Raw genomic sequence first — 72,089 nt, 5'->3', positions numbered from 1 at the left:
TTTGATCGCCCCAGGAGATTCAAAGAAGGTGAATTCATAAAAAAGTGCATGTTAAATTTTATAAAGAAATCTTTTCTTGCGGCCCAGCCTCACCCAGTTTCTGCCTTTCCAGTGGTCCCCAGGTTAATAGTGTTTGAGACCCCTGATTCACAGGAATCAAACGAAGAGAGCTTCTTCTCTTTTATTCAAAATGCCACTAGATGGTGCTGTCACATACTGACATCAGACAGCTTAAGTTCTGATGTTCGCATGTGACATCAGAATTAAAGTGGGCCGCCAAGACCCCTAAACACACAATTATGACAGTTTAACCTTCTGGGGACCAAGGTGGAATTTGTTGTGCTAATTCCAGGGTTAAACTGTGGATTTGTCATGCATCACTTGGTTGATTAGTAGGAATAATCAACTATTCTCTAAATAATCATTTATAGCTCAATTTTGAGAGATTTAAGGGATTATGCCCTGCTCATTTTTACCTTTATTTTAATAATCTCCATAAATCCAAGTTGTGTATCAGGTAAATCTGCATTTTTCTCCTTTTGACCCACATGCTTGGATTCTGCTGACTACAGTGCGCCTTCTCTGTTGTGATTTGTCACGGGTCAAGGGTCGTCTCCAGTCCCTGGCCCCCGCCCACTTCTTAAAGCAACATAGAGACCAAACCGTTATTAGTTATCAGCAAACCGTAAACTAGATATTGATATAACCGCATGAATATTAGAAAATCTGGCGTCGAAGCTTGCTTTGTTTGTGTTTAAAAATCCTAAAATCATTTTCAAGGTTGTATTTTTCCTCTAAAATTGTCTTTCTGAAAGTTATGAGAAGCAAAGTAAAAAAATAAATGAATTTATTTAAACAAGTGAAGACCAAGTCTTTAAAATATTTTCTTGGATTTTCAGATTCTATTTGAGTTTTGTCTCTCTTAGAATTAAAAATGTCGAGCAAAGCGAGACCAGCCTGCTAGTAAATAAATACAATTTTAAAAATAGAGGCAGCTCACTGGTAAGTGCTGCTATTTGAACTATTTTTAGAATAGGCCAGCGGGCGACTCATCTGGTTCTTAAGGGCTACCTGGTGCTTGCGGGCCCCACGTTGGTGACCCCTGCTTTAATGAGTAGGACCCCTTTGGATCAGCGTGTTTTGTTTTTAAGTGTCATTGCACAAAAAAATAATAGTGAAGTGAAGTATATTTATATAGCGCTTTTCTCTAGTGACTCAAAGCGCTTTTACATAGTGAAACCCAATATCTAAGTGAATTAAAATCAATGGTGTTAGGAGTTGTTGACCTTTTTACGGCTCCAATTATTATATAATCTGAAATATTGTACTTAAAACTTTTATTGGGTAAAAATATTGCATATTTTGTTTTGTTTTTCCATAAAAAAACATGGTTTTCTTTGACAAATAGAGCATACAACTTAAATCTTTAAAAACGTCATATTGACATAGACCTAATGTTGATCTAGAGCAGTGGTTCTTAACCTTGTTGGAGGTACCGAACTCACCAGTTTCATATGCGCATTCACCGAACCCTCTTTTTTTTTTTTTTTTTTTTTTTTTTTTTTACAAATTCAAGACAAAGTTATAAGTTTTTGGTAACACTTTAGTATGGGGAACTTATTCTAAGAAACAAAGACTTAATTTAGCGTTTTTAGGACACTTGGGGAACATGTTCTAAGTAACAAAGACTTAATTTATAGTTATTTGGTTAGGCTTGGGGTTAGGGCCAGGGTTAGAGGGTTAGGGTTATAATAATCCCATGCCGAATAAGGCATTAATAAGTACTTAATAATGACTTTTTAAGAGCCGATATGTTAGTAATTTACATGTCAATACAAACAAAATGGCGGATAGCACAGCAAGATATAGCGACATTAGCTCGGATTCAGACTTGGATTTCAGCGGCTTAAGCCATTCAACAGTTTACGCATGTATTGAAACAGATGGTTGGAGTATGGAGGCAGATAACGAAAACGAAATTGAAGAAGAAACTGAAGCTATTGAGCAAATAGCTATTGACGCTATTCGGCCATGTCTGCCTTAGCATCTCCGGTAAAATGTGCAGACCAAACGATCGGGACTTTCGCATCTTGTGACACTGGAGCAACTTAAATCCGTCGATTGGTAAGTGTTTGTTTGGCATTAAATGTGGGTGGAGGGAAACACTGGATGCAAATTAGCTACAAATGTACATACAGCTAGCCTAAATAGCATGTTAACATCGATTAGCTGGCAGTCATGCCGCGACCAAATATGTCTGATTAGCACATAAGTCAATAACATCAACAAAACTCACCTTTGTGATTTCTTTGACTTTATTGTTGGAAAAGCATCTGCAGGATATCCATACATCTCTGTGCCATGTCTGCCTTAGCATCGCCGGTAAAATGTGCAGACCAAACGATCTGGACTTTCGCATGTTGTGACACTGGAGCAACTTAAATCCGTCGATTGGTAAGTGTTTGTCTGGCATTAAATGTGGGTGGAGGGAAAGGCTGGATGCAAATATAGCTACAAATGTACATACAGCTAGCCTAAATAGCATGTTAGCATCGATTAGCTGCCAGTCATGCCACAACCAAATATGTCTGATTAGCACATAAGTCAATAATATCAACAAAACTCACCTTTGTGATTTCGTTGACTTTATCATTTGAAAAGCATCAGCAGGATATCCATACATCTCTGTGCCATGTATGCCTTAGCATCGCTGGTAAAATGTGCAGACCAAACGATCTGGACTTTCGCATCTTGTGACACTGGAGCAACTTAAATTCGTCGATTGGTAAGTGTTTGTTTGGCATTAAATGTGGGTGGAGGGAAAGGCTGGATGCAAATATAGCTACAAATGTACTTACAGCTAGCCTAAATAGCATGTTAGCATCGATTATCTGCCAGTCATGCCACGACCAAATATGTCTGATTAGCACATAAGTCAATAAGATCAACAAAACTCACCTTTGTGATTTCGTTGACTTTATCATTTGAAAAGCATCTGCAGGATATCCATACATCTCTGTGCCATGTATGCCTTAGCATCGCCGCTAAAATGTGCAGACCAAACAATCTGGACTTTTGCATGTTGTGACACTGGAGCAACTTAAATCTGTCGATTGGTAAGTGTTTGTTTGGCATCAAATGTGGGTGGAGGGAAAGGCTGGATGCAAATATAGCTACAAATGTACTTACAGCTAGCCTAAATAGCATGTTAGCATCGATTAGCTGCCAGTCATGCCACGACCAAATATGTCTGATTAGCACATAAGTCAATAAGATCAACAAAACTCACCTTTGTGATTTCGTTGACTTTATCGTTTGAGAAGCATCTGCAGGATATCCACACATCTCTGTGCCATGTATGCCTTAGCATCGCCGATAAAATGTGCAGACCAACCGATCTGGACTTTCGCATGTTGTGACACTGGAGCAACTTAAATCTGTCGATTGGTAAGTGTTTGTTTGGCATTAAATGTGGGTGGAGGGAAAGGCTGGATGCAAATATAGCTACAAATGTACATACAGCTAGCCTAAATAGCATGTTAGCATCGATTAGCTGCCAGTCATGCCACAACCAAATATGTCTGATTAGCACATAAGTCAATAAGATCAACAAAACTCACCTTTGTGATTTCGTTGACTTTATCGTTTGAAAAGCATCTGCAGGATATCCAATCCGTCGATTGGTAAGTGTTTGTTTGGCATTAAATGTTGGTTGAGGGAAACGCTGGATGCAAATTAGCTACAAATATACATACAGCTAGCCTAAATAGCATGTTAGCATCGATTAGCTGGCAGTCATGCCGCGACCAAACATGTCTGATTAGCACATAAGTCAATAACATCAACAAAACTCAACTTTGTGATTTCGTTGACTTTATCGTTGGAAAAGCATCTGCAGCATATCCATACATCTCTGTGCCATGTCTGCCTTAGCATCGCCGGTAAAATGTGCAGACCAAACGATCTGGACTTTTGCATCTTGTGACACTGGAGCAACTTAAATCCGTCGATTGGTAAGTGTTTGTTTGGCATTAAATGTGGGTGGAGGGAAAGGCTGGATGCAAATATAGCTACAAATGTACATACAGCTAGCCTAAATAGCATGTTAGCATCGATTAGCTGCCAGTCATTTCACGACCAAATATGTCTGATTAGCACATAAGTCAATAATATCAACAAAACTCACCTTTGTGATTTCGTTGACTTTATCATTTGAAAAGCATCAGCAGGATATCCATACATCTCTGTGCCATGTATGCCTTAGCATCGCTGGTAAAATGTGCAGACCAAACGATCTGGACTTTCGCATCTTGTGACACTGGAGCAACTTAAATTCGTCGATTGGTAAGTGTTTGTTTGGCATTAAATGTGGGTGGAGGGAAAGGCTGGATGCAAATATAGCTACAAATGTACATACAGCTAGCCTAAATAGCATGTTAGCATCGATTATCTGCCAGTCATGCCACGACCAAATATGTCTGATTAGCACATAAGTCAATAAGATCAACAAAACTCACCTTTGTGATTTCGTTGACTTTATCATTTGAAAAGCATCTGCAGGATATCCATACATCTCTGTGCCATGTATGCCTTAGCATCGCCGCTAAAATGTGCAGACCAAACAATCTGGACTTTTGCATGTTGTGACACTGGAGCAACTTAAATCTGTCGATTGGTAAGTGTTTGTTTGGCATCAAATGTGGGTGGAGGGAAAGGCTGGATGCAAATATAGCTACAAATGTACTTACAGCTAGCCTAAATAGCATGTTAGCATCGATTAGCTGCCAGTCATGCCACGACCAAATATGTCTGATTAGCACATAAGTCAATAAGATCAACAAAACTCACCTTTGTGATTTCGTTGACTTTATCGTTTGAGAAGCATCTGCAGGATATCCACACATCTCTGTGCCATGTATGCCTTAGCATCGCCGATAAAATGTGCAGACCAACCGATCTGGACTTTCGCATGTTGTGACACTGGAGCAACTTAAATCTGTCGATTGGTAAGTGTTTGTTTGGCATTAAATGTGGGTGGAGGGAAAGGCTGGATGCAAATATAGCTACAAATGTACATACAGCTAGCCTAAATAGCATGTTAGCATCGATTAGCTGCCAGTCATGCCACAACCAAATATGTCTGATTAGCACATAAGTCAATAAGATCAACAAAACTCACCTTTGTGATTTCGTTGACTTTATCGTTTGAAAAGCATCTGCAGGATATCCAATCCGTCGATTGGTAAGTGTTTGTTTGGCATTAAATGTTGGTTGAGGGAAACGCTGGATGCAAATTAGCTACAAATATACATACAGCTAGCCTAAATAGCATGTTAGCATCGATTAGCTGGCAGTCATGCCGCGACCAAACATGTCTGATTAGCACATAAGTCAATAACATCAACAAAACTCACCTTTGTGATTTCGTTGACTTTATCGTTGGAAAAGCATCTGCAGGATATCCATACATCTCTGTGCCATGTCTGCCTTAGCATCGCCGGTAAAATGTGCAGACCAAACGATCTGGACTTTTGCATCTTGTGACACTGGAGCAACTTAAATCCGTCGATTGGTAAGTGTTTGTTTGGCATTAAATGTGGGTGGAGGGAAAGGCTGGATGCAAATATAGCTACAAATGTACATACAGCTAGCCTAAATAGCATGTTAGCATCGATTATCTGCCAGTCATGCCACGACCAAATATGTCTGATTAGCACATAAGTCAATAAGATCAACAAAACTCACCTTTGTGATTTCGTTGACTTTATCATTTGAAAAGCATCTGCAGGATATCCATACATCTCTGTGCCATGTATGCCTTAGCATCGCCGGTAAAATGTGCAGACCAAACGATCTGGACTTTCGCATGTTGTGACACTGGAGCAACTTAAATCTGTCGATTGGTAAGTGTTTGTTTGGCATTAAATGTGGGTGGAGGGAAAGGCTTGATGCAAATATAGCTACAAATGTACATACAGCTAGTCTAAATAGCATGGCTTAGCATGCCGTGCAAATCGATGCACATTCTACGTAAATCAACTTGAATCCGTCCCTGATCGTCTTGTTACACCCTCCGACAACACACCGACGAGGCATGATGTCTCCAAGGTACGGAAAACAGTCGAAAAAACGGAAAATAACAGAGCTGATTTGACTCGATGTTTATCTGTTTGAGAAAATGGTGGTTGACTACCTAGGTGAAGTCACGTTCTGACGTCATCGCTCCAAGAGCAAATAATAGAAAGGCATTTAATTCGCCAAAATTCACCCATTTAGAGTTCGGAAATCGGTTAAAAAAATATATGGTCTTTTTTCTGCACCATCAAGGTATATATTGACGCTTACATAGGTCTGGTGATAATGTTCCCCTTTAAAAGGGTAATAAGGAAGCTTTTTAATGGTACAACATTTATGGCCAAGAAGTATTGTTACAACAAAGACATAAATAACCAAACATAGATTTCCTTACTTTTTGGGCCTATTTTATAATCAGTTCCACACAATCTACAGAACTCTTGACGGCCACTGAATTAATCACTTACTATAACTCTCTATTTCAAAGTCAATGTCGAAGGATTTTATGATTGATTGTATTGATATGGATATTCATATGGGCAGTACGGTGGTGGAGAGGTAAGTGCGTATGCTTCACAACACGAAGGTCCTGGGTTCGATCCTGCGCTCGGGATCTTTCTGTGTGGAGTTTGCATGTTCTCCCCGTGACTGCGTGGGTTCCCTCTGGTTTCTCCGGCTACCTTCCACTTCTAAAGACATGCACCTGGGGATAGGCCCCTCCCACCTCCAAAGACATGCACCTGGGGATAGGCCCCTCCCACCTCCAAAGACATGCACCTGGGGATAGGCCCCCACCTACCTCCAAAGACATGCACCTGGGGATAGGCCCCCTCCCACCTCCAAAGACATGCACCTGGGGATAGGCCCCTCCCACCTCCAAAGACATGCACCTGGGGATAGGCCCATCCCACCTCCAAAGACATGCACCTGGGGGTAGGCCCCTCCCACCTCCAAAGACATGCACCTGGGGATAGGCCCCTCCCACCTCCAAAGACATGCACCTGGGGATAGGCCCCTCACACCTCCAAAGACATGCACCTGGGGATAGGCCCCTCCCACCTCCAAAGACATGCACCTGGGGATAGGTTGATTGGCAACACTAAATGGTCCCTAGTGTGTGAATGTGAGTGGGAATGTTGTCTGTCTATCTGTGTTGGCCCTGTGATGAGGTGGTGACTTGTCCTGGGTGTACCCCGTCTTCCGCCCGATTGTAGCTGAGATAGGCTCCAGCGCCCCCCGAATGGGATAGGTGGTAGGAAATGGATGGAAGGAGAAAAGTAACCGTGCATGAACATCACCTTGTTCAAACAACAAAACCAACACAGAGCATAAACTCACAACAAATTGCACACCTGCAAATCAGTCTGACTTCTGCTGTTGCCGTAACCGTAATACGCCGATAGGGAGAAGTTTTATTTACACCATGAGTCGGGTATGTTTTTGACCTCCGCCGAAACCCTGAGGGCGACTTACCGAACCCCTAGGGTTCGATCAAACCCTGGTTAAGAACCACTGATCTAGAGACTTAAAACTTGAATACTAATAAAAGTAACAACACTGAATAATGACACATTTTTAACATTTTATTTTTATCAAAACCCTTTGGGGTCCCCCGGGATCAAGCCTGAGTGGAAGCCTAAGTGTATATTTTTTATTCATATATTGTATTGGTTTTTAAAATAAATGGCCCCCACTTGCTTTGATTCTTTCAGTGTGCGGCCCTCAGTGGAAAAAGTTTGGACACCCCTGGTCTATACCAAATAATAATAAACATGATCAGTTTAGATGGAGAATTATGTTGACATGTAATTTACAAAACCTGCTGGATGCTTCAAGGTGACATATATTGTGACTGTGTCACTTCTCCCATCTAATGAAAAAAGTAATTTTTTAATAAACTTTTTTTTATCCAATTACAATTAACCTATTTTCTTTTAATTGTAGCCAGAAAAGGTCATAGTGGGTTAAAACCCATCTCTAGTTGACAGTATTTAGTTCCAATTCATCATACTTTACTGAGCCAGGAGTCCTCGATTACATTCGTGTATGGACCAAAATCCGGTATTCAGAAGACTGACAATAGCTCAGTGGTTAAGACTGCTGACTTGGACTGGGACGTACTAGGTTTGAATCCCACTCTATTTTTTCCCACTTCATCATACGTCATGAGCCAGGAGTCCTTGATTACATTTGTGTATGGAATACAATCAGGACTTCTCAGGACCCAGGATAGCTCAGTAATTAAGACTGATGACTTGGAATGAGTGGTACTGAGTTCGAAACCAATGACAGCAATTTTTTCCACCTCATCATTCTTTACTGAACCAGGATTCCTCAATAACATTTGTGCATGGAAAACAGTAACCTGGATAGACCAGGGGTTAAGACTGCAGACTCGGAATGAAAGGTACGGGGTTCAAATCCCACTCTGGTTGATGGAATTTTTGTCCTACCTTATCATACTTTACTGAGCCATGAGTCCTCGATTACATTCATGTATGAAAAAAAAAACAATTCAAACAAGATCCAGGATAGCCCAGAGGTTAAGACTGTTGACTCTGGATGAAGGGACCTGGGTTCGAATCCTGGTTGGGTTGTCATGTAATTTACAAAACTGGCTGGAGGCTTTCAGGTTACATATATTGTGACTGTGTCACCTCTCCAATGTGAAGTTAAAAAATAATTATTTAATAAACTATTTTTTTTTATATCCAATTGCAATTAACCTATTTTATTTTAGTTGTACCCAGGAGAGCTCATTGGTCAACGCTCTCTATTAACTTTTTACTCCTACTCCCACCCACCTCAGGAATTACACTCACTCGCACACAATCATACTCACACACACACACACACTCACACACAGGTAACCCCTGAGGTGTCATCATTGAATATTTGACAATTATTTTTGACTATTATTATCTTTAGTGTTGGCTTAATTTTTTTAACTATATGTTACTCAAACAACGAGCACATAACATTACTCTGTGTGGGGGAGAAGAAACACCCCACAATGTATGTCGTTTTGACGCCATACAGCCAAATTACTGACCCCATGTATGGGATTTGAACTCAGTTGCCCTGTATTAAGAGCCCACGGTGTTGACCATTGAGCTATCCTGGGTCCCATTAAGGTATGGTTTTCGCTCATATATAAATGTAATCAGTGAACTATGATCGAGTCGAAACAAAAATCAACAGCTTTATTGTTATGGATTTGAACCCAGTAGTACTGTGTGAGAGGTAGCAGTCTTAACCATTGAGCTATCCTGGGTCCTGTTAAGCACTGCTTTTCGCTCCTATACAAATGTAATCAGTGAACTATGATCGAGTCGAAACAAAAATCAGCAGCTTCCTTGTTATGAGTTTGAACCCAGTAGTACTGCATGAGAGGTAGCAGGCTTAACCGTTGAGCTACTCCGGGTCCTGCTAAAAATTGTTTTTCGCTCCTATACAAATGTAATCAGTGAACTATGATCGGGTCGAAAAAAAAAATCAACAGATTCCATTGAGCTATCCTGGGTCCCGTTAAGATATGGTTTTCGCTCATATACAAATGTAATCAGTGAACTATGATCGAGTCGAAACAAAAATCAACAGCTTCCTTGCTATGGATTTGAACCCAGTAGTACTGCATGAGAGGTAGCAGGCTTAACCGTTGAGCTACCCCGGGTCCTGCTAAGAATTGTTCTTCACTCATACACAAATGTATTCAGTGAACTATGATCGAGTCGAAACTAAAATCAACAGATTCCTTGTTATGGATTTGAACCCAGTAGTACTGCATGAGAGGTAGCAGGCTTAACCATTGAGCTACCCCGGGTCCTGCTAAGATTTGTTTTTCACTCATATACAAATGTAAACAGTTAACTATGATTGAGTCGAAACAAAAATTAACAGATTCCTTTTCATGGATTTGAACTCAGTAGTAGTGCGTGAGAGATAGCAGGCTTAACCGTTGAGCTACCCTGGGTCCTGCAAAGGCTCGTTTTTCACTCATATACAAATGTAATCAGTGAACTATGATCAAGGCAAAACAAAATACTAGCTGTCCCTAATAATGGATTTGAACACTGTAGTACTGCGTGGGAGGTAGTCATCGTAACCATTGAGCTATCCTGGGTTTTTCTGTTCCTGTAGTCCGGCTCATTCCCTAATGGAATCATGACATCTGTCGTACTAAACTACAATTGACGTGGAGCTAAATGTTGAACCTAAGTGAGACTTGGACAATTTTTAATGATCCACAAGGGAAATTGTTCCACACAGTAAATCAGTTACTAGGATGGAAAGTGCAAGGATGGAAAGGACAAAGCATGTATCAAACCAATTGGGATTCAAACCCAGTACCCCTGTATTTGGAGCCCACAGTGTTGACCAATTAGGAATCCTGGGTTCCATCAAGACATGATTTTCGCTCATATACAAATGTAATCAATTAACAATGATAGAGGTGAAACAAAAAACAAGACCTTCCAAGTTATGGATTTGAACCCAGTAATACTGCCTAATAGGCACCAGTCTTAAACATTGAGCTATTCAGGATTTATTACTTTGGGATTTTTCTTAATGTACGAATGCAATCGTTTAACTATGTTAGGTGAAACAAAAAAAAAGCAGGAATTGCAAGTTATGGATTTGAAACCTGTTTTACTGATTGAGAGGCAGCAGTGTTAACCATTAAAGGCCTACTGAAATGAGGTGTTCTTATTTAAACGGGGATAGCAGGTCCATTCTATGTGTCATACTTGATCATTTTGCCATATTGCCGTAATTTTGCTGAAATTATTTAGTAGAGAACATCGACAATAAAGTTCGCAACTTTTGGTCGCTAATAAAAAAGCCTTGCCTGTACCGGAAGTAGCAGACAATGTGCGCGTGACGTCACGGGTTGTGGAGCTCCTCACATCTGAACATTGGCCACCAGCAGCGAGAGCGATTCGGACCGAGAAAGCAACGAATTCCCAATTAATTTGAGCGAGGATGAAAGATTCGTGGATGAGGAAAGTGAGAGTGAAGGACGAGAAAAAAAAACAACAAAAAAAAACCAGACGAAGACTAAAGACTAAAGAAGAAGAGCAAATGTCCACTGCAGAGGACGCTGGTTGTCAGGATGAAATGAAGACATACACTTTAAATCAGTGGTCCCCAAGCAATGGGCCGCAGAATTATTTTTTATTAATTTGCATTTTCATTTCATTTATTTTTTTATTTTCATTTTTATTAAAGCAACATTAAAAACAGAAGATACACTTACAATTAGTGCACCAACCCAATAAAAACTCCCCTTTTCATGACAAAGAAAGAAAAACAATAACTATATTTTCCCCAGGATAACCCAGTGGTTAAGACTAATGACTCAGGTTGAAGGGTGCTGTGTTTGATTCCCGGTTGGGTTGACATGTAATTTACAAAACCTGCAGGATGCTTCAAGGTGACATATATTGTGTCTGTGTCACTTCTCCCATCTGATGAAAAAAGTAATTACTTAATAAACCTTTTTTATCCAATTACAATTAACCTATTTTCTTTTAATTGTACCTAGAAGAGGTCATACTGGGTTCAAACCCAGCTCTAGTTGACTGTATTTAGTTCCGATTCATCATACTTTACTGAGCCAGGAGTCCTTGATTACATTCGTGTATGGACCAAAATGCAGTTTTCACAAGACCGACAATAGCCCAGTGGTCAAGACTGTTGAAATAGAAATTAAGGTACTGGGTTCGAACAACACTCCGCTTTGCAGTATTTTGTTCAACCTCATCATACTTAACTAAGCTAGGGGTGGTAGATAACATTTGTGTATGGAAAGAAATCTAACCTTCACAAGGCCAAGGATCGCTCAGTGGTTAAGACTGCTGACTTGGACTGGGAAGTACTAGGTTTGAACCCCACTCTAATTGACAATATTTTTTTTCCACCTCATCATACTTCAATGAGCCAGGAGTCCTTGATTACATTTGTGTATGGAACACAATCTCTTCTTCTCAGGACCCAGGATAGGCCAGGGGTTAAGATTGCTGACTAAGATTCAAAAGTATTGGGATCAAATCCCATTGGTTGATCGTTTTTTTGCTGTACCCCATCATACTTTAGTGAGCCATGCGTCGTATGTAACATTTGTACATGGAAAGCAATCAATATTTCACAAGACCAAGGATAGCTCAGCGGTTAAGACTGATGACTTGGAATGAGTGTTACTGGGTTCGAAACCAATTTAGTTGACAACAATTTTTTCCACCTCATCATACTTTACAAACCAGGATTCCTCAATTACATTTGTGTATGGAAAATAGCAATCAAGATAGACAAGGGGTTAAGACTGCTGACTCGGATTCAAAAGTCTTGGGTTCAAATCTCACTGGTTGATGGTATTTTTGCTGTACCACATCATACTTTAGTGAGACACGCGTCGTAGATAACATTTGTACATGGAAAGCAATCAACAGTTCACAAGACCAGGGATAGCTCAGTGGTTGAGACTGATGACTTGGAATGAGTGGTACTGGGTTCGAAACCCTTTGTAGTTGACAGCAATTTTTTCCACCTCATCATACTTTACAAACCAGGATTCCTCAATAACATTTGTGTATGAAAAACAGCAGCCAGGATAGACAAGGGGTTAAGACTGCTTACTCGGAATGAAAGTTACTGGGTTCAAATCCCACTCTGTTCGGTGGAATTTTGTCCTACCTTATCATACTTTTCTGAGCCATGAGTCCTCGATTACATTTATGTATGAAAAAAAAATAACTCAAAAAAGATCCAGAGTAGCCCAGAGGTTAAGGCTGTTGACTCTGGATGAAGGGAGCTGGGTTCGAATCCTGGTTGGGTGAAATAAAATTTACAAAACTGGCTGGAGGGGACATATATTCTGACTGTGTCACTTCTCCAATGTAAAGTAAAAAAAATCCTTATTTAATAATTTCTTTTTTTTATATCCAATTGCAATTAACCTTTTTTATTTTAGTTGTACCCAGGAGAGCTCATTGGTCAACGCTCTCAATTATTAACTTTTTATCCCTATTCCCACCCACCTCAGGAATTACACTCACTCGCACACAGTCATACTCACACACACACACACAGGTAACCCCTGAGGTGTCATCATTGACTATTTGACAATTTATTTTTGATTGTTATTATCTTTAGTGTTGACTTAATGGCGACTTGTCCAGGGTGTACCCCGCCTTCCGCCCGATTGTAGCTGAGATAGGCGCCAGCGCCCCCCGCGACCCCGAAAGGGAATAAGCGGTAGAAAATGGATGGATGGATGGATGTTACCCAAACAACGAGCACATAACATTACTCTGTGTGGGGGAGAAGAAACACCCCACAATGTATGTCGTTTTGACGCCATACAGCCAAATTACTGATTCCATGTATGGGATTTGAACTCAGTACCCCTGTATTAAGAGCCCACGGTGTTGACCATTGAGCTATCCTGGGTCCCGTTAAGACATGGTTTTCGCTCATATATAAATGTAATCAGTGAGCTATGATCGAGTCGAAACAAAAACTACATTTTCCTTGTTATGGATTAGAACCCATTAGTACTGCGTGAGAGGTTGCAGTCTTACCCATTGAGCTATCCTGGGTCCTGCTAAAAGTTGTTTTTCGCTCATATACAAAGGTAATCAGTGAACTATGATCAAGGAAAACAAAAAAACAGCTCTTCCTAATTTGAACCAAGTAGTACTGCTTGATAGGCCGCTGTTGTAACCATTGAGCTATTCTGGATCTTTCTTCTCTTGTAGTCTGGCTCATTCACTAACGGAATTGTGACATCTGTCGCAGTAAAGTACAATTGAGGTGGACTTTAATGTTGAACCTAAGTTAGACTTAGACAATATTTAATGATCCACATCCACACAGTAGCTCAGTTACAATGATGGAAAGGACAATGCAGGTATCAAACCAATTGGTATTCAAAACCAGTACCCCTGTATTTGGAGCCCACAGTGTTGACTATCGAGGTATCCTGGGTTCCATCATGACACGATTTTCGCTCATATATAAATTTAATCATTTAACTATGATAGAGGTGAAACAAAACACAAGACCTTCCAAGTTATGGATTTGTAAACAATAATACAGAGTGAGAGGAAGCAGTCTTAACAAATAAGCTATGCTGGATCCTAGCAAAATGTGTTTTTTGTGCTCATACACAAATGCAATTATAAAAATATGACAGAGGCGAAACAAAAAACTAGATCTTCCAAGTTATGGATTTAAACCTACTAGTACTGTGTGAGAGGCAGCAGTCTTAACCATTCAGCTATCCTACACACACATCAGGACTTGCGAAAATTGCGATCTAATAAAAAAAACAAAAAAACCCAAAACTCAAAATTGCGCTCTAGCGCCCCAAGGAAAAAACACAGACAAAACTGCTTGTAACTTCCGTTAAGAATGTCGTAGAGACATGAAACGAAAACCTTTATGTAGAGCTGACTTAGACCTAGATTTCATACAATCACCTTTTTCAGCAAAAATCAACAGGAAGTTGACAAAAACCCCTTCAAAACTAAGGTTTCCTAAAAAAATGGCATTTTTGCCTCTTTGAGCTGTAATTTGACCCCCTTTTAATGCTTCAAAACTCACCAAACTGGACACACACATCAGGACTGGCGAAAATTAGGATGTAATAAAAAAACCAAACCCCAAAACTCAAAATTGCGCCCTAGCGCCCCCTAGGAATAAAACACAGACAAAACTGTTCCTTGGAAGAAAACACAGAGAAAACTGCTTGTAACTTCTGGTAGGAATGTCGTAGAGACATGAAACAAAAACCTCTGTGTAGGTCTCACTTAGACCTACATTTCACATTACGTTTACATCCTTCAACAAAAATCAACATGAAGTTGGCAATTACCCCTTCAAAACAAAAGTTTTGTAAAAACCCGTTACCTTTTTCCAAACATTATCTCCTCTGAGCGCGTTTGTTGTGTCGGCTTCAAACTTGCACAGGAAAGAGATTGAACCCTTCTGATTAAAAGTTGTGCAAAGAGTTTTTCTAACTTTCCGGTTTTGATTTACGCGCCTTCAAAGAACTGCTACGCTGATGCTGCTGTGCTGCTGCGTCTCAAGATGGCCGCTTAAAAGCAGGAAGCACCAGCGTGACCACACAATGCAGAGAAGGTAGGTACTGTACGGGTAAAGATATGTTGACTGGGTGAAAGAAGGAGGCACCAGTTTGACACCAGTATACAGAGAAAGTAGGTAATGTGTAGGTAAAGATATGTTGTCTGGGTGATGGCAGGAAGCACCAGCATGTATGGGTGAAAGAAAGAAGCACCAGTGTGACCCCAGGATGCAGGGAAGGTAGGTAATGTGCAGGTAAAGATATGTTGAATGGGTAAAGGCAGGAAACACCAGCAAAAGTTGGTCCTGTCCATCGCTAATTGCAGATTTAATTATTATTATTATTATACCGCCGCCTCTTTGAGCTGTATTTTGACTCCCTTAACATGCTTCAAAACTTACCAAATTTGACACACACATCACACACACATCAAAAAACCAAACGCCAAAACTCAAAGTTGCGCTCTAGCGCCCCCTAGGAACAAAACACAGACACAACTGTCTGTAACTTCCAATAGAAATGTCTTAGAAACATGAAACAAAAACCTCTATGTAGGTCTCAGTTAGACCTATATTTTATAAACTCATACCTCCCAGCTAAAATCAACAGGAAGTTTGCAATTCCCCCTTCAATACAAAAGTTGGCTAAAAGAATTTAGCTTTTTTTTCAAACATTATCTCCTCTCAGGCTGTGTCGTTTCCGCTTCTAATAAACACAGAAGAGAGATTGAACCCTTCTGAATAAAATTTGATGAAAGAGTTTTAATTACTACCCCGGTTTGGGTTTTATGAGCCTGCAAAGTACCGGTGCGATGTTGCAGTTGCGCTAATGTCACAAGATGGCGGCTTCCTGCTCAGTTAAAACTGCTTCTAACTCAGTGTAGAAATGTCATACTCACATGAAACAAAAATCTCAATGTAGGTCTCACAGAGACCTATATTTCATACACTGACCACCCCAACTAAAATCAACAGGAAGTTTGCTATTCCCACTTCAATACAACAACTGCATTACATTCACCATGCATTAGAGTCTCAAAATGGCGTCCTTATAAAATGCCCAAGCCACTTTACAACTGTTATTACTATGAGACTGATGTATAACACATGTGTATACAACTTTTTCTCTGTGTAATAATCCATCCATCCATCCATCTTCTACCGCTTATCTGGGCTTGGGTCGCGGGGGCAGCAGCCCAAGCTTGCAGCTTTAATTATCATAATTATTATTGATGTTATTTGTGATGTTAAGAGTTGTGTTTAGTACAGCGCGACAGATTGATGTTAAAAACAAAAAACAAATAGAATAAATTATATAAAGTACCTATTTTCTATGAAATAGTCACACAGTTCAATGATCAATGACCAGATGAAATCGTATTTATTAAAAATTCTGGATGTTCAAACACAGCATATAAACGCGGGGTCCCCTCCTGCTGTAGTCGCACTTACCAGACAACAATTTTGTTTTTTGATATTTAATACAGAGTGGAATTATGGTCCATTTTTATCCTGATCTCAACGGATGGTTTCAGATGTCTCGCTTGAAGCGATCAGAATAGATTTGATGGTTTTCTGGGAGTTTCTTTCATCCTTTGATTGCGTGTGATGTACAAAAGCCAAAAGCCAGTGAAGTTGTCATGTTGTGTAAATGGTAAATAAAAAGAGAATAAAGCAAATCCTTTTCAACTTATATTCAACTGAATAGACTGCAAAGACAAGATATTTCATCTTCACACTGGCATTTTTACCAGTGTGTTACATGGCCTTTCCTTTTAACAACACTCAGTAAAGGTTTGGGAACTGAGGAGACACATTTTTGAAGTGGAATTATTTCCCATTCTTGCTTGATGTACAGCTTAAGTTGTTCAACAGTCTCCTGCCTCATATTTTAGCCTTCACACATTTTCAGTGTCTGGATTACAGGCAGGCCAGTCTAGTACCCGTACTCTTTTACTATGAAGCCACGCTGTTGTAACACATGGCTTGGCTTTGTCTCGCTAAAATAAGCAGGGGCGTCCATGACAACGACATGCGTTGCTCCAAAAGCTCTATGTACCTTTCAGCATTAATGGTGCCTTCACAGATGTGTAAGTTAGCCATGCCTTGGGCACTAATACACCCCCATACCATCACACATGCTGCCTTTGACACTTTGCGAACTGTCAGAGTTTGTTGGTGACGAACCCCAAGATGCAGAGAAGGAGGCAGGCATTGCGTAAGAAAACATGATTTGATCAAACACTAAAACAAGAACAAACCAAAAGGGTACCAACAAAAGGCGCGCACGAGGCGGGTAACAAACTTGACTAAGAGCAAAAACAGTTACTGTGACACGACGGAACTATGGCATGAGCAGAGTGAACAGAAGTAGACAAAGCTACAAGCGACAAGACAGGTAGTGACGACACGACAACAATCCAGCCCTGACCGGAGGACAAAGCAGGTAAAAATAGGACCAGGCTGATTGACACCAGGTGTGGCCAGGTGCCAATCAGCCACACCTAAGGGGAAACAACGCCCAGGGAGAAAAACAGGAAACAGACAAAATAAGAGGGCTGACAGGAAATAAAGACAGGAAACAAAGACAAATGCAGAGGAATTACTAAGACATAGACCAAACTCTCAGGGACAAGCCTTACAGTCCCTAGAACAATCCAGATGGTTATTTTCCTCTTTGTTCCGGACGACACGACGTTTCCAAAAACAATTTGAAATGTGGACTCGTCAGAACACTTTCCCACTTTGCATCAGTCCATCTTTGATAAGCTCGGGTCCAGGGAAGCCGGCGGCGTTTCTGGGTGTTGTTGATAAATGGCTTTGGCTTTGCATAGTAGAGTTTTTAACTTATAGATGTTGCGACCGACTGTAGTTACTGACGGTGGTTTTCTGAAGTGTACGATTTACACAACGTGCCAACTTCACTGGTTTGGGGGTTTTGTACATTGCGACCAAACTTTACGCGCAATACAATGTTTCACCTTTTTGGGGCGCTGGATTTACAAAAGGTACTTATTTTACAGGGAACGCCCACATTTAAGACGGACTCAAGTCAAGTAGATAATGGCGTGCATAGGGCAGAATAATGTTGGAAGGAGTAAAAGCGGTGCATATTTGTCTAGACTTACTCTGACTGTAGCCTAAAGTACTAAGTTGTTTATAGTCCACTCCGTTTGTGTCAGTTACACAACGACTGAGTTCCTCGGAAAAGGATTATGTTCTTCTATATCTTCGGATCGCGAGGATACTAATACACAGAATTATCAAAAGGATGAATTAATCGTGATTAGCGGACTAATACGGGAACTAAAGCTGCGAGTCTGAAGGCGCGTCCTCACTTGCGATTGGTGGAGGGACTTTAAAGAACATGTAGAGAGCCGGGGTGAAGATGAGGATGGTTCCCAGAATGGAGACCGTCAGGAAGGCCCACAGGAAGATCCTGTCCAACACCTGGGCCACAAACTTCCAGTCTTGCACCACCTGGGAAGAAAAATAGACACGTTTTTTGGACATTATTTTTAAGAATAGAATAGAATAGGAAATTCAGCACCACAGTCCGCTCACATAAACAATAAACATTTAGGTCTTTTTTAAATGTGAATAATATAAATACAGTCTATTATACAGCATAATTCACATGTAAATACTTAATATAAATTTTGGACACACTAGTTAATGCATAAAAAACATTTATTTATTTATGTTTTTACTATTGTAAAATGTAAGACATAAAGAGCAAAAAAAAAAAGATGAAATGTTCTAACTAGTAATTAATAAATTTATTTGAGCATTTTTTCAATAAAAAAACAATCAATATCGCCCCCCGCATACTTCTACTTTTCAGTACACCCCAAATATTAGGATACAATTCAAATATAATTAAAATATCAACCAAGTTTAGTTAGTTCATTAAAAATAAACCTTACTTTTGAATTAATTTCAACAATGACATAAACCATAATAAACTCTGTTAAATGTGAACATGAATATTTTCAGACAGGCAGAATTTTGGACACATTAGTTTATGCTTTAAAAAATAAATGTTAAAATTTTTTTTTTTACTATTGTAAAATGTAAGAGATAAAGAGTAAAAAAAAATTGACATTTTCTAACTAATAATGAATAATTATATTTAATTTTAGTATTTTTTAAATAAAAACAATCAATACGGTCGCCACATATTTCTACTTATCAGTACACCCCAAATAATAGGATACAATTAAAATATACTTAAAATATAAACTGAGTTCAGTTAGTTAATTAAAAATAAACCTTACTTATGAATTAATTTGAACAATGACAACAAACATAACAAACACTGTTAAATGGGGAATTGACTATTTTCGGACAGGCAGAATTTTGGACACACTAGTTTATGCATTAAAAAAATATATATTTTTTTACTATTGTAAAATGCAAGAGATAAAAAGCAAAAAAAAGAAAATGAAATGTTCTAACTAATAATTAATATATATATTTTTTTTAGCATTTTTTTAAATAAAAAAACAATCAATAGGCCGCCGCCTATTTCTACTTTTCAGTACACCCCAAAAATTAGGATACATCTAAAATATACTTAAAATATAAACCAAATTTAGTTAGTTAACTAAAAATAAACCTTACTTATGAATTAATTTGAACAATGACAACAAACATAATAAACACTGTTAAATGTGGAACTGAACATGAATATTTTCAGACAGGCAGAATTTTGGACACACTAGTTTATGCATTAAAACCTTTTTTTTTTTTTTTTTTACTATTGTAAAATGTAAGAGATGAAGAGCAAAACAAAAAAGATGACATGTTCTAAATGATAATGAATAATAATATTTGTTTTTAGGATTTTTTCAATAAAAAATTGGCCCCCGCATACTTTTACTTTTCAGTACACCCCAAATATTAGGATACAATTAAAATATACTTTAAATATAAACCAAGTTTAGTTAGTTAATTAAAAATAAACCTTACTTATGAATTATATGAACAATGACAACAAACATAATAAACATTGTTAAATGTGGAACTGAACATGAATATTTTCAGACAGGCAGGATTTTGGACACACTAGTTTATGCTTTGAAAAAATTGTATTATTATAATTTTTTTACTATTTTAAAATGTAAAAGATAAAAAAGCAAAAAAAAAGATGAAATGTTCTAACTAATAATCAATAATATTTGTTTTTAGCATTTTTTAAATTAAAACAATCAATATGGCCGCCGCATACTTTTACTTTTCAGTACACCCCAAATATTAGCATTAAATTAAAATATACTTAAAATATCAACCAAGTTTAGTCAGTTAATTAAAAATAAACTTTAATTATGAATTAATTTGAACAATGACAACAAACATAATAAACACTGTTAAATGTGGAATTGACTATTTTCAGACAGGCAGAATTTTCGACACACTAGTTTATGCATTAAAAACATCCATCCATCCATTTTCTACCGCTTGTCCCTTACGGGGTCGCGAGGGGCGCTGGCGCCTATCTCATCAAAAACATAATTTTTTGAAAAATTTTTTACGATGGTAAAATGTAAGAGATGAAGAGCAAAAAAAAAAGATGAAATGTTCTAACTAATAAATATATAGATATATATTTTTATATAGCATTTTTTAAAATAAATAATCAATAAGGCCCCCGCATACTTCTACTTTTCAGTACACTTCAAATATTAGGATACAACTCAAAGATCCTTAAAATATAAATCAAGTTTGGATAGTTAATTAAAAATAAACCTTACTAATGAATGAATTTGAACAATGACAACAAACATAATAAACACTGTTAAATGTGGAATTGACTATTTTCAGACAGGCACAATTTTGGACACACTAGTTTATGCATTAAAAAAATATATATTTTTCTACTATTGTAAAATGCAAGAGATAAAAACCCAAAAAAAGAAAATGAAATGTTCTAACTAATAATTAATATTTTTTTTAGCATTTTTTAAATAAAAAAACAATCAATATGGCCGCCGCATACTTTTACTTTTCAGAACACCCCAAATATTAGCATTAAATTAAAATATACTTAAAATATCAACCTAGTTTAGTTAGTTAATTAAAAATAAACCTTAATTATGAATTAATTTGAATAATGACAACAAACATAACAAACACTGTTAAATGTGGAATTGACTATTTTCAGACAGGCAGAATTTTGGACACACTAGTTTATGCATTAAAAAAATATATCTTTTTTTACTATTGTAAAATGCAAGAGATAAAAAGCAAAAAAAAGTAAATGAAATGTTCTAATAATTAATTTTTTTTTTTTAGCATTTTTTAAATAAAAAAACAATCAATATGGCTATTTCTACTTTTCAGTACACCCCAAAAATTAGGATACAACTAAAATATACTTAAAATATAAACCAAATTTAGTTAGTTAACTAAAAATAAACCTTACTTATGAATGAATTTGAACAATGACAACAAACATAATAAACACTGTTAAATGTGGAATTGACTATTTTCAGACAGGCAGAATTTTGGACACACTAGTTTATGCATTAAAAAAATATATATTTTTTTACTATTGTAAAATGCAAGAGATAAAAAGCAAAAAAAAGAAAATGAAATGCTCTAATAATTAATATATTTTTCTTAGCATTTTTTAAATAAAAAAACAATCAATATGGCCGCCGCCTATTTCTACTTTTCAGTACACCCCAAAAATTAGGATACAACTAAAATATACTTAAAATATAAACCAAATTTAGTTAGTTAACTAAAAATAAACCTTACTTATGAATTAATTTGAACAATGACAACAAACATAATAAACACTGTTAAATGTGGAATTGACTATTTTCAGACAGGCAGAATTTTGGACACACTAGTTTATGCATTAAAAAAATATATATTTTTTTTACTATTGTAAAATGCAAGAGATAAAAAGCAAAAAAAAAGAAAATGAAATGTTATAATAATTAATATTTTTTTTTAGCATTTTTTAAATAAAAAAACAATCAATATGGCCGCCGCCTATTTCTATTTTTCAGTACACCCCAAAAATTAGGATACAACTAAAATATACTTAAAATATAAACCAAATTTAGTTAGTTAACTAAAAATAAACCTTACTTATGAATTAATTTGAACAATGACAACAAACATAATAAACACTGTTAAATGTGGAATTGACTATTTTCAGACAGGCAGAATTTTCGACACACTAGTTTACGCATTAAAAAATTTTTTTTTTTACTATTGTAAAATGCAAGAGATAAAAAGCAAAAAAAGAAAATGAAATGTTCTAATAATTAATATATATTTTTTTTAGCATTTTTAAAATAAAAAAACAATCAATATGGCCGCCGCCTATTTCTACTTTTCAGTACACCCCAAAAATTAGGATAAAACTAAAATATACTTAAAATATAAACCCATCCATCCATTTTCTACCGCTTATTCCCCTTCGGGGTCGCGGGGGGCGCTGGCGCCTATCTCAGCTACAATCGGGTGGAAGGCGGGGTACACCCTGGACAAGTTGCCACCTCATCGCAGTAAAATATAAACCAAATTTAGTTAGTTAACTAAAAATAAACCTTACTTATGAATTAATTTGAACAATGACAACAAACATAATAAACACTGTTAAATGTGGAATTGTCTATTTTCAGACAGGCAGAATTTTGGACACAGTTTATGCATAAAAATTTTTTTTTTTTTTTTACTATTGTAAAATGCAAGAGATAAAAAGCAAAAAAAAAGAAAATGAAATGTTCTAATAATTAATATTTTTTTTTTAGCATTTTTTAAATAAAAAAACAATCAATATGGCCGCCGCCCATTTCTACTTTTCAGTACACCCCCAAAATTAGGATACAACTAAAATACACTTAAAATATAAACCAAATTTAGTTAGTTAACTAAAAATAAACCTTACTTATGAATTAATTTGAACAATGAAAACAAACATAATAAACAATGACAACAAACATAATAAACACTGTTAAATGTGGAATTGACTATTTTCAGACAGGCAGAATTTTGGACACACTAGTTTATGCATCAAAAAAAAAAATATTTTTTTACTATTGTAAAATGCAGTAGATAAAAATCAAAAAAAAGAAAATGAAATATTCTAATAATTAATATTTTTTTTTTAGCATTTTTTAAATAAAAAAACAATCAATATGGCCGCCGCCTATTTCTACTTTTCAGTACACCCCAAAAATTAAGATACAACTAAAATATACTTAAAATATAAACCAAATTTAGTTAGTTAACTAAAAATAAACCTGGATTATGAATTAATTTGAACAATGACAACAAACATAACAAACACTGTTAAATGTGGAATTGACTATTTTCAGACAGGCAGAATTTTGGACACACTAGTTTATGCATTAAAAAAATATATATTTTTTTACTATTGCAAAATGCAAGAGATAAAAAGCAAAAAAAAGAAAATGAAATGTTCTAATAATTAATATATTTTTTTTATCATTTTTTAAATAAAAAAACAATCAATATGGCCGCCGCCTATTTCTACTTTTCAGTACACCCCAAAAATTAGGATACAACTAAAATATACTTCAAATATAAACCAAATTTAGTTAGTTAACTAAAAATAAACCTTACTTATGAATTAATTTGAACAATGAAAACAAACATAATAAACAATGACAACAAACATAATAAACACTGTTAAATGTGGAATTGACTGTTTTCAGACAGGCAGAATTTTGGACACTAGTTTATGTATTAAAAAATATATATTTTTTTACTATTGTAAAATGCAAGAGATAAAAAAAAGAAAATGAAATGTTCTAATAATTAATATATTTTTTTTTTAGCATTTTTTAAATAAAAAAAACAATCGATATGGCCGCCGCCTATTTCTACTTTTCAGTACACCCCAAAAATTAGGATACAACTAAAAAATACTTAAAATATAAACCAAATTTAGTTAGTTAACTAAAAATAAACCTTACTTATGAATTCATTTGAACAATGACAACAAACATAATAAACACTGTTAAATGTGGAATTGTCTATTTTCAGACAGGCAGAATTTTGGACACACTAGTTTATGCATTAAAAAAATATATATATTTTTACTATTGTAAAATGCAAGAGATAAAAAGCAAAAAAAAGAAAATGAAATGTTCTAATAATTAATATATTTTTTTTAGCATTTTTTAAATAAAAAAACAATCAATATGGCCGCCGCCTATTTCTACTTTTCAGTACACCCCAAAAATTAGGATACAACTAAAATATACTTAAAATATAAACCAAATTTAGTTAGTTAACTAAAAATAAACCTTACTTATGAATTAATTTGAACAATGACAACAAACATAATAAACACTGTTAAATGTGGAATTGTCTATTTTCAGACAGGCAGAATTTTGGACACATTAGTTTATGCATTAAATTTTTTTTTTTTTTTTTACTATTGTAAAATGCCCATTTCTACTTTTCAGTACATCCCCAAAATTAGGATACAACTAAAATATACTTAAAATATAAACCAAATTTAGTTAGTTAACTAAAAATAAGAGATCGACAGGCGGATCGGTGCGGCGTCTTCAGTAATGCGGACGTTGCATCGATCCGTTGTGGTGAAGAAGGAGCTGAGCCGGAAGGCAAAGCTCTCAATTTACCGGTCGATCTACGTTCCCATCCTCACCTATGGTCATGAGCTTTGGGTCATGACCGAAAGGATAAGATCACGGGTACAAGCGGCCGAAATGAGTTTCCTCCGCCGGGTGGCGGGGCTCTCCCTTAGAGATAGGGTGAGAAGCTCTGCCATCCAGGAGGAACTCAACGTAAAGCCGCTGCTCCTCCACATCGAGAGGAGCCAGATGAAGTGGTTCGGGCATCTGGTCAGGATGCCACCCGAACGCCTCCCTAGGGATGTGTTTAGGGCACGTCCAGCTGGTAGGAGGCCACGGGGAAGACCCAGGACACGTTGGGAAGACTATGTCTCCCGGCTGGCCTGGGAACGCCTCGGGATCCCCCGGGAAGAGTTAGACGAAGTGGCTGGAGATAGGGAAGTCTGGGCTTCCCTGCTTAGGCTGCTGCCCCCGCGACCCGACCTCGGATAAGCGGAAGATGATGGATGGATGGATGGAACTAAAAATAAACCTTACTTATGAATTAATTTGAACAATGAAAACAAACATAATGAACACTGTTAAATGTTTAATTGACTATTTTCAGACAGGCAGAATTTTGGACTCACTAGTTTATGCATTAAAAAAAAAGAATATATATTTTTTCACTATTGTTAAATGTAAGAGATGAAGAGCAAAACAAAAAAGACAAAATGTTCTAACTAATAATTAATAATAATATTTTTTTAGACCATTTTTTTAAATAAAAACAATCAACATGGCCCCCACATACTTCTACGTTTCAATATGTGAAAAAGACTAATGTATGAAAAGTATGGATATCAGCACATAAAGGTGCGGTGTGGCTATTGAAGCTTACCTCTCGAATGAAGTGTTCCTTGCGTATGTGTCTGCTGATGTAGCGCACAGAGAAGATGGCCTTATCCAACATGGCGGCCCAGGCCTCCTCCTCCTTCCCCTCAGTCGGCCCGCCTCCGCTCGCCCTCGGACCTCCCCGGCGAGCGCCGGCCCGGGGCTTGACCTCGGGGCTCTCGGGGGCCAGCTCCGGGTAGTGGTAGCGGTCGGTGTGACCCCGCATGCAGAGCAGGCGCGGCAGCTTCTGCAGGAAGAGGCTGCGGACCCAGGGCGACATGGGGTGGTAGGTGGCGGAGGAGCGGTGGTGCACGTTGATGACGAAGACGGTGACGATGATGGACAGCGTGACGAAGATCATGATGAAGAGCAGGTACTCGCCGATGAGCGGGATGACCTTGGAGGAGGAGGGGATGATCTCCTCGATGACCAGCAGGAAGACGGTGAGCGACACCAGCACGGAGGTGGAGAGCGAGAGCTTCTCGCCCTCGTCGGAGGGCAGGTAGAAGACCAGCACGGTCAGGAAGGACAGACCCAGGCAGGGGATGATGAGGAAGAGCGTGTAGAACAAGGGCAACCTCTTCAGGATGAAAGAGTAGGTGAGGAAGGGGTAGGAGTACAGGCCGTCTCTGCGGTCGCCCCTGGCCCCCGTGGCGTTGAGGATCTCCCACTCGCCGTTGTCGAAGAAGTCCTTGCGGTCCACCTGCTCGTCCACCAGGACCAGGTCCACCATGTGGCCGTCGTAGGTCCAGGAGCCGAACTTCATGGTGCAGTTCTGCCGGTCGAAGGGGAAGAAGGTTACGTCCATGGTGCAGGCCGACTTGTAGCTGGCGGGCGGCGTCCAGGTGATGACGCCGTTGTACTTGACGATGGCTTTGGTCATCAGCGAGCCTTCGAAGCGTCCGTCGGCACTGGTGAAGAGGACAAAACATAACATGCTATTATACATGTTTTTTTATTCTTACTCTATTTTAACTGAGAGCATTAAGTTCTTCCTCCTTTATTTTCCCCTTGCTAGGAGCGCTGAGCTTTACACACCGGCCTCTGCTAGGTGATTAGGACACACTTCCTGGCCTGGGCATGGCGTCAAAGTGATTGTCTGGTGTGCCTTGGGGAAATTATGCAACTTCATCTACAAACCCTGTTTCCATATGAGTTGGGAAATTGTGTTAGATGTAAATATAAACGGAATAAAATGATTTGCAAATCCTTTTCAACCCATATTCAGTTGAATGCACTACAAAGACAACATATTTGATGTTCAAACTCAAACTTTATTTATTTTTTTTGCAAATAATAATTAACTTAGAATTTCATGGCTGCAACACGTGACAAAGTAGTTGGGAAAGGGCATGTTCACCACTGTGTTACATCGCCTTTTTTTTTTATCAACACTGGGAACTGAGGAAACTAATTGTTGAAGCTTTGAAAGTGGAATTCTTTCCCATTCTTGTTCAGTCCTTCAACAGTCCGGGGTGTCCGCTGTCGTATTTTACGCTTCATAACGCGCCACACATTTTCCATGGCAGACAGGTCTGGACTGCAGGCGGGCTAGGAAAGTACCCACACTATTTTTTTACGAAGCAACGCTGTTGTAACACATGCTGAATGTGGCTTGGCATTGTCTTGCTGAAATAAGCAGGGGCGTCCATGACAAAGACGGTGCTTAGATGGCAGCATATGTTGTTCCAAAAGCTGTATGTACCTTTCAGTATTAATGGTGCCTTCACAGATGTGTAAGTTACCCATGCCTTGGGCACTAATGCACCCCCATACTATCACACATGCTGGCTTTTGAACTTTGCCTAGATAACAGTCTGGATGGTTCGCTTCCCCTTTGGTCCGGATGACACAATGTCGAATATTTCCAAAAACTATTTGAAATGCGGACACATCGGCCCCTAAATATGTTGTGATACCACATGACAGTTTGGACTTTCTTCCCACCTTACCTGGGTTTTGTATCATTTCCTCGTCCTGGTATTCTCTTGTTTTGGTTCAACTTCCTGTAGGACTTGTTTTTTTTTACCGCACCTTGGCTTTCTGATTTGTTTAGTTAAGCTAGCCTTTTTAGTTTCATGTGTTTGTCCGTGCTGGATAGTTGTTTTGTGTCGTGTTGTGTGGCCGCTACTTCACATTGTCCCAGTCCAAAGTCTTATTCACTCTCTTGTGGTCTTCAGTTTTGTGCAAAATTGTGAGGGATCTTCTGTTCCCTAATAAAAATAACTTCTACCTGCACGTCGCCTACCGTCTCTGCATCTTAGGGTCACGCCGTACACAACACCATGACATTTATTTGGAATTTGTCATTGAATTAATTGCCTTGAATACAATTTTTTTCCAATTTTGATTTAGTTTAGAGTTTTTAAATGTATGATCTTGTGGACTTGGGGTGAAATGATCGTACTTCTCGTAGAGGACGATGTCGGGGAGCCAGATGTTCTCTGATGGTACTCGGATGTTAGTGATGCCTCCATATTTGTCTGGATTCCAACGCAGCTTGTAATCGATCCACTCCTGTCCAACATCAAAGCAACCATGACTGATACAAGTGTGAGCTCACCACGCTAAACAAGCAGCTCTGAAAAGGAGACGCAAAGAAAGATGGCCTCCTGCTTACCTGCCATAGCCAGACATTAGTTGTCATTAGCTGGTTCTTCTCGTCCTGAAACAAACAACAAAGAGTGACATTAAAGTGGTAAACAAGTAAGTTCATTTGACTAAATTGCGATTCAACACCAACCATACTTGTTGTAATAATGATGCAACATTTGCTAATTGTGTGTGTAATCAAGCTTATCATACACTTCATTAGATGGACTTGCACAAGTGAATGAGATCCCATACTATTATGTATATATATACACACATTGTATTTATATATAATTTTTTTTAAATATATATATATATAAATAAAAAGTTTTTATTAATATATATATTATATATATATTATATATTATTATTTCTTTATATATATATATAAATAACATAATTGTACATAATATATATTGATATATATATATAAAGAAATTATATTATATATATAAATATATATATATAAACATATATAATTTCTTTATATATATATATATGTATATATAGATATATATATATATATATAAATAAATTGTATTTATATAAATACACTGAATGTATAAATAAATACATTCATTTATTTATTTATATATATTTAAATAAATACAATTTATTTATATATATATTTTCATTTATTTATATATATATATATATATATATATATATATCATTTCTTTATGTATATATATATATATATAGAAATTAATAAAAAAATTATTACATAATTGCACATAATAATATATATTATTTCTTTATATATATAAAAAAATAATATATATATGTAAATAAATTAATTTTATTTGTATGTATACATATATAAATAAATACATTGTATTTATATATATATAAATAGTATATATATATATAAAATGTTTTTATTTATATATATATATTATTTATTTATATATGTATTTAGAAATAAAAAATGTACATAAATGTACATAATATATATTTGTATATATATATATATATATATAATATCTTTATATATACAGTACATAGATACATTGTATTTATATATACACTGAATGTATAAGTAAATAAATACATTCATTTTATTTACATATATTCAAATAAATACATTTTATTTATATATATATATTTAACATTTTATTATAATATAGTATATATATATATATAAAAAAATTAGATTTAACATTTTTTACATAAGTGCACATAATAATATATAATATTTCTTTACATACATACATACATACATACATATATATATATATATATATATATATATATATATATATATATATATATAAAGAAATAATACATATTATTATGTGCAATTATGTATTACATATACATATCAATCAATCAATCAATCTATGTTTACTTATATAGCCCTAAATCACTAGTGTCTCAAAGGGCTGCACAAACCACTACGACATCCTCGGTAGGCCCACATAAGGGCAAGGAAAACTCACACCCATTGGGACGTCGGTGACAATGATGACTATGACAACCTTGGAGAGGACGAAAGCAATGGATGTCGAGCGGGTCTAACATGATACTGTGAAAGTTAAATCCATAATGGATCCAACACAGTCGCGAGAGACCAGTCCAAAGCGGATCTAACACAGCAGCGAGAGTCTCGTTCACAGCGGAGCCATCAGGAAACCATCCCAAGCGGAGGCGGATCAGCAGCGCAGAGATGTCCCCAGCCGATACACAGGCAAGCAGTACATGGCCACCGGATCGGACCGGACCCCCTCCACAAGGGAGAGTGGGACATAGGAGAAAAATAAAAGAAACGGCAGATCAACTGGTCTAAAAAGGGAGTCTATGTAAAGGCTAAAGTATACAAATGAGTTTTAAGGTGAGACTTAAATGCTTTTACTGAGGTAGCATCTCAAACTTTTACCGGGAGGGCATTCCAGAGTACTGGAGCCCGAACGGAAAACGCTCTATAGCCCGCAGACTTTTTTTGGGCTTTGGGAATCACTAATAAGCCGGAGTCCTTTGAACGCAGATTTCTTGCCGGGACATATGGTACAATACAATCGGCAAGATATACACACACACACACATATACATACATACATATATATATATATATATATATATATATATGCGTCAATCAAACAGAGGTTTGATTGACGCTGAGTGGAAATTGCTGTGTTTTCTCTTCTAACATGCATGAAAAGTCCCCATATCTTGCAGTGCGGGTCAGGTATGGGGGAAAATATTTATAGTTTGGGTGTTCCAGAATTTTTGGCAGCGGGTCAGGGCATGGGGAGGACGTGACGGCAAGCGCCATGCTCCGTGGCCTCCTGGTGGAACTCCGCGGTGCGGCCACCAGCTTTAACGGCATGTTTCTCATCGTGTTCTTTGGGGGGTTTTGGACCGAGGCGACCATACCAGGAGAACATACGTCACCTTCACTTGGGTGCAGTGGTCGTCACACTGAGCAGAGGTGAAGCGTGATCTAATCGGGAGTCGAGCAGCAGCCAATTAGGGAGGCTCAGGGGACCACACAGAACACATTGTCCCCCACCCCCGCCCTCCCGTCTCTTTTTAGTACAACATTCAAAAAGCACCAACGGGCTGGGGGGTTTGTTTGCAGCACATGAGGAAGGCGGAAGATAAAATGGATGAATATTTCACGGCTTCATCCATTAGTATCCTCCATTTTCCTCCCTTTCAACCAAGCAACATCTCACCATCTCATCACACGCTGAAATATTAAACAAGGAGCACTCTGGTGAAAGTGGAGTTGAGTTTGACTTTATTTGGAACATGCACGCATACAACATGATGCATCACGCATGCATGCATACAACATGATGCATCACACATGCATGCATACAACATGGTGCATCACGCATGCATGCATACAACATGATGCATCACACATGCATGCTTACAACACGATGCATCACGCATGCATGCTTACAACACGATGCATCACACATGCATGCATACAACACGATTCATCACACATGCATGCATACAACATGATGCATCACACATGCATGCATACAACATGATGCATCACACATGCATGCATACAACATGATGCATCACACATGCATGCATACAACATGATGCATCACACACGCACGCATACAACATGGTGCATCCCACACGCATGCATACAACGTGGTGCATACCACATGCATGCATACAACATGATGCATCGCACATGCATGCATACAACATGATGCATCACACATGCATGCATACAACATGATGCATCACACATGCATGCATACAACATGATGCATCACACACGCACGCATACAACATGGTGCATCCACATACATGCACACATACAACGTGGCGCATCCCACAAGCATGCATACAACGTGGTGCATCCCACATGCATGCATACAACATGATGCATCGCACATGCATGCATACAACATGATGCATCACACATGCATGCATACAACATGATGCAGCACACATGCATGCATACAACATGATGCAGCACACATGCATGCATACAACATGATGCAGCACACATGCATGCATACAACATTATACATCACACATGCATGCATACAACATTATACATCACACATGCATGCATACAACATGATGCATCACACATGCATGCATACAACATAATGCATCACACACGCACGCATACAACATGGTGCATCCACATGCATGCACACATACAACGTGGCGCATCCCACAAGCATGCATACAACGTGGTGCATCCCACATGCATGCATACAACATGATGCATCGCACATGCATGCATACAACATGATGCATCACACATGCATGCATACAACATGATGCAGCACACATGCATGCATACAACATGATGCAGCACACATGCATGCATACAACATGATGCAGCACACATGCATGCATACAACATTATACATCACACATGCATGCATACAACATTATACATCACACATGCATGCATACAACATGATGCATCACACATGCATGCATACAACACGATGCATCACACATGCATGCATACAACATGATGTATCACAGTTTCTCTATTGAACATGTTGGAAAAGGAGTTGGAAAAAGCAGAGCTTATTTAATCCTACCCCTTTTTTCCTCTACATAGCAGTTGCTAACACTCTTGTTCACTTCCTGTTCTCAACTTATTCACAATATACTCCATAAGTGATAACATTAAACATAAATAAATAATTAGTAAAGTCATTTATATTTCATATGGTGAGATAAGTAAGATTATATCTACAAAAAAGAATGAATGGATTAAATGAATTCAGAATTATTCTTTGTACTTTGTAAAGACTTTAAGTTTGAAGAGTTTCATGAGGTGGAATATATTAGTGCACAGGTGTCAAACTCAAGGCCCGAGGCCCAGATTTGGCCTGCGACATCATTTTATCTGGACCGCAAAAACATGAAAATATGTGTCAATAAATTACTTCATATTTTCTCACTAAATGTAATTGATTTTTTTCATTTTGACATAAAGAAGATGTGTTCTGCTTGAAATTGCATACCTTTTAAACTTTAAAAGTATATGTTATTGCAACAATTTTTTACAAGAAATATTTGTCATGATCCGCTGCTCAGATCATGGCATATACTGGTTTTGTTCTGTTTGTATCACATCCTGTTAGTATTTTGTCTTCCTTAGTTCCTGGTGGCACTTCCTGTTTTGTTTTGTAGTCATAGTTACGTATTTGTGTCACCTGCCTTTTGTTTCTCACGCGCACCTGCTTGTTGATGGTCCCCTCTACTTAAGCCTGCCCTTTTTTATCGTTCGATCTCGCAGTCTAATTTGTATTTGATGCAACAGGGGATGTCGCTATCCCCGCTTGTGGTAAAGACTTTGTGTACGTTAGCTTCCACACTATTTCTTTGTTTGTTTATTTCCCTAGCTCACACGCTAGCGTCTTTAGTTTTTTCTAGCTCCCATGCTAGTTCTGTTGGTTTTGTCTCTTGTGCCTTTGTGCAAGTATTTCTGCTCTTAGTTTGTTTTGTAGTATAAATAAATCTTCATTTCTTACCTTCATGCTGTGTCCTTATCCGACTGCACTTCGAGAGAACAAACACGCACGATGCCAGCCAAACGTCACAATGTTATCAAACTTTCCATACATGTTTTTGTATAAATAAAAATACTTAACTTTACAGCAAACTACCCATCAAAATAATAAAAATGACAATAAATGTTACGTTGTTCTTTAAAGCATATTGTCACGACTTGGACTTGGCCGTGGATTTTTTTCCCGAGGTGCAAAGCGAAAGTTGGAGCGGGCAAGGCGTGACGGTAAAGACATTTTTTATTTTAACACTAACAAACTACTAAAAAACGAAGCAAACAAAAGGCACGCACAATGGCGGAGAACAAACGTGACTTATGAAAACAAAAACTAACACGAAGGCAAAACTCAATAACTGACATAAAACCTAAAAACTTACGTGGCATGGGCAGGAGGGAAACTATGGACAGTATGAGAGACAGGCAGGGCATGGCATGACGTGGGTAAAGGTATTGAGGGTGATAGATGGTGATGTTTCCAGGCTGACTAGCTTGCAACTGTGGCTTAAATAATACTGTGGTGATTAGTGAACAGGTTTGCCAGTGCAAAACGTGAGACAGGTGCGTGACATGAGGACAAGGTGAAAACTAATGGGTTGCTATGGTGACAAAACAAACAAAAGTGCACAAGGAGTCCAAAAACTAAACCGAACATGACTAAAACAAAACATGATCACACAGACATGACACATAATACTGTGAATGGAAAAAAACAAAAAAAAATTGTGTTGACTCAGCTGCCAGATTTTGACTGTGAAATCTCGATTTTAACGGTGTATTACTGGAAATGGAAAGACGGTACATTTGTTTTTACGGTAGAAAAACTGGCAGCTAAGTTGCCAGAATAAAAAAAAAGAAATTGTCCTGTTTTTCCATGTAAAATTTCATGTTGTAAAAACTAGAGAAAACTGACCACAGTGAGGCGTTCTTATAGGCGTGGATCTTAAGAGCTTCCACCGTATGAAATGTGGATTGTCAACATAAGAAATATTACCGCCCGCTGACATTATTCATCAAGTCAGCATGACTGCTTCTATCAAGGCTGACGTTTTGACACAGCTCTTTTTTTTTTATCAGAACATGGTTCCCTAATAAACTGGCAAGTAAATCGGTAAATTGGCGATCGTTTCCACCTCACCACGTCCACCAGCTGCGAGATCTTGAGTCCAAAGCGGACCCTGATGGTCTCGTTGGCGTGCTGGATGGGCCTCACCCAGCGCTGGTAGCCCAGGAAGAGGTTCTTCAGCAGGGCGTCCTCCATCTCTGCCAAGGAGACAAACTCATTGGGAGCTGGAGGGGGGGAGGAGCAAACCATGTTGTCAGGATCAAACACCGATGACATCTACTTGACAAGACAAAGAGCAAAGGATATTCAACAGAGACAGGATTCAATTTAGCTCATGAGGAAAGCGCCAGTGTTACATAACATTACATTACATTACGCGGCTGCTCCTAAGGGGAGGTGGTCATAAACAGCTGTTGTACTCGGTCATAAACAGTTCAAAGAAAAGGTGCCTAGAGCGGTGTCAGGTCCTGCTTCCTCTGCGCTTTGTAGATCAGCATCAAGGGTATGAATTGGGGGTTAAATCACCATAAATGATTCCCGGGCGTGGCACCGTTGCCGCCCACTGCTCCCCTCACTTCCCAGGGGGTGATCAAGGGGATGGGTCAAATGCAGAGGACAAATTTCACACACCTAGTGTGTGCGTGACAATCATTGGTACTTTAACTTTAACTTTAGATCTCGGGTCCGGACAAGATCTTCCTGTTGCTGTCAATAGATCAAAGAAACCGACACCTCCATGTCGCATCCCATCGCACACAGTGCCAAACTCAATGTAACACAAAGTTGTGTGATAACTTCGATACAATTATAATGACACATGTCATCAGATTACGTTGAGGAGTTAACAATGCACTGCAGCAACTTAAAGACAGAAGATATCCATGTTGTATTATTGTCACTGTAAACAAAACTTTTGTCATATAACAAAAGCACACAAACTTTTTGCAGCTTTTTATTCATGGACAATCTGCTTGATGATGACGCATGTCTTTGAAATGACAATTGTACTTGTTTTGTCAGTGTTATTTATTTCTAATGCATTATAATTGTATATTTATTTAATTGATCCCTATATTTTGTATTTTTTTTTCCTACCTATTTTAAGTAGTTGCCTTGGATTTTTAAGAATAGCATGGTTAAAATGACCGTATTTACGGAATTATAAGGCGGGTCTAGTAAGGTCTTTTTTCATACAAAAGGCGCATATTTTCAGGACCTATGCAGATCCCAAATACAGATCAGCAGGTACCAAAAGGTAAGAAAAGTTGCTTTTGCATAATATTGCGAAACAAAACGGCAGATAATATGCCTTACCTTATACACACAGCATAATAATACTCCTATGTTGAAGCACAGTACAATCCATCAAGCGCTGTGGCTTCATAGCTTACCAAAGTCCTACTAAAATATTTTGACAGATTGTTGAGTGCCGTGTGAAATGTTCTATATTTTCAATGGAACATATAAAATGTCGGTGTTGTTTACTTGAGTCATATTGCAGTCTACACCTTTCTCTTATGTGTGACTGCCATTATATTGCAGTCTACACATATCTCCTATGTGTGACTGCCATCTACTGCTCACACTTATCATTTCACCATGTACCAAATAAAATAGCTTCGAGGTTGGTGAGCACAACCAAAATTATTCCGTACATTAAAGCACCGGGTTATAGGGCGCACTGTCGAGTTTTGAGAAAATGGAAGGATTTTAAGTGCGCCTTATAGTCCGAAAAATACGGTATATGACTTAGACAAACTTTAAAGGGGAACACTATCACAATTTAAGAAGGGTTAAAACCAATAAAAAATCTGTTCCCAGTGGCTTATTTTATTTTTCGAAAAAAAAATTCAGAATCTTACCCATCATAGAATATCCCAAAAAAAGGCTTTAAAGTTCCTGATTTTTGCTATCTGTGAAGCCACCGTCCATTTTCATGTGACGTCATCCAGTGATATACATGCTATCCAGGCGGATAGCACAGCAAGATATAGCGACATTAACACGGATTCAGACTCGGATTTCAGTGGCTTAAGCGATTCAACAGATTATGCATGTATTGAAACAGAGGTTGGAGTATGGAGGCAGATAGCGAAAACGAAATTGAAGAAGAAACTGAAGCTATTGAGCAACTAGCTACTGACACTATTTGGCCATGTCTGCCTTAGCATCGCCGGTAAAATGTGCAGACCAAACGATCTGGACTTTAGCATCTTGTGACACTGGAGCAACTTAAATCCGTCGACGGGTAAGTGTTTGTTTGGCATTAAATGTGAGTGGAGGGAAACGCTGGATGCAAATATAGCTACAAATGTACATACAGCTGGCCTAAATAGCATGTTAGCATCGATTAGCTGGCAGTCATGCCGCGACCAAATATGTCTGATTAGCACGTAAGTCAATAACATCAACAAAACTCACCTTTGTGATTTCGTTGACTTTTTCGTTGGAAATGCATCTGCAGGATATCCATACATCTCTGTGCCATGTCTGCTTAGCATTGCCGGTAAAATGTGCAGACCAAACGAGGGACTTTCGCATCTTGTGACACTGGAGCAACTTAAATCCGTCGATTGGTAAGTGTTTGTCTGGCATTAAATGTGGGTGGGGGGAAAGGCTGGATGCAAATATAGCTACAAATGTACATACAGCTAGCCTAAATAGCATGGATTAGCATGCCATGCTAATCCATGCTATACATACAGTAGCTCAGTTACAAAGGATGGAAAGTGTCAGGATGGAAAGGACAATGCAGGTATGAAATAGACAAAAATATACCGTAGTAGCATTATAAAATATAACATATATGTAATATTTACATAATATATGTACAGTATATGATATTAAAGATAAAGTACCAACGATAGTCACACACACACACACTAGGTGTGGCAAAATTATTCTCTGCATTTGACGCATCACCCTTGAGGTGAGGGGAGCAGTGAGCGGCAGAGGTGGCCGCGTCCGGGAATAGTTTTTGGTGATTTAACCCCCAAATACAACCCTTGATGCTGAGTGCCAAGCAGGGAGGTAATGGCTCCCATTTTTTGTACTGTTTATATCATACATATACATTATATTTACATACATACATATCTATATATACATACATATATATATATATATATACATATATATATATATATATATATACATACACATACATACATATACATATGTATATATAAACACACACATACATATACATATGTATATATATATATACATATATATGTATATACACATACATATATACGTATAAATAAATAAATATATATATATACATTCATATACACATACATAGGTATATAAACATACATATGTATATATACATACATATGTATATATACATATAAATATACATATACACACATTTGTTTATGTATATATACATACATACACACATATAAATACATATATACACATACATACATATGTACATACATACATACATACACATATATATACACACATACATATGTATATTCAGTATATATACACATATATTTGTATATATATACACACATATATATGCATACAGACACGTATATATACATATGTATATACAGTATAAATACACACATATATACACGTACATACACACACACACACACATATATATATACACACACACATAAATACATTCGTCTATACAGTATATATACACACATATATATGCATACATACATATGTATATATACACACACACACACACATATATATATACATATGTATATACAGTTTATATATACACACACACACATACATATATATATATATATATATATATATATATATACACATACACGTACATATACACATACACACACACATATATATATATACACATACATATATACACACACACATATATATATATATATATATATATATATATATATATATATATATATATATATACACACACACAAAATGTGCCATTTCTTTTAAATGACTATTGTACATGTTTTGTCAGTGTTAATTGTATTTATTCTTAATGGATAATAATTGTATATTTAATTAATTGATCCTTCTATTGTTTTTGGTACCTATTTAAAAAAAATGCTCTTCTTAAAAATCTTGGATTTTTAAGAAGGGCATTTGTCAAAATACTATATCCAGTACGTACCAGCATAATACTGATGCTTACCCACATCAGACACACCTGCATCAACACCTTTAATACTGATGATTACCCACATCAGACACACCTGCACCAACACCTTTTCAATAAAATCTGCATTTTTTAAAATCTAAAAATACTCATTTAATCACCTTTTTTTTTTTTTTGCAGCGGCTGTAGTTTGAGAAGTGGCAGCGTCAGTGCTGTGTCTTATATGCATGACTACAAAGATGCAGTACAACAAAATAGTGCAGCACATATATGAATAATACATGCATGTTATAAGCGGTAGAACATGGATGGATGCACGGCTTCTTACTGGTGATGGCGGCGGAGGACATCCTGAGGCAGCAGGACGCGGCCACGACGATGATGGAGGAGAGCGGCCACAACTTCATCTTGTCTCCGGCGTCTAAATCCACTGACGTCCAGCAGCCCACAAGCACGCCGAGCTTTCCGTCAGGTCCGAGGCGGACATGGCGGGGGTCCTGCGGGGGGAGAACGCCGAGCGTGCGCCGTCCGACTGGAGGGGGCGTCACAGCGGAGTGGGAGGAGACACGGATGGGGGCGGAGCCTCTAGAATAAACACGGACTTATTTTTATTATTGTGCTCTCATTAAGCTATATTGCTCATTTACATTACATACATGTACAATTTAACAATATTCAAATAAAGAAACGGATTTGATTGAAAAAGCATTTAAATGTAGATGCTGGTTGTGGATTTCTCCTTGTCGGTCGGACGGCGATGACTTAGAACGTCCACTAGAGGGCGACAAAAATCGTCGTCATTGTGGGATGGACGCCGATGACTCAGACTGTCCACTTGAGGGCGACAAAATCAACAATGTCGCCATAGCGTCCATTTAACGTGCAAACATTGTAACATTTTTAGAGGCAGTCACAGACGTCACATCAATAACAAAAAAGTAATCAGAGATGCAAGTGAAATGTTGGTAATTTTATAAAAAGAGACGTCATTTTACTCGGCAAAGGTCACAATTTTCTAACAAAACTGAAATAATTTGGCAATATCATAATAATAATCGGAATTTTACTTGGCAAAATGATGACACAAGTCATCATTTGACTCCAAAAATGTCACTATTTTACAAGAACAACAAAACAATTGGCAATTTTGTGATGCAAGTCAGAATTTTATACGGCAAATGTCACCATTTTGCATTGAAAAGTGATCATTTTACATGAAAAAGTGAGAATTTTAGGAGAAAATGTTGCAATATTTCAGAAAAAATAAAATAAATTGTGGGAAAAAACTAATTCGAGTTAATCTTTTTTTGTTTTTGTTTATTTTTTAATCTCCAGTAGTTACTTCAAGTTATTACAGTATGTCTCTATGTACATATGTATTTATTTAGTTTGTAATAATTTTGGCCACATTTTTTACACACACTTGTTATTTCATATGTTGAGCAGAGGGGGAGCACTTTTAAAAGTGACACATTTGACATTGTCTATTGTAGCTGAGATAGGCACCAGCGCCCCCCGCAACCCCAAAAGGGAATAAGCGGTAGAAAATGGATGGATGGATGGATATTAGATGCAATGTTATTGGGACCATGTCATCACTTGTTCACACCTCCTCATATGGAAGATACTTTTCCTTCTTCATGTCTCAAGAAGGGTAGGAATACAAGAACACACACACACACACACACACACACACACACACACACACACACACACACACACACACACACACACACACACACACACACACACACACTCTTGTATACCTTACATTCTCGAGATTTCCGCAAAATACCTTCCTTTAGTATCATAATAAAAGTTGTAATTTCACTCAACGCAAGTCAAAATTTTACAAGAAAAACTGAACATTTGTGCAATATTATGATAAAAGTTGGAATTTTACCCCAATAACAGTCACAATTTTACAAGAAAAGCTTAAAATGTTGGCAATTTTATGAAAAGAGTCATACTTTTACTCGACAAAAGTGACACATTTATAAAACAAACTTAAAGAAATGGCTATAATATAGTAATTATAATAATAATAATAATAATAATCAGAATATTACCTGGCAAAATTATGACAATAGTCATCATTTTACTCCAAAAATGTCACTGTTTTACAAGAACAAAACAATTGGCAATATTGTGATAAAAGTCAGAATTTTCTATGACAAATGTCACCATTTTGCATAAAAAAGTAATAATTTGACGAGAAAATTTTGCAATATTACAGAAACAGAAAGAATCAAATAAATTGTGAGAAAAAGAATGCTTTTAGCTACTTAAATTTTTTTTTTTTAATGTTTGGTTTTTATTCTTCATTATTTACTTCAAGTTTTTCCGGTATGTCTCTATGTACATATTTATTTCTTTTTAAATAATTTTGGCCAAAGAGGGCTTACTTCATTTTTTTACCCACACTTGTTATTTCATATGTTGACCAGAGGGGGCGCACCTTTAAAAGCGACACATTTGAAAAATCCCTCCTTTTTTGGAACACCCTCATGTTGATAGATATCACCACAAATGAGACATTGTCTATTAGATGCAATGTTATTGGGACCAGGATTTATGTCATCACTTCTTCACACCTCCTATTGTGGAAGATACTTTTCCTTCTTCATGTCTCAAGAAGGGGAGAAATACAAGAGAACACACACACACACACACACACACACACACACACACACACACACACACACACACACACACACACACACACACACACACACACACACACACACACACGTTGTATGTGTTACATTCTCGAGACCTCCGCAAAATGCCTACTTCTAGTATTATGATAAAAGTCATAATTTCACTCAATACAAGTCAAAATTTTACAAGAAAAACTGAACATTTGTGCAATATTATGATAAAAGTTGGAATTTTACCACAATAACAGTCACAATTTTATAAGAAAAGCCTAAAATGTTGGCAATTTTATGAAAATAGTAATAATTTTACTCGACAAAAGTCACAATTTTATAAAAAACTTGAAAAATTTGGCAATATCATAAAAATAATCGGAATTTTACTTGGGAAAATTAAAACAAAAGGCATAATTTTACTCCAAAAAGGTCATTATTTTACAAGAACAACAAAACAATTGGCAATATTGTGATACAAGTCAGACATTTATATGACAAATGTCACCATTTTACATAAAAAAAGTAATAATTTAATGAGAACATTTTGCAATCTTACAGAAACAGAAAGAATAAAAGAAATCGTGAGAAAGAGACTGTTTTTAGCTTTTTAAACATTTTTAAAATTTATGTTTGGTTTTTAATCTTCATTATTTACTTCAAGTTATTACAGTATGTCTCTATATACGTATTTTTTTATATATATTTTTTTATAATTTGTTCAAAGGGGGCGTGTGGACGACTCTCACCGTCGTGTGGGTTCCAGGGACCACCAAGGAAGGACATGTCTTTGAGCAGTGTTGACTTTCTTTATTTTCTAATAAGAAAAGTATTTTTGGGGTTTCTTTTCAGTCGCCTGCGTCGTCTGCCTCTTGCTCTACCTCTCCCTCTTGGTCTCTTCCAGGTTGCATGGGCCTTTTCTCCTTCCGTCGTTGTTTCTCCACCTCTCTCCCCGACGTTCACGGCTCCCGCCCTTATAAACAGTGCGAGAGGATTCATTATGCCTATACAGGTGCGCGATCCACGCACCTGATCTCGATTGTGGCTTCGCTCCTGGCACGCCCCTGCCTCGGCTCTCGCTCGCCATCCCCTGCCTCTCAGTCGGCTCCGCTTCTCCACAGGGCGCACTTCACTTTTTTACACACACTTGTTATTTCATATGTTGACCAGAGGGGGCGCACTTTTAAAAGCAACACATTTTAAAAATCCCTCCTTTTTTGGAACACCCTGTGACAGACTCCTGCCGTCGTCGTGCGGGTTGCGTGGACCATCAAGGAAGGACATTGCTTTGCAGGTTTGACTCTCGTTTATTCTTTCAATAAATCAAGCTTTGTCTTTTGGTTCGGATCGCTTTTCAGCGGCTCCTCTCCTGCTCGCTCCTCTCTCGCCTTCAGTCGGCCGCATCTTCCAGTTGCTCTCGGTCATTCTCGCTCTTCAGGTTCTGTTGCTGGTTCTCCTACACCTTCTGCCATGATCTTTCCTCCTTCTCCCCTTTTATACACTGAGAGGAGATAGGCAGATTGTGAGCCGGTGTGTGAGTCACGCACCTGATCTTGATTGCTGCGGCGTCGCTCCCGGCACCTTGTTCTGCCGCATTCTCCGCCTCCTGGCCGCCATCTTGAGCAGGGCCAAAGCGTGTCCTGCCCCTCCGTCGGCCTGTCGGCTCCGCCTCCCCACACACCCTCATTTTGATATATCCATCCATCCATTTTCTGCCGCTTATTCCCTTTGGGGTCGCTGGGAGCGCTGGTGCCTATCGCAGCTACAGTCAGGCGGAAGGCGGCGTACACCCTGGACAATTCGCCACCTCATCGCAGGGCCAACACCACAAATGAGACATTGTCTATTAGATGCAATGTTATTGGGACCAGGATTTATGTCATCACTTCTTCACACCTCCTCATATGGAAGATACTTTTTCTTCTTCATGTCTCAAGAAGGGGAGAAATGCACGCACACACACACACACACACACACACACACACACACACACACACACACACACACACACACACACACACACACACACACACACTTGTATTTGTTATATTTTCGAGACTTATGTATAATGCCTACCACTAATATTATAATAAGTCATAATTTTACTCAACGCAAGTCAAAATTTTACAATAAAAACTGAACATTTGAGCAATAATGAGAAAAATGTGTAATTTAACTCGATAGCAGTCGCAATTTTACAAAAAAACCCTAAAATGTTGGCAGTTTTATGAGGAGTCGTCATTTTACTCGACAAAGGTCACAATGTTATAAGAAAACTTAAAAAAATTGGCAATATCATAATAATAATTGGAATTTTACTTGGCAAAACAATGAAAAGTCATAATTTTACTCCAAAAATGTCATTATTTTACAACAACAAAACAATTGGCAATATTGTGATAAAAGTCAGAATTTTATGACAAATGTCACCATTTTGCATTAAAAAGGTGATAATTTTACACAAAAAAAGTATTGAATTTAGGAGAAAATATTGCAATATTTCAGAAACAGAAAGAATAAAATAAATTGTGCGAAAACAACTGCTTCTAGTTCATCCTTTTTTTGTTTGTTTGTTGTTTGGTTTTGTATCTTCATTATTTACTTCAAGTTATAACAGTATGTCTCTATATACATTTAAAAAAACAAAAAACTTTTGGCCAAAGGGGGCGCACTTCATTTCTTGACACACACCTGTCACTTCATATGTTGACCAGAGGGGGCGCACTTTTAAAAGCGACACATTTGAAAAATCCCTCCTTTTTTGGAACACCCTCAGGTTGATAGATATCACCACAAATGAGACATTGTCTATTAGATGCAACGTTATTGGGACCAGGATTTATGTCATCACTTCTTCACACCTCCTCATATGGAAGATACTTTTCCTTCTTCATGTCTCAAGAAGGGGAGAAATACACGCGCACACACACACGCACACTCTTGTATGTGTTATATTTTCGAGACCTATGTAAAATGTCTACCACTAATATTATAATAAGTCATAATTTTACTCAACGCAAGTCAAAATTTTACAAGAAAAACTGAACATTTGAGCAATAATGAGAAAAATGTGTAATTTTACGCCACAGCAGTCGCAATTTTACAAAAAAACCCTAAAATGTTGGCAGTTTTATGAAGAGTCGTCATTTTACTCGACAAAGGTGACAATGATATAAGAAAACTTAAAAATAATCATAATAATAATTGGAATTTTACTTGGCAAAACAATGAAAAGTCATAATTTTTTCTCCAAAAATGTCACTATTTTACAACAACAAAACAATTGGCAATATTGTGACACAAGTCAGAATTTTATGACAAATGTCACCATTTTGCATTAAAAGGTGATAATTTTACATGAAAAACTAATGATTTTAAGAGGAAAAATTACTATATTTTAGAAACAGAAAGAATAATATAAATTGTGCGAAAACGACTGCTTCTAGTTAATCTTTTTGTTTGTTTGTTGTTTGGTTTTGTATATTCATTATTTACTTCAGGTTATAACAGTATGTCTCTATATACATTTAAAAAAAACAAAAACTTTTGACCAAAGGGGGTGCACTTAATTTCTGGACACACACCTGTCATTTCATATGTTGACCAGAGGGGGCGCACTTTTAAAAGCGACACATTTGAAAAATCCCTCCTTTTTTGGAACAACCTCATGTTGATAGATATCACCACAAATAAGACATTGTCTATTAGAAGCGACGTTATTGGGGCCAGGATTTATGTCATCACTTCTTCACACCTCCTCATATGGAAGATACTTTTCCTTCTTCATGTCTCAAGAAGGGGAGAAATACACACACACACACACACACACACACACACACACACACACACACACACACACACACACACACACACACACACACACTCTTGTATGTGTTATATTTTCGAGACCTACTTATAATGCCTACCACTATTATAATAAGTCATAATTCTACTCAACGCAAGTCAAAATTTTACAATAAAAACTGAACATTTGAGCAATAATGAGAAAAATGTGTAATTTAACTCCATAGCAGTCGCAATTTTACAAGAAAAGCCTAAAATGTTGACAATTTTATGAAGAGTCGTCATTTTACTCGACAAAGGTGACAATGTTATAAGAAAACTTAAAAATAATCACAATAATAATTGGAATTTTACTTGGCAAAACAATGAAAAGTCATAATATTACTCCAAAAATGTCACTATTTTACAACAACAAAACAATTGGCGATATTGTGACACAAGTCAGAATTTTATGACAAATGTCACCATTTTGCATTAAAAAGGTGATCATTTTACATAAAAAAAAGTATTGATTTTAAAAGAAAATATTGCAATATTTCAGAAACAGAAAGAATAAAATAAATTGTGCGAAAACGACTGCTTCTAGTTAATCTTTTTTTTTTGTTTTTTTTTGTTTTTGTTTGGTTTTGTATCTTCATTATTTACCTCAAGTTATAACAGTATGTCTCTATATACATTTAAAAAAAATACTTTTGGCCAAAGGGGGCGCACTTCATTACTTGACACACACCTGTCATTTCACATGTTGACCAGAGGGGGCGCACTTTGAAAAGCAACACATTTGAAAAATAATAAATAAATGATAAATGGGTTGTACTTGTACAGCGCTTTTCTACCTTCAAGGTACTCAAAGCGCTTTCCCAGCTTTTTTGGAACACCCTCATGTTGATGAATATCTATGGCGTCTCATTAGTGCCAAAAATCCAAGCGCATAAAAACTGCTATCGCGCGCTGATTCTCCACTTCGTGCGCGCGCGCGGCGCCTTTTTGCGTGCGCGCGCCGCCTATGTGCGCGCGTGCCGTGTTCGTTTTGGCACTTTGTGGGCGGTTATTCTTACACGGCCCCTTCTTTCTGATTGGTCAGGTGAAAATCGCTCAGGGCCAATCAGAAGTATAGCAGGGCGGGCCATCGTCAATATGTATCAAGATAATGCAGCTCTTGTCGACAAACAAATTCTAAAAAGTCCAAATTTAGTGGAGTTGTGGAAAATACCAATTGAATTTTATCTCAAAGTCTTCGAAGAAGGTAATGTCTCATCTGTTGAGAGAACATCACATAGTTAATGAAGTGTCAAGATCAATATCCCTCTTTTCATACACATACAACCAAATATGTTTTCTTTCCTCTCTTGTCTGTTTAAAAAAATATTTGTATTTATCTAATATTTGTAAATGTAAATATTGAATGTATGCCACAATGTTGGACTATTAATTTTCTTTCCTCTATCTACTTTAAGTTTACACCAGAGTCTACCCGAACCCACTTATCTATGCGTACTTCATATCAGGACCACATGATTAGCATATGGGCCTAATTATTGATGTTATGATTGCAATGACTATTTTAGTAGAATAATGAATGACAGGTTATCACTACAATTAATGAATATGGTTTTAATATTACTATAAAAAAGTATTTACGCTTCTGCAAACAAGTCAAACTATGGAAAATTAGATGTCAGCCCAGATCAGTATAGATGGCAGAGTTAAAAATATGTATTTAAAAAAACAACAAAAAAAGCTAGCTCCATACATTAGGCAAATTAAATCTGAGACATAATAGTGTAAGACTTACTTGTTCAGCCATGATAGACCCATGAAAACCTGACATTTATAACAATTCGAACCGTTTGGAAATGAGTTGAAAATTGAGCAAGTTATGGTTATTTAAATAGTACATGTTCCTTGACAACTATGTACTGGGCGTGGCCAGCTGCCTGAGGTAAGATGGCCGCCACGTTGCCATTGACTGACAGCGCTCAGAGCCAATCAGAAAGAAGGGGCTGTCTAACGATTCCCGCCCCCAAAATGCCAAAACAAACATGAGAGCGCGAGGAGAGATGCCAGACCGAGACGGAGCGCGCACATATAGGCACCGCGCGCGCGCAAAAATGCGAATCACGCCCGCGCTAAGGCACCACACGCGCACAAAAAGGTGTCGTGCGCGCACAAAGTGGAGAATCAGCGCGCAATAACAGTTTTTATGGCCTTAGATTTTTGGCACTAATGTGACGCCATGGATATCACCACAAATGAGACATTGTCTATTAGAAGCAACGTTATCGCGACCAGGATTAATGTCATCACTTCTTCACACCTCCTCATGTGGTTGGACATTGTTTTGAGGCGGCTGAAAAAAAAAAAAAAAAAAAAAAAAAAAAGACCAGTTTTTCAATCAGATATCTCAAAGATAAGAATGGAAAGACCCCTGAAGGTAAAAAAGAAACTTTTTGAACAGACTAATGGTTCCTTCACGGCGTCCCAAACTAGGACACGCCCCCTTGTGGAGCATCTTCATCCCCTCTGTCCTCACATGGGCTACAGTGACGATGACGATGATGAGGCTGATTATCACAATGAAATGATCCTGATTTTCTGCTCCACTTGCAGCCAGGGGACGTGCAGCTGCTGCCTCCCTTCTAATCATTTGGAAACACAAATCCTCCTGGGCGGGGAAACCTGCCGCTTCCTTGCAGCGTGACTGTGGGCAGGCAGCTGTGCCGTGTTTGCATATGTCGCCTCTGCTTAGCTCGTCTGCGGGAATATTTAACAACACGTAGCAGAGAAGCAAACATCTGCGGCTCCTCACGCCTCCAGCTTGTTGTTATCTTATCATCTCTTTGTTATTGTTGGAGGCCTTTAAAGAACTGGTGATGGAAGCTGCACAAGAACCCGATTGGCAACATCAGGCTTTTAAGTCACTGGTGCCACACGCTACAGATGCGCGGATAGGCAATTATATCATCCGCAACCGCATCACCAAGGTCGTCATCCACCCGAACCAACATTTTATCAGGACCGTACCCCACTTACATACATCAGAGGTCGTCCGCCTTTACCACTCACAGGGATATTTAAACCTGTTTCACAGAGTAATGACGACAATTGGAGCCGCTAACGTTCCCGCGACCATCCAATAGCTTTCATCCTGATTACAAGAATGTGGGCGTGCTGCGAAGCCATTGCCTTAAACACCTTCAACAACATGTACGAACCGATTATTGATCCGGCAACATGTTGTATGCAGCTTCCGCTATTACACCTACAAGATTGAAACGCATACTGGGTGACACAGAGTACACTGATGGTTGTGATATAAACAACTTTAAAACTTACTAATATGTGCCACGCTGTGAAGCCACACCCAACAAGATTGACAGACACATTTCAGGAGAACATCCTCACAGTAAGACAACATAAACGCAACACAACAAATACCCATAATCCTTTGTATCCGTGACTCTTCCTTAATATACTTTACACCCCCGCGCCCCCAACCCCGCCCACCTTACCGACGCACGGGGGTCTGCTATGTGTTGCGTTTAAGTTGTGTCACTGGGAGGCTGTTCTCCCGAAATGTGTTTGTCGTTCTTAATTGGTGTGGCTTCACAGCGTGGCGCATATTACTAAGAGTGTTAAAATTGTTTATATCACAACCATTAGTGTACTCTGTGTCACCCAGTATGCCTTGCAGTCGTGTGCGTGTTGCCGCGGAAGCCACACACAACATGATGCTGGACTGACAAGCACATCGAACATGTCGTAGTAGGCAACAAAGCCAATGGCTTCATAGCACGCCCTAATACTTATTATCTGGGTGACTGCCCGCAGTCATTCAGGGGTTTGCTGCTAGCGGGGTGTATAAAATAGTCATGAATACAAAGGATTATGGGTATTTGTTGTGTTGTGTTACTGGGAGGATGTAAACTCGAAATGTGTTTGTCGTTCTTAATTGGTGTGGCTTCACAGCGTGGCGCATATTACTCAGAGTGTTAAAATTGTTTATATCACAACCATTAGTGTACTCTGTGTCACCCAGTATGCCTTGCAGTCGTGTGTGTGTGTGTGTGTGTGTGTGTTGCCGCGGAAGCCACACACACACAACATGATGCTGGACTGACAAGCACATCGAACATGTTGTAGTAGGCAACAAAGCCAATGGTTTCATAGCACGTCCTAATAGTTGTTATCTGCGCGACTACCTGCAGTCATTCAGGGGATTGCTGCTAGCGGGGTGTATAAAATAATCAGGAGGTGTCATGAATACAAAGGATTATGGGTATTTGTTGTGTTGCGTTTATGTTGTGTTACTGGGAGGATGTTCTCCCGAAATGTATTTGTCGTTCTTAATTGGTGTGGCTTCACAGCGTGGCGCATATTACTAAGAGTGTTAAAATTGTTTATATCACTACCATTAGTGTACTCTGTGTCACCCAGTATGCCTTGCATACATTGCTTCCGGTTCCGGGTCAACGTGAATGACTGCTCGCTGACTGCTCTTGTTGCAAAAAAGCTAAGTATCGTTCTATCTGTGTGATTTTAACTGTTTTGCAGCTTTATTTACAACTTATCGAACATATTTAATAGTTCAATTTAACTTGCAAATCACCCGATCTCTGTCTCACCACTTCGCCCTCAGCTAGCTAGCTGCTAAGCTAACGAGGCTAGCGGAGAAAGGCAGCGCCGGTCTGAAGGAAGCTTCTCCCCCGCCACCGTGACCACCATTTCCCGAAGACAACTGGCACCCCACTCGGCGACGGAAAGTTTCTGTGAGTATGGCTTCCTGCGCTTCGTGCACTTTACTCATGGATAGGTTGGCTTTGCTAGAGAGCCGTGTCCGCCAGTTAGAGCAGTGTAATTTCGTAACTTTAGATGTTGCGGACACATCTGCTAGCGTTAGCTGTAGCGAGCTAACTAGCCCAGCTTGTAGCAGCCCTAACCGGCCTACAAGCTACGGTGTACCGGTTGAGACGCATAATAGATTTAGCCCTTTAGCTAGTCCTACACCCCAGTCTACCGGGCACCACACTTTAGTCATAGGGGACTCCATCACCCGAAACATAAAGCTTAGCAAACCAGCCACAATTAAGTGTATTCCCGGGGGCAGAGCACCTGACATTGAAGCTAATCTTAGGGAGCTAACTCGCAACAGGTCTAGTAAGCACGTACGGCAGGCTAACCGCACCACTAGTTATGCGAATATAGTAATACACGTTGGCTCCAATGACGTTAGGATGAGACAATCAGAGATTACAAAGAGAAACATAGCCAGGGCTTGTAATCTCGCCAGAAAGATGTCCAGGCATCGAGTAATTGTCTCTGGCCCCCTGCCTGGGAGAGGCATTGATGAGAGATATAGCAGATTAGTCTCTCTTAACAAGTGGCTGGATAGCTTCTGCAGACAACAGGGATTTACGTTTATTGATAATTGGCCCTCTTTCTGGGGCAAACCTGGCTTGCTGAGTAGAGACGGCCTTCACCCTAACCAGGAAGGCGCTATCCTCTTGTCTCGGAACATAGACTTCGCATTGAGCCACATTTGGCTAACTGCACTAGAGCAAGCCCGGTCACAGGCAATTACAGAGCCTGCTAGCCTGGGTATGGAGTCAGTTAAGTTAGAACTAGCCAGCGCCAGGCTGGATGATCCCTGTACATATAGCAATTTTCGTAGAATAATACACAACTCACAAAATGTTTTTTCTACTGTGTCTATGACTACGTCAGAGTTAGACATGCGTTCTACTGAGGTGGCAAATTATGCTGCGTTCAGTTTATCGCAGCGCCAAGTAGACAATCTGAAAATTCCCGTCATATCAATTCCTAGATATGGTCGTAATTATTTTAAGTACACTGCGCATAATAAACGCAACATTATTAATATTGCTACTACGGATAATTTTATCAACAACTCCTTAAAACAGCCCACTACCTATAATATGGGCTTTCTAAACATCAGATCTTTGTCTCCCAAAACGTTATTAGTCAATGAGGTCATTAGAGACAACAACCTTAACGTCATCGGTCTTAGCGAAACCTGGCTTAAACCAGACGACTTTTTTGCGATAAATGAGGCATCCCCTCCTAACTATACGAATGCGCATATTGCCCGTCACCTCAAAAGGGGAGGGGGTGTCGCACTAATATACAACGAAAACTTTAACTTGAGTCCTAACTTAAATGATAAATATAAATCATTTGAGGTGCTTTCTATGAAGTCTGCCACACCTCTGCCTCTGTGCCTGGCCGTTATCTACCGCCCCCCAGGGCCCTATTCGGACTTTATTAGTGAATTCTCAGAGTTTGTTGCTGATCTAGTGACGCACGTCGATAATATAATTATAATGGGGGACTTTAATATCCTTATGAATACCCCATTGGACCCACCGTGCGTGGCGCTCCAGACTATAATTGATAGCTGTGGTCTTACACAAATAATAAATGAACCGACACATCGCAGCGGTAATACGATAGACCTAGTGCTTGTCAGAGGTATCACCATTTCCAAAGTTATGATACTCCCGTATACTAAAGTAATGTCCGATCATTACCTTATAAAATTCGAAGTTCAGACTCATGTTCGGCAAGCTAATAATATTAATAACTGCTATAGCAGCCGCAACATTAATGCTGCCACAACGACGACTCTTGCGAACCTACTGCCCTCGGTAATGGCACCGTTCCCAAAGTATGTGGGCTCTATTGATAACCTCACTAACAACTTTAACAACGCCCTGCGCGAAACCATTGATAGTATAGCACCGCTGAAGTTAAAAAAGGCTCCAAAAAGGCGTACGCCATGGTTTACTGAAGAAACTAGAGCTCAGAAATTATTATGTAGAAAGCTGGAACGCAAATGGCGCACGACTAAACTTGAGGTGCACCATCAAGCATGGAGTGATAGTTTAATAACTTATAAACGCATGCTTACCTTAGCTAAAACTAATTATTACTCAAATGTCATCCGCATTAATAAAAACGATCCAAAATTTTTGTTTAGTACAGTAACATCGCTAACCCAACAAGGGACTCCTTCCAGTAGCTCCACCCATTCGGCAGATGACTTTATGAAGTTCTTTAATAAGAAAATTGAACTTATTAGAAAGGAGATTAAAGACAATGCGTCCCAGCTACAACTGGGTTATAGTAACACAGATACGATTGTATATACGGCGGATACTGCAAATATCCAAAATAGTTTCTCTCGTTTTGATGAAATAACATTAGAAGGATTGTTACAACGTGTAAATGGAATAAAACAAACAACATGTTTACTTGACCCACTTCCTGGGAAACTTATCAAGGAGCTTTTTGTATTATTAGGTCCATCAGTGCTAAATATTATAAACTTATCACTTTCCTCGGGCACTGTTCCCGTTGCATTCAAAAAAGCGGTTATTCATCCTCTCCTTAAAAGACCTAACCTCGATCCTGACCTCATGGTAAACTACCGACCGGTGTCTCACCTTCCCTTTATTTCGAAAATCCTCGAAAAAATTGTTGCAGAGCAGCTAAATGAGCACTTAGCGTTTAACAATCTATGTGAAACCTTTCAATCCGGTTTCAGGGCAAATCACTCGACTGAGACAGCCCTCGCAAAATTGACTAATGATCTATTGCTAACGATGGACTCTGATGCGTCATCTATGTTGCTGCTCCTCGATCTTAGCGCTGCTTTCGATACCGTCGATCATAATATTTTATTAGAGCGTATCAAAATACGAATTGGTATGTTAGACTCAGCCCTGTCATGGTTTAACTCTTATCTTACTGATAGGATGCAGTGCGTCTCCTATAACAGTGTGACCTCGGACTATGTTAAGGTAACGTGTGGAGTTCCCCAGGGTTCGGTCCTTGGCCCTGTACTCTTCAGCATCTACATGCTGCCGCTGGGTGACGTCATACGCAAATACGGTATTAGTTTTCACTGTTATGCTGATGACACCCAACTCTACATGCCCCTAAAGCTGACCAACACGCCGGACTGTAGTCAGTTGGAAGCGTGTCTTAATGAAATTAAACAATGGATGTCCGCTAACTTTTTGCAACTCAACGCCAGAAAAAACGGAAATGCTGATTATCGGTCCTGCTAGACACCGACCTCTATTTAATAATACAACTTTAACATTTGACAACCAAATAATAAAACAAGGTGACTCTGTAAAAAATCTGGGTATTATCTTCGACCCAACTCTCTCCTTTGAGTCACACATTAAAAGCGTTACTAAAACGGCCTTCTTTCATCTCCGTAATATCGCTAAAATTCGCTCCATTTTGTCCACTAAAGACGCCGAGATCATTATCCATGCGTTTGTTACGTCTCGTCTCGATTACTGTAACGTATTATTTTCGGGTCTCCCCAGGTCTAGCATTAAAAGATTACAGTTGGTACAAAATGCGGCTGCTAGACTTTTGACAAGAACAAGAAAGTTTGATCATATTACGCCTGTACTGGCTCACCTGCACTGGCTTCCTGTGCACTTAAGATGTGACTTTAAGGTTTTACTACTTACGTATAAAATACTACACGGTCTAGCTCCAGCCTATCTTGCCGATTGTATTGTACCGTATGTCCCGGCAAGAAATCTGCGTTCAAAAGACTCCGGCTTATTAGTGATTCCTAGAGCCCAAAAAAAGTCTGCGAGCTATAGAGCGTTTTCCGTTCGGGCTCCAGTACTCTGGAATGCCCTCCCGGTAACAGTTCGAGATGCTACCTCAGTAGAAGCATTTAAGTCTCACCTTAAAACTCATCTGTACACTCTAGCCTTTAAATAGACCTCCTTTTTAGACCAGTTGATCTGCCGCTTCTTTTCTTTCTCCTATGTCCCCCCCTCCCTTGTGGAGGGGGTCCGGTCCGATGACCATGGATGAAGTACTGGCTGTCCAGAGTCGAGACCCAGGATGGACCGCTCATCGGGACCCAGGATGGACCGCTCGCCTGTATCGGTTGGGGACAGCTCTACGCTGCTGATCCGCTTGAGATGGTTTCCTGTGGACGGGACTCTCGCTGCTGTCTTGGAGCCACTATGGATTGAACTTTCACAGTATCATGTTAGACCCGCTCGACATCCATTGCTTTCGGTCCCCTAGAGGGGGGGGGGTTGCCCACATCTGAGGTTCTCTCCAAGGTTTCTCATAGTCAGCATTGTCACTGGCGTCCCACTGGATGTGAATTCTCCCTGCCCACTGGGTGTGAGTTTTCCTTGCCCTTTTGTGGGTTCTTCCGAGGATGTTGTAGTCGTAATGATTTGTGCAGTCCTTTGAGACATTTGTGATTTGGGGCTATATGAATAAACATTGATTGATTGATTGATTGATGATGCTGGACTGACAAGCGTATCGAACATGGTGTAGTAGGCGTCAAAGGCAATGGCTTCATAGCACGCCCTAATAGTTGTTATCTGGGTGACTACCCGCAGTCATTCAGGGGTTTGCTGCTAGCGGGGTGTATAAAATAGTCAGGAAGTGTAATGAATACAAAGGATTATGGGTATTTGTTGTGTGGCGTTTATGTTGTGTCACTGGGAGGCTGTTCTCCCGAAATGTGTTTGTCATTCTTAATTGGTGTGGCTTCACAGCGTGGCGCATATTACTAAGAGTGTTACAATTGTTTATATCACTACCATTAGTGTACTCTGTGTCACCCAGTATGCCTTGCAGTCGTGTGTGTGTTGCCGCGGAAGCCACACACAACATGATGCTGGACTGACAAGCGTATCGAACATGTTGTAGAAGGCATCAAAGCCAATGGCTTCATAGCACGCCCTAATAGTTGTTATGTGGGTGACTACCCGCAGTCATTCAGGGTTTTGCTGCTAGCGGGGTGTATAAAATAATCAGGAAGTGTCATGAATACAAAGAATTATGGGTATTTCTTGTGTTGCGTTTTTTTTGTGTTACTGGGAGGATGTTCTCCCGAAATGTGTTTGTCGTTCTTAATTGGTGTGGCTTCACAGCGTGGCGCATATTAGTAAGAGTGTTAAAATTGTTTATATCACAACCATTAGTGTACTCTGTGTCACCCAGTATGCCTTGCAGTCGTGTGCATGCTGCCGTGGAAGCCACTCACAACATGATGCCGGACTGACTAGCGTATCAAACATGTTGTAGTAGGTGTCAAAGCCAATGGCTTCATAGCACGCCCTAATAGGTGTTATCTGGGTGACTAACCGCAGTCATTCAGGGGTTTGCTGCTAGTGGGGTGTATAAAATAGTCAAGAAGTGTCATGGATACAAAGGATTGTGGGTATTTGTTGTGTTGCGTTTATGTTGTTATACTGGGAGGATGTTCTCCCGAAATGTGTTTGTCGTTCTTAATTGGTGTGGCTTCACAGCGTGGCGCATATTACTAAGAGTGTTAAAATTGTTTATATCACAACCATTAGTGTACTCTGTGTCACCCAGTATGCCTTGCAGTCGTGTGTGTGTTGTCGCGGAAGCCACACCCAACATGATGCTGGACTGACAAACACATCGAACATGTTGTAGTAGGCAACAAAGCCAAAGGCTTCATAGCACGCCCTAATAGTTGTTATCTGGGTGACTACCCGCAGTCATTCAGGGGTTTAGCTGCTAGCGGGGTGTATAAAATAGTCAGGAAGTGTCATGAATACAAAGGATTATGGGTATTTGTTGTGCTGCGTTTATGTTGTGTTACTGGGAGGATGTTCTCCCGAAATGTGTTTGTCGTTCTTAATTGGTGTGGCTTTACAGCGTGGCGCATATTAGTAAGAGTGTTAAAATTGTTTATATCACAACCATTAGTGTACTCCGTGTCACCCAGTATGCCTTGCAGTCGTGTGCGTGCTGCCGTGGAAGCCACACACAACATGTTGTAGTCGTAATGATTTGTGCAGTCCTTTGAGACATTTGTGATTTGGGGCAATATAAATAAACATTGATTGATTGATTGATAATAAATCTCTAAAGTAACAGTACTCTTACTTGAGTACAATTTCTGGCTACTCTACCCACCTCTGCTCATTTCACAACGTATATATCTGCAGCTAACGTATGGAAAAATGTTTTTATTTCTTCCAAAATTTCGTGGGTGCAGTTTATATTCCGGCGCGGTCCACAGTCCGGAAAATAATGTTTATTGTGACTCACTCAGGTGGCAGCAAAAATAGAACTTGTTGTGCATAATGGTTGGACAATGCAAATCGTGTATGTGTGTGTGTGTGTGTGTGTGTGTGTGTGTGTGTGTGTGTGTGAGCCCAGAGCCAGTTGGCACAGCAAACATGGATGTCATGAGATGTGAGTCAGCTGTGCCTCAGCTGGACGTGTGCACCCCACCATGCATGAAGACATGAAGACGCCATTCCCGGGTATGGCTGCGTGTCCGCGTGGATGCAAAGTCAGTGCGTAAGAGTGGCTCTTGGATTTGGAGGCTTGGAGCGGATAAAGCCGTGTAAATGTCCTCCAAATGAAAGTATCTGTGCCATGGCTGGACACACCTGACCCCCAAAGTCTGCTTTGTGTGAGTGCTCTGATCTGGACTCCACCGTGGCACACGGTCCTGGGCCGGGGGTGGTGCTGCCTCACCTCATCGCAGTGTGTGATGTCATTTCTGTCACGTGGGTTGTCCCCATACCAATATTCTGGTACCGGTACAGAAAAAGTACAAACCCCGTTTCCATATGAGTTGGGAAATTGTGTTAGATGTAAATATAAACAGAATACAATGATTTGCAAATCCTTTTCAACCCATATTCAGTTGAATATGCTACAAAGACAACATATTTGATGTTCAAACTGATAAACATTTGTTTTGGGTACGGTGGCAATAAATACTGATAAAGTTGAGGAATGCTCATCAAACACTTATATGGAACATCCCACAGGTGTGCAGGCTAATTGGGAACAGGTGGGTGCCATGATTGGGTATAAAAACAGCATCCCAAAAAATGCTAAGTCTTTCACAAGAAAGGATGGGGCGAGGTACACCCCTTTGTCCACAACTGCGTGAGCAAATAGTCAAACAGTTTAAGAACAACGTTTCTCAAAGCGCAATTGCAAGAAATTTAGGGATTTCAACATCTACGCTCCATAATATCATCAAAAGGTTCAGAGAATCTGGAGAAATCACTCCACGTAAGCGGCATGGCCGGAAACCAACATTGAATGACCGTGACCTTCCATTGTATCAAAAACCGACATCAATCTGTAAAGGATATCACCACATGGGCTCAGGAACACTTCAGAAAACCACTGTCACTAAATACGGTTCGTCACAACATCTGTAAGGACCATTTAAAGCTGTACTATGCAAAGCAAAAGCCATTTATCAACAACATCCAAGCCCGAGATCATCTAAGATGGACTGATGCAAAGTGGAAAAGTGTTCTGTGGTCTGACGAGTCAACATTTCAAATTGTTTTTGGAAATATTCGACATCGTGGGGAAAGCGAACCATCTAGACTGTTATCGACGCAAAGTTGAAAAGCCAGCATCTGTGATGGTATGGGGGTGCATTAGTGGCCAAATCATGGGTAACTTGCACATCTGTGAAGGCACCATTAATGCTGAAAGGTACATACAGGTTTTGGAACACCATATGCTGCCATCTAGGCACCGTCTTTTTCTTGGACGCCCCTGCTTATTTCAGCAAGACAATGCCAAGCCACATTCAGCACGTATTACAACAGCATGGTTTCGTAGTAAAAGAGTGCGGGTACTTTCCTGGTCCGCCTGCAGTCCAGACCTGTCTCCCATGGAAAATGTGTGGCACATTATGAAGCGTAAAATACGACAGCGGAGACCTCGGACTGTTGAACGACTGAAGCTCTACATAAAACAAGAATAGGAAACAATTCCACTTTCGAAGCTTCAACAATTAGTTTCCTCAGTTCCCAAACGTTTATTGAGTGTTGTTAAAAGAAAAGGTGATGTAACACAGTGGTGAACATGCCCTTTCCCAACTACTTTGGCACGTGTTGCAGCCATGAAATTCTAAGTTAATTATTATTTGCAAAAGAAAAATAAAGTTTATGAGTTTGAACATCAAATATGTTGTCTTTGTAGCATATTCAACTGAATATGGGTTGAAAAGGATTTGCAAATCATTGTATTCTGTTTATATTTACATCTAACACAATTTCCCAACTCATATGAAAACAGGGTTTGTAATTAAATATTGATTGATAGATCGATTCGACCGGTTTTGGAAGTGCCCTTTTTTTTTTTTTTAAAACATCCCATGTTTCATCCATAATGCCACTTCTAAATCTGGGGAAGGGTTGCGTACAAAATCATTATCTTTGGCTCAAAAAAGTTTGAAAAACATTGGTGTCAACTACCAGAACTGGGAAATGTGGTGGAAACGCACACTTCTACAGGAACCTATAGTTTTGGGGAAAAAATTGAAGAAACCTACAGTTCCTAAACTTTAGGTCGAAAAAAGACCTGTGTCAGGCTTGGACTTGGTCTTGGGTTGTTTTCCCGAGGTGTGAAGCGAATGGAGTGGAAACGGCGTGAAGGTAGGTACATATTTAATTTATTTACTCATAAACTAAAAACAGGAACAAACAAAACGCGCTCACAATGGAGGTACACAACTTGGGCTATGAAACAAAAGACTAGCACAAAGGCTATAAACTATAAACATGAAACAAAATACTTGTGCTATGGTATGAATGACAAAAACTTACGTGGACAAAATGAACAGCATAGCAAGGCATGAAGCAGATAATTGAGGTCGTGAAGGAGGTGATGTGGCTTAAATAATGAACATGATAAGTGAAAACAGGTGTGAGACAAGACAGGTGAACTGATTGGTCGTCATGGTAACAAAACAGGGAGTGAAAAAAAAGGGAACTTAAGAGTCCAAAGGTCAAAAGCACCTGGTATTCCTAGGCAGACTCCCATCCAAGTACTAACCAGGTCAGACACTGCTTTGCTTTGGGAACAGATGAGATTGGGGATGCTCAGGGTAGTATGGCCATACAAAACTCGTGATCACACATGACAGATGAAAACTAAATCAGTTGGCATGGTAACAAGACAGACAAAGAAATGCAAAACAGAACTAAATGTCCCAAAAACTAAACATAGCATGACCACAACAAAACATGAACCATAGGCGTGACAACCTGTTGTCGTATCAAAAATGTGTGAGCATCAGTTGCATGTGGGTTTATCAGAAGTTGCATCTTCTGCCAACACATCCTGTCATGGAGTGTGCAGGGCTGTGTTTAAGGAACTAATTGATGTCACATGATTGCTTTGTACTGACACATCTATCCTATCATCTGGCATCCTGAGTGCTTGATATCGTATGGCTCGGTATATACGGTGATGGTATCGCATCATTGGCGGTGTGTGGAGCGATAGTGGTGTGCGCGTGTAATTGTGTGGAGAGTCCATGACATGTTCACAGTCAAATCTGTCTCCCTTTCCCGTTTGGAGTCAGAGAGAAGTGGTTGTGTAACCGTCCGCCGCCTCTGGACAAAAGTGAAAAAGATAATGAGGCGCCTTCTGTCACGTCACATATGCAACATGTCACGTGCTGCGGCATCAGGAGGACATTAGGCTGGCAACATCACATCATGTCTACATCCTACATTACTCCAAGTACAATGCATATTTTACCATTCAATATACATATAGACATATATATATATATATATATATATATATATATATATATGTCTTGATTGGATTATCCAGAGAATAGTGCTCGATACCGTGGTAGAGCGCAGTATGTATGTGTGGGAAAAATCACATGACTACTTCATCTCTGTTGAATATTTTTCTTAGGGTGTTGCCTTTGGGGAAGTGTTTGTCGATCAGAGTGAGAAAAATATTCAGAAAAATATTCAACAAGAACAACATTAAATTGAGCTACAGCTGTAGGAATAACATACAACTAATCATTTCAAACCACAACAAAGCAATTGCAAAAGGACTGCCTACCCCCAGACCAAACGACTCTGAAACCAATAAGGAATGTAACTGTGGCAAGAAACCTGATTGCCCTCTCAACGGTGGGTGCTTACAAACATCAGTCGTTTACCAAGCAAAGGTAACACGCAAGGACATTGGCACATCCGACACGTACGTAGGATTAACCGAAGGAGCGTTTAAGGCCAGATGGAATAATCACAAGGCCTCTTTTAGGAACCAGACCTTGCGGAATTCTACAGAACTCAGCAAGCACATTTGGAACCTCAAAGACAATAATGTTGAATATTCAATAACATGGCAAATTCTTGCGTCCAGCACACCTTACAACAGTGGTAATAAAAGATGCAACCTATGCTTGAAAGAGAAACTGTTTATTATATATCATCCAGACCTGTCATCCCTCAACAAGGGCAGTGAAATCATTTTAACATGCCGCCACAGACGGAAACACATCCTAGGTAACACATGAGCCAATCACCACGCCCCTACGCCTGCCTGTGCCCTATATAAACCATTGTATGTGAATGCTTCCTTTACAATCTCCTGATGATTGAGGGAACCCCTCATGAAACAGTTCTGTAGAGATAAAGTAGTCTTGTGATTTTTGCCACACACACACACATATATATATATATATATATATATATATATATATATATATATATATATATAAACATACATATTTATATATATATATATATATATATATATATATATATATATATATATATATATATATATATACATACACACATTAGGGTTGTACGGTATTTCGGTACTAGTATAGTACCGCACTACTAATGAATAATATTTGGTACTATACCGCCTCTAAAAAGTACCGGTCCCACACCCCTCCGTCTTTGTCACATCAGGACATTCCTGTTTTTACGAGCAGAGGAGCATGTTCGGTACTTACAAGCAGAGACAGTGTGTAGACAGAAAAGAGAGAATGGATGCATTTTGGTGTAAAAAGTAAAGATAAAGGTGAAGTTATAACACTGAAACACCCTCAGGAAGAGCTGCTCTAAAACATGGCTAACTAGCTACTTTCTAAATCACTAACGGCAGCAAATAAGGTAAGTAGCATTATCACTGGAGGACAAGGAATAGCTAAACATGCTTCACTACACATCGTAGGGAAGTCACAATGTAAATAAACGCCATGGGTGGATCTACACCTGACATCCACTGTAATGATACCAAGTAAAGGAGCGTATCTAGTCGATACTACTATGATTACATCGATCTTTATTCGTTTTTTTTTTTTTTTTTTAAATGTATATTATGTTTATGAACTCAGTAAATCCATCGCTGGACAGATGAGGACTTTGAATATGACCAATGTATGATCCTGTAACTACTTGGTATCGGATCGATACCTAAATGTGTGGTATCATCCAAAACTAATGTCAAGTATCAAAGAAGAGAAGAATAAGTGATTATTACATTTTAACAGAAGTGTAGATAGAACATGTCAAAACAGAAAATAAGCAGATATTAACAGTAAATGAACAAGTGGATGAATAAACAATTTTTTTTACAGTTTGTCCCTCATAATGTGTACAAAATAATAGGTTTATAAATGACACAATATGTTACTGCATAGACTAACTAGGAGTCTTTGTTAGTTTACTTACTACTAAAAGACAAGTTGTCCAGTATCTTCAACATTTTATTTAAGGACTAAATTGCAATAATAAGCATATGTTTCATGTACACTAAGATTTGCAGTCAAAATTGTCACGCTCGTGTCGCATTGTGATGCGGGATTTAGTTCGCCCCAGGGATGCAGAGGACACTCCGGATGACAACGTAAAGGTAAGATGATTTAATAACTCAGACACAGTACAAAACGGGCAGAAATAAACAAAAGAAACGCGCGCCGAACGCACGGGAAGCTAAGGCTAACACTTAGCTCAGATTCAGGAATCAGAAACATGAACGCGATTGTTGCTTACCGCAAAACAATGGACCCAGGCCGACTGACGGGAGAAGGCAGGCTTAAATAAGAAAGTAATTACAACACAGGTGCGCGTCAGGAGCAAGCGGCAGGTGAAAACAATGAGTAACTATGGTAACAGACAGAGGCGTACAAACCGGAACCGAAAGAGTCCAAAACAAACAGAAAACACAAAAAGACTCAAAAACCTAAATCAAAATATGATCTGGGCAGTGGATCATAACAAAAATAACACCAATAAAGACATTTTTTGTGGTCCCCTAACACTAATTGTATCTATAGGGACAAAAATTGCAGTTATGTCATTATGGCCATCAGGTGCCATCTTTTTCTATATATATATATTTATATATATATATATATATATATATATATACACACATATTCATATATATATATATATATATGTATGTATATGTATATATATATGTATGTATGTATGTATATGTATATATATATGTATGTATGTATGTATGTATATATATATGTATGTATATATATATATATATGTATGTATATATATATGTATGTATATGTATGTATATATATGTATGTATATGTATACAGTATATATGTATATATATATATGTATGAATATGTATATATATATATATATATATATATGTATATATATATATATATATATATATATATATATATATATATATATATATATATATATATATATATATATATATATATGTGTTGTGTGACTATCAAAAAGTAAATAGTCACAGAGAGTGGAAAGCAGGGCTCGGTCTGACACGCTAGGTCCAAGGCTGCAACATGAAATATTTATTGCTCTTTTGAGGGTGATTTAAATTATAAATAAATGGGTTGTACTTGTATAGCGCTTTTCTACCTTCAAGGTACTCAAAGCGCTTTGACACCACTTCCACATTTACCCATTCACACACACATTCACACACTGATGGAGGGAGCTGCCATGCAAAGCGCTAACCAGCACCCATCAGGAGCAAGGGTGAAGTGTCTTGCTCAGGACACAACGAGGTTGGAACTAGGTGGGGATTAAACCAGGGACCCTCGGGTTGCGCACAGCCACTCTACCACTGCGCCACGCCGTCCCGATTTATTGTCCCTTTGAGTAAAAATACAATACATTACATTCAGATGGTTTGTGGTTCTTTTGAAGTCCTTTTGCAGTCCTTTTGCGGTCAACAGAAGTAACGGCACCCAGGTTCACACTCTCTCCAAACAAACCAAACAATACCCCCAGACAGGTGCAGGTGATATTCATTCAGCAATCATTCAGCCCCAAGAAAGCTCCTCCCACACACACACACTCCGCCCACACACTTGTAGCCACACCCACTATCCCAAGTGACAAGTGAGAGACAAATCCCTGCCTCTACTATATATATATATATATATATATATATATATATATATATATATATATATATATATATATATATATATATATAAATAATTTATATATGTATGTATATATGTATATATATACATATATACAGATGACATAGATTATATATATACATAAATACATATATATATACATAGATATACATACATATATGTATATATACATATATACAGATGACATAGATTATATATATACATAAATACATATATATACATAGATATACATACATATATGTATATATATACATACATACATATATACATACACATATATGTAAATATATGTATACACATAGATATACATATATATACATAGAAATACATACATATAAATGTATATATACAGTATATATACATAAATACATACATACACACACATACACATATATATATATATATATATATATATATATATATATATATATACACATGTCATTATTGGTGCTCATAAACATTCTCTGGGGACACATATAGTGGTCCCCCGTCTCATCGTACTTCAAATATTGCGGCTTCAAATCGCAAAATTATTATTATTATTTTTAGTCTTTTTAAGATCATTCTACAATATGTTTGCCGCATATTTAGCATTTTCAAGCAAAATAGTGGCCAAATGAAGTAAAAAAACACAGTAGGATTGGCGACAATATGCAATCAAACCAACCAACCAGGACACACTGCTCAGTATCGTGGCCACTGATTGGCTCAGCCTCAGGCAACGTTATTATGTTGGACTTAACGACTGTAAAGGCGACTAAAGGTGTTAGTTCATGTCTACGGGGCTCTCATAAATTTGACAAATGTATTTCAGAAGTAGTCAACTTGCTATGAAAATATTCCATTTCAATTAATGATTCCTACTTTGCGGAAATTGAAGTGAATTATATTTATATAGCGCTTTTCTCAAGTGACTCAAAGCGCTTTACATAGTGACACCCAATATCTAAGTTACATTCATTACATTACAAATTCATCTAACGCGGAACCAAATAACAGCGATAAATGAGGGAAGACCGTATTCCTATTACGATATTTAACAGTCAATTTGACATGTAATTTGTATGCAATTCTTGTTGTGGCTGGCAGACTACTGCAGTATCGACAAGCAATACTTTCTTTATTTACTAAAGTAAAACGGTAGGATGCAAAGACTAAAGTCAACATGACCACCATCTTTTCAGTTATAGTTGTGTGCCGCGCTCGCAGTTATGTTGAGAGCACAATGCGCACCCTGAACTCCATTGTAAAATGTGTGTTTCTACATTTGTTCTGATTTATTTTATGTTTAAATCTATGTTTGTTTAGTCTTTATTTGAAGGGACAGTGCACAGAAACATGAAAGTCAAAGACAGATATGTTCTGTACCAGATTATAGCTAAATAGCTCATTTCCATCTGCAGTTCCTGGCTACCTATATTAAAGGGATAGAAAAATCATCAGATAAAATTATGACAATAAAATCATACCATATCACGTAATCAAATTAAGAAAAGTCATAAAGTCATGTTCACAGTGGTTAAGTTTGGGGCGGTATAGCTCAGTTGGTAGAGCGGCTGTGCCAGCAACTTGAGCGTTTCAGGTTCGATCCCCGCTTCCACCAACCTAGTCAATGCCGTTGTGTCCTTGGGCAAGACACTTTACCCATCTGCTCACAGTGCCACCCACACGGCTTTAAAAGTAACTTAGATATTGGGTTTCACTATGTAAAAGCGCTTTGGGCCACTAGAGAAAAGTGCTGTATAAATATAATTCACTAAGTTTGTAGTTATTTTGCCTTTAATAAGGCTGTTATGGTGTCATTTTTTGGACAATTGTTTTTAATTATATTCTAATTGTAATATTTGAACAATGATAAATGAACGTGTTGTTGCAGTTGCGGATGTCATCACCGCGGCGGTTTGAGGAAACACTTAAATGCTTTTCCGAACACCTCTTTAATAATAACTTAGATTTATTTCGCGCTTTTTTAATCACTCAAAGCACTCACAGAGAAGTGGGACTCAACATTCATTCACACCTGGTGAATTAATGTTGAACTTGGAGATGAATGACTTAGTAAAAACACTGAGACGAGGTAATTGTGTTCTTCGTGGTGTTTTTCAAACAGCATGGTTAGAGTGTCCGCCCTGAGACGGGTAGGTTGTGAGTTCAAACCCCGGCCGAGTCATACCAAAGACTGTAAAAATGAGAACCATTACCTCCCTGCTTGGCAGTCAGCTTAAAGGATTGGAATTGGGGAGTTAAATCAGCAAAAATGATTCCCGGGCACGGCCACCGCTGCTGCTTCACTGCTCCCCTCACCTCCCAGGGGGTGATCAAGGGTGATGGGTCAAATGCAGAGGACAAATTTCACCACAACTAGTGTGTGTGTGACAATCATTGCTACTTTTGTCACGTCTATGGGATCATGTTTAGTTTTTCGGACATTCAGTTCTTGTTCCTGTACTTCCTTGTTTGTCTTATAACCGTAGCAACTCATTAGTTTTCACCTTGTCCTCATGTCTCACACCTGTTTTCACTAATCACCAGAGTCTTATTTAAGCCTGTCTGTTTCTGTTGTTCATTCTGGCAACATCACCTCCTTCTCACGTCTACCACCTGCTACGCACCTTGCAAAGATCCATATCTTGTTCACAGTTCCATGTCCATCCATCCATTTTCTACCGCTTATTCCCTTTTTGGGGTCGCGGGGGGCGCTGGCGCCTATCTCAGCTACAATCTGGCGGAAGGCGGGGTACACCCTGGACAAGTCGCCACCTCATCGCAGGGTCAACACAGATAGACAGACAACATTCATACTCACATTCACACACTAGGGCCAATTTAGTGTTGCCAATCAACCTATCCCCAGGTGCATGTCTTTGGAAGTGGGAGGAAGCCGGAGTACCCGGAGGGAACCCACACATTCACGGGGAGGACATGCAAACTCCACACAGAAAGATCCCGAGCCTGGATTTGAACCCAGGACTGCAGGACCTTCGTATTGTGAGGCAGACGCACTAACCCCTCTGCCACCGTGAAGCCCAGTTCCATGTCATGTAAGTTTTTGTTTATAGTTCATAGTTAATTGCCTTTGTGCTAGTGTTTTTTTTTTTTTTCATAGCCCAGTTCTTGTACCGCCATTGTGCGCGCCTTTTGTTTGTTCCTGTTTTTAGTTATAGCGTAAATAAAAATATGTACCTCGCACCAACTTTCCTTTGCCTCGGAAAAAACAATCCACGTCCAAGTCGTGACAACTTTCACTTGAACTTTTACGATATTTAACAGTCAATTTTGCATTAAATGGGACTTTTAAATGGGAATGAAGAAAAGGAGAGCTACAAAGTACTACGTGAAACAATATATTACCCCGCCAGTAAAACCATGTCAAAGTCTTTCCGCAGATAAGATTCTGTGCCGGCTTTTTAATTCAAAACCTAAGAAAGTTGCCAGAAGCGTTTAGTGTGATTACACTAAAATACTCTTTTAATTTCTTCGACAATGTTCCGGAATTTTCCTATAAATATTCATCCGTCTGTCTGCACAAGTGTGTGTGTGTGTGTGTGTGTGGGGAGGATGAATTATTTAAGAAGAGTCTCCTCCACTTATCCACGGTCGAGCGGCCGCTGGCACGTGGCGTTGCGCTCACAAGAGCCCCTCATTCAGAGGCGTGGCATCGACTTGTTCTTCCAGTCCATCGTGGCCCTCGTCCTCTCACCTCGGAGTGGCCCTCCACCAGAAGAAAGCGGACATCGAGTTATGACTATTTCAGACATCGGCGGACGGTGGCTATCTAGGAGCCGCACTCTGGTGTCCAGGCAGAAGAAGCGTGTAAAATATTCATCCGTACGCCTGGCTTAATAATGCATTATCCCTCAATTTAGCACCCGAAGCTTTGGCGTGCTCCGACCGCCACCGAGCACGAGAAGTCCAGTTACTGCAGCTTTGAAAACATCACACATTTTCACACTTGCAAATTCCCATTAATGCGGTCGGAGCGGCTTTCAGGCAGCCTTCCCTAACCCGGACGTCACCGGGGAGGACAACATTTGATGAGCGGCTTCAAATTTGTTTTTTTTTCAAGACTCTTTTCTTTAATTTTCAGTCTTTAAGTGGAATGCTGGGGTGTACGACATGATCCGAATGAGGGCTTTTGGACGTCTTCGTGTTCGATTCAAGAATCAGTGTGGCACACATAGCGTCCAAGGTCAAGGTCAAAGTCAAGGTTTCTTTAAAGGGGAACATTATCACCAGACCTATGTAAGCGTCAATATATACCTTGATGGTGCAGAAAAAAAGACCATATAATTTTTTAACCGATTTCCAAACTCTAAATGGGTGAATTTTGGCAAATTAAATGCCTTTCTGTTTATCCCTCTCTGAGCGACGACGTCAGAACGTGATGTCACATCGGTACTAAACGCCATTTTTCCCTACCACATCACACGAATTGAGTCAAAGCAGCTATTTTCCGTTTTTTCGACCATTTTCCGAGACCTTGGAGACATCATGCCTCGTCGGTGTGTTGTCGGAGGGTGTAACAACACGATCAGGGACGGATTCAAGTTGATTTACGTAGAATGTGCATCGATTAGCACGGCATGCTAATCGATGCTAACATGCTATTTAGGCTAGCTAAATGTACATATTAGATAGATTAGATAGTACTTTATTTATTCCGTCAGGAGAGTTCCTTCAGGAAAATTACAATTTTCAGCACAATCCCATTCAAGATCAGACAAACATTACAGGGAGACAGAAACAGGATCGCTGACGAGTCTGCCGGCTTCCAGCGCCCCTTACAAAAAAGATGACATACAGGTAAACAAGGGGGGGGGAGAAAAGAATAGAAGATTAAAATAAAATTTAAAAAATCGGTCTTAGCCTGGGGCCTGGAGTGGGGGTGCAGACTGAGGCCAAGGGGGAAAAAACAAAAAAACAAAAACAAAACAACAACTCATAGCCATAGTCCACATCCCTCTTCCATGTGTGTAAGAGGGAAACATCAAACATCAAAGAACACAGAGGACATTAAAGACATTAAAGCAGCAGATACAACCAGACACTTCTACATACAGCTATGAATAAAAAGTAAAATAAACATATCCACTGTGGTGGCTTCTGCGGTGTTCCACGCCATCGTCCGCTGGGGTGGAGGGAGCATGGTCAGAGACAGAAGCAGACCCAACAAAGCAACCAAGACAGCCAACTCCACTCTCGGCCAGTGTCCAGTCCGCATGGATGAGCGAGGATACGTCCAAGGTGAGCGAGATATTGCAGCATTATGCCTCATTTGTAGCTATATTTACATCCAGCCTTTCCCTCCATCCACATTTAATGCCAAACAAACAAATACCAGTCGACAGATTTAAGTTGCTCCAGTGTCAAGAGATGTGAAAGTCCCTCGTTTGGTTTTTACCGGCGATTTTACGACAGAGATTGCACAGAGATGGCAAGATTGTGTGGATATCCTGCGACACTCAAAGCAGATGCATTCCCAACGATAAAGTCAACGAAATCACAAAGGTGAGTGTTGTGGATTTTATTGACTTATGTGCTAATCAGACATATTTGGTCGCAGCATGACTGCCAGCTAATCGATTCTAACATGCTATTTAGGCTAGCTGTATGTACATTTGAAACTATATTTACATCGAGTGTTTCCTTCCACCCACATTCAATGCGTAACAAACACTTACCAATCGACGGATTTAAGTTGCTCCAGTGTCAATGCAAAAGTCCTGATCGTTTGGTCCGCACATTTTACCGGCGATGCTAAGACAGACATGCATGGCTGAATAGCATCAATAGCTATTCGCTCGATAGCTTCAGTTTCTTCTTCAATTTCGTTTTCGCTATCTGCCTCCATACTCCAACCATCTGTTTCAATACATGCGTAATCTGTTGAATCGCTTAAGCCGCTGAAATCCGAGTCTGAATCTGAGCTAATGTCGCTATATCTTGCTGTGCTATTCGCCATTGTTTGTATTGGAATCGCTTTGTGACGTCACAGAGAATTGGACAGTGGCTTAGGCAAATACCGAAAATCAACCACTTTAAAGCATTTTTTAGGGATATTCCTGGACGGGTAAAATTTTTAAAAAAACTTTGAAGAATAAAATAAGCCACTGTGAACTGATTTTTATTGGTTTTAACTCTTCTGAAATTGTGATAATGTTCCCCTTTAATTAGACTGACCATACGTCCTCTTTTGCGGGACTGTCCGGGGTGTCCGGGCGGGGTTTCTTAAATGCCTCAAATGTCCGGTGTTTTGTGTCAAGGTTGCATGTATTTCCAATGTACCGTATTTCCTTGAGTTGCCGCCGGGGCGCTAACTGATTTGAAACGTCTTCTCACTCCGGTGCTTACCAAAGGCATGCGGTAAATTTAGGCCTGCGCTTATAAATTTGAGTGTGATGTAAGGATACCATCATGAAAAGCACATTTAATAAAAACAACGTTGTTATGGTCTTACCTTTACTTATAAATGAAGTCCATGCGCAGTTCCTTCTGATCAAAATCATCGATAACTTGTTTATAGAAGTCTTCCTTATCTTTCTTCTGTTTTAAAAGTCTCTCTGTCTCAATGGAGATCTTCCTTTATTACCTCCTGCTTTGATTGAAAGTCCAGTTTAGAAAACTGTTTTATTTTAGATATGTAATCCTCCATGCTAAAAGTGCAAGAGAGAGGAAAAAATAAATGATCGCTACTCACTCTTGCTGCTTGTTGTCACTTCTTCTGCAGCCGAGTAGTCGCAAGAAGGATCACTAGTGCCCTCTACCACCAGGAGGCGGGAGTCATTTAATGACTCATATTTGACACACGCAGCTACGGTATATTAATAAAACCTAGCTGCTTACTGTTCTTTTTAGCATATTCAATAGCTTGGACCTTAAATCCTACTGAATAGCTCTTAATCTTCTTCCCTTTAAGCGATTTCAAATGATTGAAATCAGCCTCCTCCATTTTGAAAATGATGACAGCGGAAGTGTCACTCGTGACGTGACGAGTTTGACCCGGCGGAAATTCTAGGCATATGCTAATTATTTGGCAAAACGAGTTTGACCCGGAGGAAATACTAGGCAGGCGCATACTATATATCCGGCGACAATTCAAGGAAATACGGTAAAAACAGGGTTAAGATGGGTTAAAAACAAAACAAATTGTGAAGGTGTGCACACGCAGCAACAGTCGTGAGGGTGGGGCAGAGACAGAGAGAGCGAGGTAGTGTATCAAATGTAAATGCAAGGCATACTTGGTCAACAGCCATACAGGTCACACTGAGGGTGGCCATATAAACAACACTCTTACAAATATGCGCCACACTGTGAACCTGTTAGAATAATTATGTATATATTATCACACTAACTTTAGTACGCTTAAAGTCTGTTGCTTTAGTTATTAGCTATTGTGCTCAAGTTAGACTTTTTCTAATCTATGCAAGGACAAAACTTCTTGTCTGAGGGGTGGCCTCTGTCACAGATGTTGTCTTTGTTTTAGCCCACTAACAGCCAAGGACTTCAAGGACCTCAACGAAGATAAGATGACAACACGCAGACGAAGCGGGGACAAGGCGAAATCACGAATCCCCAGTCCATTCTGTCACGTACTGTGCGTCCTGTACCTGCTTTGCATGATATATGTGACCACTCCTTTCAGAGGCGGCCTCAGTGATGTGGATTATGGAACTCTGAATAAAAAGAGGGACACGGGACCTGAATCTGAGAGCGTAGGGGGAGACTGTGACTAAGTGTTCAGCGCCAGCGTTCTCCTAATGAGATATATTGAACTCTGTCTCTGCTTGGTTCCTTACTTCTTGTCTGATTAATAGATGTCATCAGTGTTTGAACCTGACAACCCACACCAAACAAGAATGACAAACAAATTTCGAGAGAACATCCCTACCATAACCCAACATAAACACAACAGAAAAAATACCCCTTCCAGCACTAACTCTTCCTATAACCTACACATGGACCAGCCGCCAATAAAAACATCAGACGGCGACGTTCTGAGAGAGGTCAATGACTTCAAGTACTTGGGTTCTTGGATGAACTCCCCAAGACAAGACCTTAAGGTCAGGAAGGCACTAGCGTGGAGGGCCCTTAACGGTATGTCAAGAGTGTGGTGCTGGAATCTCCCCTGACACATAAAGCTGAGTCTATTCCACGCCACTGTGGACTCTGTTCTCCTGTATGGCTGCCAAAGCTGTACCTTGACACCCACCCTGCAGAAGTCCCGAGATGGGTGCTGCACCAGAATGATACGAGCTGTTCAGAATGTGGACCAGAACATCCACATCACCAACAAAGACCTGGACGGGCAACTGCCGAGGCACAGTGAGAAGGGAACGGCTAGGAGGATGAGGCTGGCCGGCCACTGCCACGGACATCGGGGGCTCCCGGCCAGCAGGCTGGTCCTATGGGAACCAACGCACGGGCATCGATCGCGAGGACATCCCGCGCTAATGTACATGGACATCCTGAAGATAGATGCGGGAGCTGAAAACTCTACGGAGCTGGCCGGGTGTATAGAGGACCGGAATGATTGGAAACTCCGATGGAAGCTCGTCTGAGGATGACTGAGAGAGAGGACTTTCCAACTTTTGCAAATGTTATGTCACGAGTGGGGGACATGGTGAGGCGGGATTTTGTTCTCCCAGGGATGCAAAGGACAATCCGGACAGGACTTGCAGGTAAGGACTTGATTTAATGATAAAAATAACAACACTGGTACAAAAACAGAAAACAAACCGACTGGATGAGGTGCCGAGCGCACCGGAAGCTAAGGCTAACATTTAGCACAGACTAAGACAACTAGCAGGGGCTAGGAGACAAGACAAACTTAAGTGGCAGTCGCGTGATGCAAAAACAAAGAAGCCAGACCGACAGAACGGCAAATGCAGGCTGAAATAATAATGTCAGTGATGACAAACAGGTGTGTATCGGGAGCACAAGCGGCAGGTGAAAGTAATAAGTTGCTATGGTAACAAACCTCAG

At 39.0% G+C, this 72,089-nt stretch overlaps 1 protein-coding gene and 1 long non-coding RNA gene across 4 annotated transcripts; both read right to left on the bottom strand.

The window, feature by feature from the left end:
- Positions 1–16,505: 16,505 nt before the first annotated feature.
- LOC133552684 (neuronal acetylcholine receptor subunit non-alpha-2-like) lies at positions 16,506–38,957 on the bottom strand. Of its 3 annotated transcripts, XR_009806748.1 has the most exons (7): positions 38,725–38,957; positions 34,355–34,506; positions 28,237–28,281; positions 28,024–28,133; positions 25,624–26,527; positions 17,619–18,639; positions 16,506–16,943 (listed from the first exon to the last, which is right to left on the bottom strand). XR_009806748.1 is itself a non-coding variant. In XM_061900058.1 (6 exons), exons 1-6 carry the CDS (start codon positions 38,801–38,803, stop codon positions 18,466–18,468), a joined length of 1,464 nt encoding a protein of 487 aa, XP_061756042.1. In that variant the 5' UTR covers positions 38,804–38,957; the 3' UTR covers positions 16,506–18,465. The 3 variants fall into 3 exon arrangements, 2 of the variants coding, with proteins under 2 accessions (XP_061756042.1, XP_061756043.1); XM_061900058.1 differs by having other exon boundaries at positions 16,506–18,639; XM_061900059.1 differs by lacking the exon at positions 38,725–38,957 and adding an exon at positions 38,433–38,483 and having other exon boundaries at positions 16,506–18,639.
- A 3,450-nt stretch (positions 38,958–42,407) lies between these two features.
- LOC133552685 (uncharacterized) lies at positions 42,408–62,925 on the bottom strand. Its single transcript, XR_009806749.1, has 3 exons — positions 62,838–62,925; positions 42,629–42,838; positions 42,408–42,548 (listed from the first exon to the last, which is right to left on the bottom strand). It is a non-coding gene; the product is annotated as an uncharacterized LOC133552685 (long non-coding RNA).
- Between the last annotated feature and the right edge of the window lie 9,164 nt (positions 62,926–72,089).

The sequence above is a fragment of the Nerophis ophidion genome, linkage group LG05 (genome assembly GCF_033978795.1).
Source record: "Nerophis ophidion isolate RoL-2023_Sa linkage group LG05, RoL_Noph_v1.0, whole genome shotgun sequence".
NCBI classification, from domain to species: Eukaryota; Metazoa; Chordata; class Actinopteri; order Syngnathiformes; family Syngnathidae; genus Nerophis; species Nerophis ophidion.
Note: the sequence above shows the minus strand (reverse complement) of the source record. Positions and strands in the feature narration are given on the sequence as shown.

Coding starts and splice junctions, on each gene's coding strand:
- LOC133552684 (XM_061900058.1), bottom strand. CDS start 38,803: ATGAAGTTGTGGCCGCTCTCCTCCATCATCGTCGTGGCCGCGTCCTGC. Junction 34,507..38,724: donor GTCCTCCGCCGCCATCACCA/GTAAGAAGCCGT, acceptor CCCCCCCTCCAG/CTCCCAATGAGTTTGTCTCC. Junction 28,134..28,236: donor CTAATGTCTGGCTATGGCAG/GTAAGCAGGAGG, acceptor GATGTTGGACAG/GAGTGGATCGATTACAAGCT.